General features: G+C 46.7%; 1 protein-coding gene and 1 long non-coding RNA gene across 3 annotated transcripts; one reads left to right on the plus strand and one right to left on the minus strand.

The window, feature by feature from the left end:
- The first annotated feature begins 19,086 nt into the window (after positions 1–19,086).
- On the plus strand, positions 19,087–30,631 carry LOC120919474. 2 transcript variants are annotated; one of them, XR_005744572.1, is made up of 6 exons: positions 19,087–19,173; positions 19,568–19,725; positions 27,704–27,826; positions 28,276–28,347; positions 28,473–28,579; positions 30,313–30,631. It is a non-coding gene; the product is annotated as an uncharacterized LOC120919474 (long non-coding RNA). The 2 variants fall into 2 exon arrangements; XR_005744573.1 differs by lacking the exon at positions 27,704–27,826.
- LOC120919473 lies at positions 26,699–30,567 on the minus strand. The gene is made up of 4 exons (XM_040331655.1): positions 30,307–30,567; positions 30,104–30,172; positions 28,486–28,545; positions 26,699–27,367 (listed from the first exon to the last, which is right to left on the minus strand). Exons 1-4 carry the CDS (start codon positions 30,551–30,553, stop codon positions 26,991–26,993), a joined length of 753 nt encoding a protein of 250 aa, XP_040187589.1. The 5' UTR covers positions 30,554–30,567; the 3' UTR covers positions 26,699–26,990.
- Positions 30,632–72,089: the final 41,458 nt, after the last annotated feature.

Raw genomic sequence — 72,089 nt, forward strand, 5'->3', positions numbered from 1 at the left:
AGGCAGATTTTAGAGCCTCAAAAGCCCAGGTGGCCTCGGCCGGCCAGACATGGGAATTACTGCCCTTCCTGGTCAGATCCATGAGAGGCTTGGCCAGCATGGAGAAGTCCCTGATGAACTTCCGATAATAATTGGCGAAGCCCAAAAAGCGCTGCAGGGAACGAAGACCACTGGGCTGGGGCCACTGTAAGACTGCCGAAACCTTCTCAGGGTCCATGGAGAACCCCTCCGCGGAAATGATGTTACCTAAGAAGGTTACCTGGGACCGGTGAAATTTGCATTTCTCAAGTTTACCGAAAAGCTTGTTCTCTCGTAACCGTTGCAACACTCGCTTGACATCCAGAATGTGGGCCTCCATGGATTCAGAGTATACCAAGATATCATCCAAATAGACCACCACACACTGCTGCAGCAGGTCACGGAAAACATCGTTGATAAATTCCTGAAAGACTGCGGGCGCATTGCACAACCCAAAGGGCATAACCAGGGATTCATAATGAACGATCCTGGTGTTGAACGCGGTCTTCCACTCGTCACCAGCCTTGATCCTTACAAGGTTATATGCCGCCCTCAGGTCGAGTCTGGTAAAGACCGTGGCCCCCTTGAGGCGATCGAACAACTCGGAAATCAACGGAATCGGGTATGCATTCTTAATCGTGATGCGATTTAGGCCCCTATAGTCGATGCAAGGCCTCAATTCTCCGCCCTTCTTTTTTACAAAGAAAAATCCAGCCCCTGCCGGGGAAGAGGATTTGCGAATGTGCCCCCGGGAAAGTGCCTCCTTCACGTACTCCTCCATGGCCTCATTCTCCGCAACCGATAATGGATAGACCCTGCCACGAGGAGGAATGGCACCAGGTTGTAAATTAATGGCACAATCGTATGGGCGGTGCGGAGGTAGGAACCCAGCGCGCACCTTATCGAATACATCCTGGTACCCCTCGTATTCAGGAGGCAACACAGAGTCCGAGGAGGTATACAACAACTTGACAGGCCCATGGATGCAACTAGCCCCACACTGTGGTGACCACGAGAGGATCTTGGCCGATCTCCAATCGAAAGTCGGATTATGCTTCTGGAGCCAGGGGTACCCCAAGACCACCGAGTAGTGTGGAGACGAAATGACCTGAAGACAGACCGACTTCCTGTGAACGGCCCCAATGGGTATCTCCACTGGAAGGGTCTCATGAGTCACCTGCGACTGCTGGAGGGGTCTGCCGTCTATCGCCTCGAGAACCAGCGGGGAAACTCGAGCCTGCAGAGGAATGGAGCTAGCGGCAGCAAATTTACTATCAATGAAAAATCCACCAGCACCAGAGTCCACCAATGCCTGGGTCGTCACCGAGCCCCCGACCCAGGAGAGAACAACGGTGATCAGTGGTTTATCAGCACGGGAAACCGGGGACGAAGAGACTCCACCCAAGATCTGCCCCCGACAGGATCTCAGGTGCGAGCGTTTCCCGGACAGTTCGGACATGACAACCGAAATTGCCCGCTGAGATCACAGTACATGCATCGGCCCTCGCATCTCCGGGATGCCCTCTCCCCCTCGGACAGGCGAGAAAACCCCAGCTGCATGGGCTCACCCCCAGGCAAGTCAACCCCAGGAGGCGTGGGAGGAGAGGGAGGCATGGGTGGGACAGCAAACATAGGCGGCAATCAGTTAGGAAGTCTTCACAAGCTCGCCTTAAAGGAAGGTCTCTCCCTGAGTCTGGTGTCAATCAATATCAGGAAAGAAATAAGAGCCTCGAGCTCCACTGGTAGGTCCTTAGCCGCAACCTCATCTTTTAAGGCATCCGAGAGACCATGGGAGAAAGCAGCGACCAGAGCCTCATTATTCCAGCCCACCTCTGCTGCCAGGGTACGAAACTCAATGGCGTATTCGGCTACCGATCGTGAACCCTGTCTGACGGACATAAGGAGCTTCGCAGCAGAGGCAGAGTGAGCCGGTACATCGAACACCTTCCGAAGAGAAGCAACAAAACCGGAAAACTCGGCAACCACCGGATTGTTGTTCTCCCATAAGGGGCTTGCCCAGGCCAAGGCCTTGTCCGAGAGCAGCGAGATCAGGAAGCCCACCTTCGATCTCTCAGTGGGAAAGGCATGTGGCAGCAACTCAAAATAAATGCCCACTTGGTTAAGGAAACCTCGGCACTGAGTTGGCTCTCCCCCAAAGCGCTGCGGGAGGGGGGCAGAGCCGGTCATACCCCGAGACACCGCAGGTGCAACAACAGGTGTCGGGGTAGACTCTTGCGCAACAACCGGAGCGGCAGTAGGAGCGTACCCAGGAGCGACAACCGGCCTATCGGCAATGGGAGCGAGATGAGCCGTGCGTGCAAGCAGGGTTTGCAACGCCTGAGCGAACTGACCCAGCAGGTGATCCTGCTGATCCAGTCTGGCAACCAGCATGGGTAGCGAAGGTGGCCCTGTACCGTCAGCATTCATGGCTTGGGCCTAATGTCACGGAAGCATGAATCAGACGTACAACAACAGATAAATGAAAATAGGAAGGCTTTATTAAAAACCAAACAGCAGGGTTAAAGTCCAAACAGATTATAAAACAGTCAGCAGAGTCTTCCACCGGAGCCAGGGTCGATAGCCAGGAATGGGAGTCAGCCAAGCCGGAGTACGTAGACAGGAAGAGGTGGTGAAACGAAGCCGGGGATCAGGAGCAAGCAGCACAATCACAGGAGAGTGTAGACGAGAGGCCCAAGCAAGGGAATGCTGCAGCAGCGCTCATATATATATGCTGAGCATCCAGCTCCTCCCAGTGGGAAGGAGGAGCCGAAGGGTGTGGTAAGTTATGTTATACCTGAAGAGTTACACATGTACTGGCACTTTAAGGCTGGCTCCACCCAGCAGTGATGACAAGGGTCAAGGGGCATAGTAGCCATCTTAGAGAGAGCACATGTAGGAAGCAGATAACCTGTACTGTCCTGAGATGCATGTTGCAGTGTACAGCCTGTACTGAAATAACCATCCATTGTTCCAGACCAGAGTCTTGTGTCCGTCACAACACAGAGGATATAACAGTGGCGACGAGGATGGGATTTACAAAGTGTCTATCAGTCTGAGAGAGAGACAAAGACATTGTGGATTGTCACCTGGATAAAAGCAATCACAGATCCCAGCAGGAAAATGTCATTAATCGCGACATTAAGTGAGTTTGATGGAGAACAGACATCCTGGAGTTCCTGGGTTGAGAGACTGGAACAGTATTTCAGTGCAAATGACATCCCAGACAACAGGCAAGTAGCAGTGTTTCTGACAGTGGTTGGAGCCAAAACATATGACACTCTTAGAGCCGGTTCACACTGGGGCGATTTTGGATCCGACTTGAAATCGCCTCAAGTCGTCCCAAGTCGCGCTGTCAAGAAAAACAATGCAAGTGAATGGGAGTGGTGTTAATACACACGACTCAAGGCGATCCGACTTCAAAAGAAGTTCCTGTACGACTTCAATCCGACTTGAAGGCGATTCCTACCCATTGATTTCAATGGAAATCGCCTCCAAGTCTGATCCCTGTTCATAGTGAGGCGATTTTGCCAGAAGCAGAGAGGAATTTACCCAGAAGCCACCAGGTACTCCCCTGTCCCCAGGCAGCCCCCACCTTCTTGGCACGGATTACTTTCACTTTCTTAGTACGTTGTCTCTGTTTGCACCATGGCTGTCAGAGTTAGGAAAGAGGCCGTGGATAATGAGTCCCTTATAAGGCTGGTAAAAGAGAGACCATGCCTCTACGACAAGAGGGACCCCTTTTACAAGGACCAAATGAAGAGGGACAATGCCTGGCTGGACATTTCTCGCCTGACCTTTGAGGATTGGGGCATATTGTCTGAGACCGACCGCACTGCCAAAAGTAAGTTTAACCTTTTTATTATATGTCTATTTTCCTTGCCGAGGCATGCTGGTTGTAGTTCCATACATGCCACTTGTTTGCACAGAGAATGGCGGCATGAACTCCCTCTTGAAGACAGCAACAATAGAGCACACCGGCATCAATAGATCCCCTGGCAGGAACAGTATATCCCATGCTGGCAATAGTAGATGCAGACAGGAACCATAGATTCCCCAAAAAAGTAGATCCCTAACAGGAACACTACTTCAAATGACAAGAACAACAATAGATGAGGGCATTTTAGACACAGGAAAACAGGGAACAGGGAAGAAGAAATCAAACAGGAAGAAGAATGATGTTAAAAGAGCTTAGTAGCTCTGATTGGCCATTTCTGACATTCCCTGTCCTGGAGGCGATTTATAAATCGCCCCAGATCGCCTCAGGTCGCCCTGTGGTTCACATTCAAGTCGTGTCGGAATCGCCTCTGGAAGTCGCGCTGGAAGTCGGATCGCCCCAGTGTGAACCGGCTCTTAGGGATCTGCTTTCCCCTGTAAAACCAGCAGCTAAGACATTGGCAGAGCTGCTGACACTGCTAGAGGATCATTTCCAGCCTAAACCATTAGAAATTGCAGAAATATTTTGCTTCTATCAGAGGCAGCAGTAGACAGGTGAAGAGATTAAAGTTTATGTGCTCGCCCTTCGCAGACTAGCCTCTACCTGTTCTTTTGGGGACTACCTAATGCACTGAGAGATACGTTTGTCATGGGACTGAATTGTGAGTCAACACAAAAGAGACTGTTAACAGAGAAAGACCTTACCCTTACAAAGGCAATTGAGATACCTTTAGTGATGGAAATGGCTGTGAAAGATACAGAGGAATTGAACCCCCAGAGCAGAAGGGAAGAGGTGAAGCAGGAAGTTTTTAGAACAGCAGTCAAGCCAACTGCTGCAAACTGGAAATACAGACCCCCACCAAGCCGGGAGTCAGCTTGCTACCGTTGTGGGAATACAGACCATGATCACAAAGTCTGCCGGTTTAAGGATCAGACATGTCATAATTGCGATAGGACCGGCCATCTGAAACGAGTTTGCTGTAGCAAGAAGGTGCGAGACAAACAACCTCTGAACCCCAAGACAAAGACATATATGGTGGGAAGATATACATCATCATCTGAGTCAGAGGATGAGGAAGTGCTCCACAGATTAGACATACATCATATGCATTCAGCACCCTCCGCAATGACTGTAGATGTAACTGTTGAAGGAAAGAAACTCAAGATGGATGTAGACACAGGAGCAGCAGTTTCAGTTATCACCCAAAAACAATGGAGACAACTTCAGGCCCGAAAAACTGTCTGCCCAACACCAATCAAACTGCAGACATGCTCAAAGCAGATACTCCACCCACTGGGTTACGCAAAAGTAAAGGTATTGTACAAGGGTCAGACAAAGAGACTGCCATTATATATATCCTAGAAAATGGGGGACCCCCTCTCTTTGGGAGAGACTGGATTGCTCACTTTGGTATGCCAGACATCGCCATAAGTCCCTGTAACACCGTTACCATTCCATTAGGAGATAATGAGGGATGGGTGGTGTCCCTGAAACAGCGGTTCCCAAATATTTTTGATGACCAGTTGGGAAAAATAAAGCATGACTGTGTGAGACTCAAGCTGAAACCCAAAGCTCAGCCTAAGTTCTTCAAAGCTCGGACAGTACCTTTCGCACTCCGAGCAGGTGTGGAAACAGAACTAAGTCGGCTGGAGGAACAAGGTGTCATCTCAAAGGTAGAGCACAGCGAGTGGGCATCACCAGTTGTACCGGTAAAGAAAGCGAATGGGGACTTGCGCATTTGTGGCGATTTCCGCATGGCACTGAACTCTCAACTGGAAATAGACCAGTATCCCCTACCCAGAGCAGATGACATTTTTGCCTCTCTTGCAGGAGGTCAAAAGTTCACCAAGCTTGATCTCAAACAGTTTACAGTTTGAGGTCAATCCTTCTTCCCGCAAGTTTCTGACCATCAACACCCACAAGGGACTGTATGAATATAATCGGATGGTGTTTGGGGTAGCCTCTGCCCCAGCCATTTGGCAACGAAAAATGGACGAGATTTTGGCGGACATTCCTTTCACTCAGTGCCTGCTAGATGACATGCTCATTACAGGACGGACCGACCAGGAACACAAGCAGAATGTGGAGCTTGTGTTGGCGAGACTCCAAGAACAGGGTCTGAAAGTGAACTTAGCAAAATGCCAATTCATGGTGCCTAAATTTGAGTTTTGTGGCCACCTTGTGGATGCAGAAGGTATACACACCACGGAAGCCAAGGTTGATGCTTTAGTCAAAGCTCCAGCCCCAACCAACGTCCAGCAGCTGCGATCATACCTTGGCTTGCTGAACTATTACCACAAATTCCTGCCAGATCTGGCACACACATTGTTTCCCGTTGAACAAGCTTTTGGAGAAACACTCCAGATGGGACTGGTCGGCTGCATGCCAACGTGCTTTTGAAGTTTCTAAGCGGAAGCTGTTGGCGTCACGCATGCTCGTGCACTATGACCTCCAGAAGCCTCTCACCTTGGCTTGTGATGCCTCACCCTATGGTCTGGGGGCGGTACTATCTCACATCTTACCAGATGGGTCAGAAAAAACAGTGGCATTTTGCCTCCAGGTCTTTGACAAAAGCAGAAAGCAATTACTCACACATTGACAAAGAGGCTCTTGCGCTGATATGGGCAATTAAGAAGTTTCATCTTTACCTGTATGGTAGGGAATTCACCATACTGACGGACCATAAACCACTCCTTCAGATCTTTAGCCCTGACAAAGGCATCTCCCAGACTACTGCGGCCCGCCTCCAACGCTATGCCCTATTCTTGGGGGCATACAGCTACAAAATTAAGTATCGTGGTCATGATGCCAATGCTAATGCAGACGCTATGTCCCGACTGACAGGGAGGTCCATGGACTCTTCTCCACCGGTCAAGAGTTGTCGTTACACCAGCCTGTCCTTCTTGTCTTCTGGGGAGATAGCAGCCCATACAACCAAGGATACCTTTCTGAAAACAATACTCTCCTGGGTACGGTCCTGTTGGCCTGCAACTGTCACACAGGAGTATGAACCTTATTTCCGTAGGCGTATGGAATTAACTGTGGCTGGCAACTGTGTTTTATGGGGAGACCGAGTAATCATTCCACAGACCCTCCGGAGACACATTCTGGACTTGCTACATACTGGTTATCCCGGGGGCACACGTATGAAACAAAAGGCCAGAGGCTATGTGTGGTGGCCAAACCTAGACTCAGATATCACAACATGTAAGAAGGCGGGCCAAATGGGCACAATCCAGGCCATTGGTTATTAGGGTTATCGCATCCCTTACTCGAAGACTTGAAGACTCTGACTACAAGTAAGAAGGCTGGCCGCAGGCCAGCCTGTATTTGTGGGAGGAGTCTGAGGCTATTCAAGACTCCCTCCCGGTCAGGGCTGGGTCGCGGTAGATTTCTGGGTAGGAGGGGGGGCGTGTCATGTCGGCGTCAGATGCATTCTGCTGTCGGCTTGGAGGAGGGAGGGGTCGTCCGCCCGCTCATGGCGGCTCCATGTGGGGTTCGGACACACCATCTTCTCCCTGGGGGAGTATCAGGCGGTGTGGGGGGAGCGGGAGCCGCCTTCCACACTGGGAATCTGCGGGCTCACACGGGAGCATTTTAATTTATCCGGGCACATGAGGGGGGCCATCCAACCTCCCTCCCTCCCACTCCTCCGGTCTTGCGGGGGCCGTCCGCTCCTCCTCCCTGTCAGTTCTCTAACTCACGCTGAGGGAGGGGGGCGGGGCCGGCCGGCAAGCTGTTCATCCATCCCCTCAAACACTCCATGAGCCCGCTGGACCTTAGAGGTTCTCTGCCGAGGGGAGGGGTAATGTTCGCCCGCTCCATTGATCCCACTAGCATGGAGGGAGCCGCTCACCGTCATTACAGCTGCTTGGGGGGGGGGGGGGGGAGAGCATCCATACAGCCACTTATCCATCTGGGGGCATGCTTGGGTCTCGTGGGGGGGGGCATTCATCCTCACGTTGCAGGTCTCACTGGCGGGGAATAGGGGGGGGTGGTTCACCTCTCAGCGCTGGGGGTTGCATACAGGCTGCATGAGGGGGGGGGGGGGGTCTTGCTGGCAGCATGGGGGGAAGTGGCCTTGTTTTTGTGGTCTCGCTAGCTGGGGGGGGAGAGTCACGCCGGCAGTATTTCTTGCTTTAAGACTGTTATGATTGTCATGCGACTATGGTTCGACTACGTTTCTTGTGCGGCTACGTGTCTCGTGCGGCTACGTGTCTCGTGCGGCTATGTGTCTCGTGCGGCTACGTGTCTCGTGCGGCTATGTGTCTCGTGCGGCTACGTGTCTCGTGCGGCTATGTGTCTCGTGCGGCTACGTGTCTCGTGCGGCTATGTGTCTCGTGCGGCTACGTGTCTCGTGCGGCTACGTATCTCGTGCGGCTACTTGTCTCGTGCGGCTACTTGTCTCGTGCGGCTACGTTTCTCGTGCTGCTACGTTTCTCATGCGGCTACGTTTCTCATGCGACTGCGTTTCTCATGCGACTGTTTCTCATGCGACTATGTTTCTCATGTGTCTGGGTCTCATGCGTCTATGTTTTTCATGCGACTGGTTCTCATGCGACTGTTTCTCATGAGTCTGTTTCTCATGCGACTACGTTTTCTCATGCGACTGCGTTGCTCATGTGACTGGTTCTCAGGCGACTGTTTCTCATGAGTCTGTTTCTCATGCGACTACGTTTTCTCATGTGACTACGTTTTCTCATGCGACTATGTTTCTCATGCGACTGTTTCTCATGCGTCTATGTTCTCATGCGTCTGTTCTCATACGACTATGTTCTCATGCGACTATGTTCTCATGCGACTATGTTCTCATGCGACTATGTTCTCATGCGACCATGTTTTCATGCGGTTATGTTTTCATGCGACCATGTTTTCATGCGGTTATGTTCTCATGCGACCATGTTTTCATGCGGTTATGTTTTCATGCGACCATGTTTTCATGCGGTTATGTTCTTATGCGATTATGTTGCTCATGCGGTCAAGTTCTCATGCGATTATGTTTCTCATGCGTCTATGTTCTCATGCGACTATGTTTCTCATGCGATTGTTTCTCATGCGTCTATGTTCTCATGCGTCTATGTTCTCATGCGACTATGTTCTCATGCGACTATGTTCTCATGCGACTATGTTGCTCATGCGACTATGTTTGCTCATGCGACTATGTTTCGCGACTATGTTGCTCATCATGCGACTATGTTGCTCATCATGCGACTATGTTGCTCATCATGCGATCACGTTGCTCATCATGCGATCACGTTGCTCATCATGCGATTACGTTGCTCATAATGCGTCTACGACCACGTTGCTCATCATGCGACTACGTTGCTCATGCTAGATATGTTCAAGTGGTTATGTTTCTAGTTCCATGCATGTTCTCATGCGATGTCCTTTCTCATGCAATGTCTTTTCTCATGGTGGTTGATCTTGCGATGATGTTTCTCATGTTTTCACGTGGCTCATGGTATTTGTCTGCATACGTTACATTTCTCATGGTAGTCGCTCAAGTGTTTACATAGCTATAGTATCATGAGTTTTTTGGAGATTTTGCCTCAGCCTTCCAGGCTGGGGTTTCTGTCAGACCATTCTGCCCCAGGTTCTCGGTCATAGGGTTTCTGCCCCAGGTTTTCAGTCATAGGGTTTCTGCCCCAGGTTTTCGGTCATAGGGTTTCTGCCCCAGGTTTTCGGTCATAGGGTTTCGGTCACAGGGTTTCTGCCCAAGGGTTTCGGTCATAGGGTTTCTGCCCCAAGGTTTCGGTCATAGGGTTTCTGCCCCAGGGTTTCGGTCATAGTGTTCTGCCCCAGGGTTTCGGTCTTAGGGTTTCTGCCCCAGGGTTTCGGTCTTAGGGTTTCTGCCCAAGGGTTTCGGTCTTGTAGTCAGAAGACTCTGACTACAAGTAAGAAGGCTGGGAGGAGTCTGAGGCTATTTAAGACTCCCTCCCGGTCAGGGCTGGGTCGCGGTAGATTTCTGGGTCCCACCCACCCATTCCCTCAGCTTTCTCATATTCTCATTCTACTTTTTCTTATTCAGGGTATGCCCTCTTTCAGGCGTACCTACGGCGGGCCAAATGGGCACAATCCAGGCCATTGGTTATTAGGGTTATCGCATCCCTTACTCGAAGACTTGAAGACTCTGACTACAAGTAAGAAGGCTGGGAGGAGTCTGAGGCTATTTAAGACTCCCTCCCGGTCAGGGCTGGGTCGCGGTAGATTTCTGGGTCCCACCCACCCATTCCCTCAGCTTTCTCATATTCTCATTCTACTTTTTCTTATTCAGGGTATGCCCTCTTTCAGGCGTACCTACGGCGGGCCAAATGGGCACAATCCAGGCCATTGGTTATTAGGGTTATCGCATCCCTTACTCGAAGACTTGAAGACTCTGACTACAAATGTGAATGCTTGTGCTGGATGTGCACAAACGGCAAGAAACCCTCCTCGAGGGTGCGTCCAGCCCTGGACTTGGCCCACGGTTCCTTGGTTTCGCCTACACTTGGACTTTGCAGGCCCGATCAGAGGACACACCTTCTTGATCATAGTGGACACCCATTCAAAGTGGCCTGAGGTCATTCCTGTTACTCAGCCAACGACTAAGGCAACGGTTTCCATACTGTTACATCTCGCTGCTACGTTTGGATACCCCAGAGAAATTGTCACAGACAACGCTGCACAATTCACCAGTCAGGAGTTTCAGCGTTTCCTGACTGCCCACAACATCAAGCTCAAGTTGACCGCACCTTACCACCCGGCTACAAATGGTCAAGCAGAGCGGTTTGTGCAGACTTTTAAACGCTATTTCAAAGCTACAGTGGCTGCAAGTAAACAACAGTCCCTGTCACCCCAGCAGCTGGACTCCTTCCTTTCTGCTTACAGAAACACACCACATGCAACCACTGGGAAAACTCCAGCAGAACTCCTTCTGGGGCGGCAGCCATGGACTGTTTTGGATATGCTCCGCCCTCAAACAGTCCAGGAACATGTACTACAGTCCCAAGACAAGATGGTCAAACACAATGAGCTCCCTAAGAACCCCAAGAAGCAAGATGGCTGCCAGCACATGTCAGTGATAAGAAGCCTGCAAGGAGGTAAGACCATGACAGTTTTATTATGTACTTTTACTTGGGTATAGCAATGTATATCATGTTTCATCATAGGTACAATCAGGTTTTATGTTATTTATTATATGATTTACCAATCATGCCTGTTAATATGTGTACAGTATATATTGTTAGAAATGTTAATTGCTTGGTATGCTCTGATGTATTCAATAAATGCTATTTTAATTCACCAATTGATTCATTATATTCCGGTGGTGTGTTTCATTTTAAAGTCCCGCAATTCCTAATACCCTGCCTTTCCTACCTTTCCCTCCCCTCCCTCTTTGTCCCTTTCCCAAGTATCTTACTTACAAGTATTAGGGCTAGAGACCATGGCTTAGTTCACTGGCCGCTGTCTCATCCATAGCCCCTCAGTTACCTTGCTATTTTACTTTGTTACATATTCTTTCCTTATCCCTCCATGTTGCCCTTTTACCTTCCCTTCATATACAATTACCACCAGGAAGGCTCGTCCACAAATATGGACTGCAAATTGTACTTAACAAAGATGGTGACAAAGAACACCACCGGCTTGACCATGTCCAACCCTCCTTGCCTTCGCTGGCGGTATGTGACCTCCCTCTTGATCAGATTCAGTCTGTTTCCCCACAGAAGCAAGAAGATCAGACCATAGATTCGAGCATAGAGAGATACTGGCAAAAGACACACGTAGCTCACAAAGAGAAACTCAGGCAATAAGAATGTTTTGATCAAACTTACCCTTTCCCTCAAAGAAAGTTTCCAACCTTTCCAGGCCTTCACCTTCTGAGTGGCACTCACCAGCCTGCGCTCCCAATTTAGCTTGGGATAGTCACCTGGGCCGAAATGAATGCCTAGGACTCGAATCTCTGGTACGGGCGTTGGGAACACGTCCGGAAGGGGGAACTGCTCCCTCTCCTTCCCCATCCAAAAAACTTTACTCTTGTCCCAATTGACCAGCGAGCCTGACGCCTCGGAGTAGCACCCGATCTGGGACTCCACGAAGTGGGCCTCCTCCCGACCAGATACCACCACCGAGACATCGTCCGCGTAGGCCACGACCCTCACTGCCGAAACCGGACCCCCGACAGGACACACCGGAACCCCCCAGACGCTCGCAGTCTAGCCTCCTTACAAAGGGGTCAACCGCAAAAACGTACAGAAGAGGGCTCAACGGGCCCCCCTACTGGACGCCAGAGTCCACAGAGAAGGCCCGACCCACCCAACCGTTGACAAGAGGGAAGCTCTCAGCTCCTCTATACAATACTTGTAGCCAATCAACAAATTGATCAGGCAGACCATATCTCCTCAGAAGAAGCCAGAGGTATTCGTGATTCACCGGATCAAATGCCTTCGCCTGATCCAATGCAAGCAGATACCGCTCACTGCCATCAGCCATGCACCTCTCCACAGGCTCCCAGACGTTCAGGACAGCACTAAATGTGCCATGGCCAGGAACTGTGCAGTGCTGAGAGGGAGACAGCATCCTGTCCGCTAAAGCAGACAGACGCGTAAAAAGGATCTTTGCCAATATCTTTCTATCCGTGGTGAGAAGGGCGATCGGACGCCAATTCTCCACCACTGACGGATCTTTCCCCTTTGACAGAAGGATCAGAGCTGACCTTCTCATTGAGGGAGGCAGCAGGCCATAGGCCAAACATTCACTAAACACGTCCCTCAAATGAGGAGCCAAGAGGCTCTTAAAGGTTTTATAAAATTCAGCCGTAAGCCCATCAGGCCCAGGCGACTTTTTGGATGCTAAAGAGCTGATAGCCTGCTCGACTTCAGCTACCGAGATCTCCTCTACCAAAGAGTCAGGAAGGTCAGACCTCACTTCCAGTGGGGTCTCATCAAGGAAGTTCCTGACTTTCTCCATGTCCAGAGGCCGCTTCTTCAGGAGTACCGAAAAGTGGTCTCTGACGACACTCAAGATCCCCGATCTGAACCGGACCAGGGACCCCGAGGCATCCTTCAGGCCGTGTACGACCTTTGAACTCGCCGCCTCGCCACAGCTCTTGTAGGGATCCGGAGAGATAAACTTCCCGTAATCCCTCTCAAAAAACAGTGAGGCGAGACGGTCATACTGAAACTCCTTCATCTGCGCCTTCAGACTGGATAACTGCTCTCGAGAGCCCCCAGAGGACATAAGGGCAGTCATGTTGCCTGCGCAGCCTCTGGTAGGCCTGGTACTTGAAAGCTGCCCTGTACCTAGAGATTTCCTGGAAAAAGTCTCCAGACCTCTTTTTAACTACTTCCCACCACTCAAGGCGGGAGCAATTGCCCTCAAGGAGCGAGGTCTGGTCCAGGAAAAAAACCTCATAGGTTTCCCTGACCTCAGAGTCCTCCAGTAGCGACCCATTCAGGCGCCACAAGCCCCTAGACATGTGCAGTTTTTTAAGTTACGAATACGTTTTCCGTTATTTTTCGTTATTTTCGTTGATTCGGTAACCAACGAATGAACGAACGGCTTAGCTAAAATTATAACGAATAACGATATTTCCCTAGTTAACGAATATGGAAAACAACGAATATACGAAACTGTTAAATGTAAAAAAGCAGAAACAACGAAAGAAAAAATGAACGAAAACACAGAATTAACGAAAACACCGAACACCCCCCATAAAATCATAATTACGAAAAAATAAACGAAAATGCAAACTTACTATTACTAATAGTCGAATAACGAAATGAAAACAACTAAAATGCCGAACAAAGAATAAAATACGAAAATCGAATCTAACGAAAAATAACTTACGAATCTTCGTAAAACGTAAATGAAAACAACGAATTTTAATAAATAAGGTAATTTCAGTTTCGTTTCTCCTAAAATACTTCTGGACATTGACCAATAGCCACTCAGCCCTGTCCCTTCCCCTGAAGAGGTTTGTTCCTTCCCCCAATGAGCTTCTTTCTCATTATCTAGTGGCTCCTTGACCTTGTGTCTTTTTCTAGGCTAGACTGCATTTCATTCCATCCAGAGTCCAGATAGGGTGTCTTTGGGTAGGTTGCACCGGTTTTGTGGATCTTAGAGCTAATTTGTAGTTGTTATAGAGAACTTCTTAAGCATACTCTAGATTCTCATTCCTAGATTTGTAATTGTAAATATCTCTGACATATTTTAGTTTTCTCCTACGTCAGACTGCATTCTAGACAGGGTGTGTGTGGTGTTGGATTTGTGACTCAGTGACTCACTCATTGGTGACACTTAGAAATTATACATTTATACTTATTATGCAGTGCTCACTGATTACTATTCATTTTTTCTCATATTTTCTGCAGTTATTTTTTCCCCTTTTGTGAGACAGTGTAGGACTGTGTTTTATTATCTTGCCTATATATTTTTTTTACTTTAGCATAGCCACCAGTGCCATTATAGTCTAGTACTAGGCCAGCCCAGGCAGCAGCCAGTACTCTACTAAGATATAAATGGTGGTGGTAGAAGTTGATTAGTAGAGCTTTGTTGCATTTTAATCCTGACCAATTGTGTAAGGCCTGATAAATCAACAATCATACTCCGTCCTCAATACCTTTATTTTTCAGAATACATTATCATTTGTATTTTTTTCTGAAAAAAAACACAATAATAATATTTCTAATATAAAAAAATGTTGTACTTTTCCCACTTATTCTCACATTCTCACCATGAGGAAAGCAACAGAGGAAAAAGTTGAGTGTGACACAGCAACAACAACTTCTGAATATAGGCCAACTGTAACCCCAGATGTTTTTTACAAGACATGCCGGTCACGGGCAGTTCCTGCAAAGGTTGTTGCTAGTGTCCATAATTTTAGGCAGCCAAAACTTGAAATTTTACAGCTTGAGGAGGAGCAAATTGCTCAGCCTCCAGATGTAAAAACAGCACACAATATATTGGAAACAGATAATAGCAGCATCTTTTTTCATTCTCATAGTTCAGTATCTAATCCTAATCCAAGTAGGCACCTGGCAGAACAGGATGCTGCTAAAGTAGAATTACCTGAGAGTCTGACCCTTGAAGGCCTTGACCTTGAAGGAATTGATTTAGATTTTAATATAGAGGATAATGCACAACTTGTAAACCAAATTCATGAGGATATTATATCTATGAGTCCTTACTCCTCTGCCCCTGAGTCCCCTCTGTTATTTCCCGACTCCTCACCTTCAAAAAAAAAATTGCCTGCACCATTACAAACCTCTTCAGGCTTAGTTGTTTTGCCTAAATGTCTTTCATATCCAAGTAGTGCAACTGCCACCATTGTTAGCCCACCAAATTCCTCCAAAGACACGGAAGCTGCACATACCCATCAGCCAGAGGCAATTGTAAAACAATCCTCACCGGCCACTGGGAACCGCAGATCAAAAATATGGGAACATTTTGTTACTGTTGGTGACGGGCGCATGGTGAAATGCAAATTATGTGGCAGGGAAGTGAGCCGTGGGAGAGACATAGCCCATTTAACCAATGCCGGGATGAATTACCATTTCCGTGCACACCATACACCGGTGCTGCTGAGAGAAGAAAGTGGAGTTGCAGCTCCACCTAGTAAAAAGAGAGGAAGCAGCAACACTACTGCTGCCATTAACCCCAAAAGGCTCAACAAGGGGCAGGAAGATGAAGGGACTTCTTGTGTAGTTGACACATGTCGCCCCATTCCTTTACAGCAGCCCACGCTGCAACAATTTCCCAGTTTCCAATCAAGGGGTATGTCTCGTCAACAGTCCCTTAAAATCACCCGTCTGATAGGGGAACTTATAGCAGTTGGGGGAGCACCCTTTAATATAGTTGAAGGACATACATTTAAAAACCTCGTGAAGGTGGTTGCACCTCACTATGTTCTCCCCTGCCGTACTACCTTTAGTAGGAAAATTGTACCCTCTTTATATAATTCCTGTGTTGGATTACTGAAAGAGGAGCTGGGCAGAGCAGCTGGCCAGTCTGTCCATTTTACTACAGACTTGTGGAGCGCTCCCAGTGGGCAACATGCCTTTTTGTCATTGACGGCTCACTGGTGGCAGCCCAAGGAGTCACAACCAAACAAACCAAAAGCTGGAATGAGAAGCACAGGTGCTAAGGCAGCAGAACCTCCTGAGCATGGGCAACGCACATTCTTGTTGCATGCTGAAGTCATGGACGACCAGCACACTGCTGTAAATATTTTACGTGCACTTCAGAAAATGGTGGCGCAGTGGCTTGGGGAGGAGTCAGGCACACGGGCAAAGATGGGCTTTATAGTCACTGATGCTGCAGCAAACATGCTCAAGGCAGTGCGAGATGGCAGATTTGTTGGCATTCGTTGCTCTGCACACGCCCTGCATCTCGTTGTGAAGTCTGCTTTGGACGATGAAAGTGAAACATCAAAATTGTCTGCTATCTTAGACAGTTGTAGAAAAATAGCAGCCCATTTTCATCGTAGTGTGAAAGACAGTCACATACTCAGACTTGAGCAGAGTAAGGCTTGCGTTCCACAGCACCGCTTGAAGGTAGATGTAGCCACCCGTTGGAACTCCACTTTGGAGATGCTCGAACGTATCATGGAACAGCAAAAGCCAATACACGCCATGTCAAATGAACATGTTATTGGTGTAGCAAGGCCAATAAGCAGGGAGGAGTGGAAAATAATTAGTCAGGTGGTGGCTGTGCTTAGCCACTTCCGAGATGTAACAGAAAAATTGAGCCTAGAGAATGCAAGTCTGGCTCAAGTAATCCCTCTCTACATCTATCTTATCACTAAGATGGATGGCTTTCTAAACAAAAGCGAGCCCTTGCCTGGCGGCATAGTTCAAGATGTAGCTGCAATTATAAAGAGACTGAGGGGACAATTGAATAGAAGGATGAACGAGCTCATAGAGGCATGCCCTGAGCTAATGCTTGCCTCTATGTGCGATCCACGCATTAAAGGAAAAATGGCAATAATTCAGAGTTCCCTTACCACCTATAGGGATCTATTAATTCAGAGGGTGTTTGACAGTCACCGAAAATTGTTTAGGCCGGCAGAGGGTGAAGAGGAAGAAGATCAGGAGGAGCCTGATAGTGACATTGTGCCACCATCACCTACTGTTATTAGTACAACCACTGCTGAGCATTCCACTAGAAGACCTGACGTTTGGAGTTTGGCATTACATACTTTAGTTGGACCCACAAAAATGCCCACCATGAAAAGAAGCATTGTGTCAGATCATGTTAAATTATACTTGTCTGAACCCCATTTGGCCTCCACTACAGATCCATTAGAGTATTGGGATGAGAAAAGGGGTATTTGGCCTGCTCTTTCTGTGGTGGCACAAGAGCTACTTTCTTGCCCCCCGACCTCTGTGCAAAGTGAGCGTGTATTTTCTATCACAGGAAATATTCTGTGCCCACAGAGGTCCCAGCTGGCCCCACAGCTGATGGAGCAGATGGCATTTCTGAAAGTCAATCTTCCAAAGCTGGGCTACCCAGAACTAAGCTTTACAACAGAATAATTCTAATTATACTACTTCTTAAGTTCTTATGTTTATCAAATCGATAAAGATATTGTTAATAATTTACCTGTTCCAAGTATAGATGGCGATGCCAAAAAATAAATACAACAAAACCAAATATAGTGCATGTCATGATATACTGTATGTACCAAAAGTAATGTTACATGAATACAATATACGATAAAGTATCAATCACAATGTAGATACAGCAAGCATGAGAAGCTGTGATCAGCCACAGTCTATATAATTCAAAGATTTATTTTTTGTTGGGTGGGCAACATTGATTACCTCAACATTTTATTTACTATTTTTTTTTATAATTTCCTGACCCCAGGCCCCCCCCCCCCAAATAATTCAGAGGTTGTAAACATGAAAAAAGAGTTTATACTGTAAGGGTGATCCTAGCTTGTTAGGCTCTCAATCTCTAACTTTGAGATTTTAGCTTTTGAAATACAAATATTTAATAATGTGGTTGCAAGCCCACTTTAAATAAAATACAAAAATAAAATACGTGCAAGACAAAGGCAAATACCTGCATACTATATCATAATGAGCTAGTATGCATAGCATACTAGCTCATTATGTAATACCACTGATCGGCGAAAACCTCGCTGCGGTGGCCGAAACAACGGCTGGCGACATGTAATCCCGCTGTTAAACGTGCAGGTTTAGCGTCTCTGGGCAATCACAGCGCAAAACCCGGAAGTAACTCCGGGCCTACATGCTGCTGCCCGATGATGTGTCGGCCACTGCAGCGGGGGCTTTGATCGCAGGTGAGTATTACATAATCAGCTTCTATGCTATGCACGCAGGTCTGCCAGTCCTGGCATGACCACCTTAAGAAAATGCACGATCGTTCTAAATTATCCCCTAAACCATGAATGGAGGTATTTCAAGCACCTACATACAGGTAAGCATTAATATAGTCTTCCAGGTAGCTAAAAGTACTATATATTTATTCATTTCTGTTGATATATCTATTTTGAATCCTGACATGCACTATGTTTGTTTTTGTTGATTTTATTATTTCCCATCACATCTTACAACTTGCAAACGTTTGAATTGAAGTAGATCTATGCATAAGGGTAATAATAATAATAATAATAATAATAATAATAATAATAATAATAATTAATAAATAATAATAGTTTTTGTTTACATTCACAAATCCAATATCTACTACCACCGTTTGCAAGAATGTTATCAACCCAAGCTGGGGTTAGTTTGTTTATTTTTCATTCGTTTTTGGAGTAATGTTTTGACTCCTTGGCTCTGAAATTAAGCCACAAAAAAAAAAAAGCTACCATTCCATAAAGAAACCTACTCCACAATTCCACGGCTCGCAATACTCCCACAAACACTGGGGCTCTCCTCCTACTGTGCTCTTGCTGCAGTGCAGACTGCTGCCACCTGCCCTCAAAGAAGAAATATTACAGTTCACGTTTGGAAGACATCTCACCACACTATGGATTTAATCCTGGTTAAGTATGTTGCCTGTGGCACCCTTAAACACGTGAGTGGCTTATCAATTTTCCCCTACTCACCTTCCATCATTCCATTAATTATTTCTTCTAATTTATATCCCTCTCTCTTTTTTTGCAGTTGCAATTTACTGATGTCATGTCTCACATGCATGCCTAACATTGGACCTGGATGTGGATGAGGAGGAAGCAAATAGAAAAACACATGAGGTTTTTTCAGCACTTCATAGTAAGTATTAAGACTAAGAGTAAACCCCACTTAGGATGTTATAATGATATACTTGTATGACTTTTTTTTTTAAATAAATCACATTTATTTGTCATTGTGTGTGAGTGAGTATGGGGTTAGTCTGTGTGTTTAAGGGTCAATGTGAGTATGTCTGTGTTTTTCTGTGATTAAGTGTCTGGGTCAGTCTGGCTTTGTTTACAAGGCACTTCATTTATTGGCCAGTGTGTCTGTCAGTTAAAGTGTGTGTCGTCTTTATGGGTCAGTGTGTGTCACTGTGTATATGTATATTTTAAGTGGGTGTGAGTAAGTATATTGGTGTGTGTCATGGAATGCATAATGTGCAAAAATGTTATTTTGATGTATATATGGAATACAGTTGTGTTACTTATTTTAGGTTTTTTGACATCGAAATAATTTCTTCTATGCCATTGTCAGTGTATCACCTCCACACTTCCCAGAGCTACAAATCTAAACTCATGCTCTATCTTGGCCCTGGTATTTTGATTCCATTCTGACCACCAGGGATCTGAATGCTGCTCAGCTCCATGCAAGGTAAGAACAGGGAGACTGGGAACTGTATTATCTTTTGGAATAGTGATTAAAATTCCATTGCAGCGAAAGCAGATATTTTCTCATTAGTTTACCGATCGGCAGGGATGGACTGGCCATTGGGACTACAGGGAGTTTCCCGGTGGACCGATGGCTCAGTGGGCCGGCTTCAGTGACAGCAGACCGCCGCCCCCCTCAGCTCCTCTGTCTCTCCCTACCCACAGCGCTCACCTGGGGGGGAACAAAGAAGCAGAGGGAGGACCAGAGGAGCAAGGGGGGACGACAGAGGAGCATGGGGGAGGGGACGGACAGCTGATTTAACAGCTATGGCCTGGGAGTTTCTCACTTCTGCCTAATCTTGTCCCATAAGGGGGGGGGCACCAAACTGATTCTTTGCCCCGGGTGAAACAGGGGCGTACCAATAGGGTGGCGGCGGGGGCGGTCCGCCCCAGGTACCACACATTGAAGGGGTGTCAGTGGCCGAGTGACTTCGCTATGTGGGGTGCACTCCATACCCAAGTCGGGTGATACTGTCTAATCATCCCAAGGCATCCCTGCTGGGTCTGGCTGCTCCATTTCCCTTTAGGTGTTTTTTAGAACACCCCCATCGCCGCGGCCGCAATGGACTAGTCCAGATTGTCCACTCGTTTTATTCACTGAATTCCCTCCTGCTAGCTCCGCCTCCACCCACCACTGCGGCCTCAGCCTGTGTCTGTCATCTCTCTCCGCTGGGGCGGCTCGGCTGCTGCTTTCACATACAGACACAGGCAGTGAGGCAGGATCAGGAATCGAATCCATCTGGACCTCCCAAGTTACTCCCTAGCAGATATGGAAAAGAAATTGGAAGCAACTGCGCTAATAAAATTCTAATGTGATGAAGTAGTGCTCCTAAAGAGTACTGGTCTGAAAAAAGCTGCACCTTACTGTGTACGGTGAAACAGTAAAAACATAAGAAAAAATAACAAGATGCGCTAAATATAAACAAAGTGTAACAACATGTCACAAATAAATGTCCATAGGTGAAAGTGGAAAAAAAGAAGTAATATTTGATGAAGAAGAAGTCCTTTAAGAAACGGCAAAGTTTCTATCCACCCATAAGTGAAAATCAAAAGGAATGAGCCAATTAATCCACAGAAGAGTCCAAGGATAAGAGGTAACTATCCCAGAGTAGTGATCCACCACCAAGAGCAAACGTAGCCTCTTACCGGATAACCGGCGGTCTCTTAACTAAAAGAAGACCCCAGAAAGCATGATAGTAGATGAACCTTTGGAGATCAAATCGCAGGTAGGCTGAACTGGAAGACAGTCTTTATCCCGTTCCAATGTTTACGAACTCGATCAACAGGTCACATGAAAAGATATATAGGGATAGGTCAGGTGACAGTAAGATCCCCAGGGCGCCCAACCAAAGAACGAAGGCACCTCGCAGGAGTCTCACCTTTTCTTATGAGCAGTTAGAGCAGTCTTGTGACTGCTATCAGTGTCTGGTTGAAGCTTGAAGGAGGAGATTTAATTCTCCCATGCTTGTTCTATGAGGATGCAGGACCCCTGACCTGTGCCTGGACAATGCTGATTGGCAATGTGCTGTTTACATGTACTCACACGGTGTTGACCAGATTACTTAAAATATGGTCGATCAGGCTTGTTTTAAATGAGGATCAGCAGGGTCTCATTGGGTTCCAATGTCAGCGATTGCAGCAAATGGTGTACCAAGAAAGGAGAAGAGATACCACCATAGTGTAAAACCATTTAATATACAAAAGTTAAAATTACAATGCCAAATGGCCTCTTACTGTTGCTGGTGCCCGTTCCCGGCACTGAGGCTGTAGGTGGTGGGGATAGTAAGACAAGATAAGAGATGGCCGCGTCCTGGTCCACTAGCGTGCGTTCCAACGCTAGTTGTCCATCAACCAGTGAGACCGGAAGTGCGTGGCTATGCGTGTGCGCTCGGATACCGCCTCGACGTCACGTTTCAGTTAAACCGTCTTCAGGAAGCGTGTCCAGCACGCTGGACACGCTTCCTGAAGACGGTTTAACTGAAACGTGACGTCGAGGCGGTATCCGAGCGCACACGCATAGCCACGCACTTCCGGTCTCACTGGTTGATGGACAACTAGCGTTGGAACGCACGCTAGTGGACCAGGACGCGGCCATCTCTTATCTTGTCTTACTATCCCCACCACCTACAGCCTCAGTGCCGGGAACGGGCACCAGCAACAGTAAGAGGCCATTTGGCATTGTAATTTTAACTTTTGTATATTAAATGGTTTTACACTATGGTGGTATCTCTTCTCCTTTCTTGGTACACCATTTGCTGCAATCGCTGACATTGGAACCCAATGAGACCCTGCTGATCCTCATTTAAAACAAGCCTGATCGACCATATTTTAAGTAATCTGGTCAACACCGTGTGAGTACATGTAAACAGCACATTGCCAATCAGCATTGTCCAGGCACAGGTCAGGGGTCCTGCATCCTCATAGAACAAGCATGGGAGAATTAAATCTCCTCCTTCAAGCTTCAACCAGACACTGATAGCAGTCACAAGACTGCTCTAACTGCTCATAAGAAAAGGTGAGACTCCTGCGAGGTGCCTTCGTTCTTTGGTTGGGCGCCCTGGGGATCTTACTGTCACCTGACCTATCCCTATATATCTTTTCATGTGACCTGTTGATCGAGTTCGTAAACATTGGAACGGGATAAAGACTGTCTTCCAGTTCAGCCTACCTGCGATTTGATCTCCAAAGGTTCATCTACTATCATGCTTTCTGGGGTCTTCTTTTAGTTAAGAGACCGCCGGTTATCCGGTAAGAGGCTACGTTTGCTCTTGGTGGTGGATCACTACTCTGGGATAGTTACCTCTTATCCTTGGACTCTTCTGTGGATTAATTGGCTCATTCCTTTTGATTTTCACTTATGGGTGGATAGAAACTTTGCCGTTTCTTAAAGGACTTCTTCTTCATCAAATATTACTTCTTTTTTTCCACTTTCACCTATGGACATTTATTTGTGACATGTTGTTACACTTTGTTTATATTTAGCGCATCTTGTTATTTTTTCTTACTCCCTAGCAGAGGCTGAGTCTGAGAGCCTGAGGCTGGACAACAGTGGTGAGGGGGAGGTTGGGGGGTGTTGCATGAAGAAGAGCCTGGAGGAGTGTGTCTGCCTGCTCTGCCACCCTGTGTGTGCTGACCTGATTTGGGGGGAGGGGGACCCCCCTGCCATGTGCACAACTAGCACTGTATGTAGTAGCTGACTTGATTTAGGGGGGTGATTGATGTGCCTACCACCCCCTGCCATGTGTACAACTAGCACTGTATGTAGCTGACTTGATTTGTGGGGGGGGGGTGATTGATGTGTCTGCCACCCCCTGCCATGTGTACTAGCACTGTATGTAGCTGACCTGATTTGTGGGGGGGGGGGTGATTACTGTGTCTGCCACCCCCTGCCATGTGTACTAGCACTGTATGTAGCAGACCTGATTTGGGGGGGGGGGGGTTGGGGTGGGGTGATTACTGTGTCTGCCATGTGTACTAGCACTGTATGTAGCTGACCTGATTGGGGGGGGGGGGTGATTGCTGTGTCCGCCACCCCCTGCCATGTGTACTAGCACAGTATGTAGCTGACCTGATTTGGGGGGGGGGGGTGATTGCTGTGTCTGCCACCCCCTGCCATGTGTACTAGCACAGTATGTAGCTGACCTGATTTGGGGGGGTAATTGCTGTGTCCGCCACCCCCTGCCATGTGTACTAGCACAGTATGTAGCTGACCTGATTTGGGGGGGGGGGTGATTGCTGTGTCCACCACCCCCTGCCATGTGTACTAGCACAGTATGTAGCTGACCTGATTTGGGGGGGTGATTGCTGTGTCCGCCACCCCCTGCCATGTGTACTAGCACAGTATGTAGCTGACCTGATTTGGGGGGGGGGGTGATTGCTGTGTCCACCACCCCCTGCCATGTGTACTAGCACAGTATGTAGCTGACCTGATTTGGGGGGGGGGGGGTGATTGCTGTGTCTGCCACCCCCTGCCATGTGTACTAGCACAGTATGTAGCTGACCTGATTTGGGGGGGGGTGATTGCTGTGTCCCCCACCCCCTGCCATGTGTACTAGCACAGTATGTAGCTGACCTGATTTGGGGGGGGGTGATTGCTGTGTCCCCCACCCCCTGCCATGTGTACTAGCACAGTATGTAGCTGACCTGATTTGGGGGGGGTGATTGCTGTGTCCCCCACCCCCTGCCATGTGTACTAGCACTGTATGTAGCTGACCTGATTTGGGGGGGTGATTGCTGTGTCCGTCACCCCCTGCCATGTGTACTAGCACAGTATGTAGCTGACCTGATTTGGGGGGGGGTGATTGCTGTGTCCACCACCCCCTGCCATGTGTACTAGCACTGTATGTAGCTGACCTGATTTGGGGGGGGGTGATTGCTGTGTCCACCACCCCCTGCCATGTGTACTAGCACTGTATGTAGCTGACCTGATTTGGGGGGGTGATTGCTGTGTCCGTCACCCCCTGCCATGTGTACTAGCACAGTATGTAGCTGACCTGATTTGGGGGGGTTGGGGTGGGGTGATTACTGTGTCTGCCACCCCCTGCCATGTGTACTAGCACAGTATGTAGCTGACCTGATTTGGGGGGGTGATTGCTGTGTCCATCACCCCCTGCCATGTGTACTAGCACTGTATGTAGCTGACCTGATTTGGGGGGGGGGGTGATTACTGTGTCCGCCACCCCCTGCCATGTGTACTAGCACTGTATGTAGCTGACCTGATTTGGGGGGGGGGTGATTACTGTGTCCACCACCCCCTGCCATGTGTACTAGCACTGTATGTAGCTGCCCCAGGGCTGTCTTAATGAGAGGGCACACTGAGCACTGCCCAGGGGCCCCAGTTGCATGGGGGCCCCTGCTCTTTCCCCAAAGCAGCTGTTCCTTGGGCCCCGGGCTGCCCCTCTACATCCCAGATATCCCTCCAGCACTCTGACCCCTCTACACCCTAGATATCCCCTACCTCCTACCTACTTGATGTCTGTTTACCTGCACTGTCTCCATTGTAGGGGCCCCAGAGCATTGCTTTGCCCAGGGGCCCATGATGCTATTAAGACGGCCCTGATTTGGGGGGGGGGGGTGATTACTGTGCCCGCCACCCCCTGCCATGTGTATAGTGTAACACTGTAGCTGACCTGATTGGGAGGGTTGCAGAATGTAGGCATATGCGATTTACAGTGTGCAGAATCCAGGCGTTTGCTATGCTATGGTTTTGTTAAAAAAAAAAAAGCATTATTATTTGTTGAGTAAATGTTATAAATAATTGAAATTGGAAAATAAGTTATTAACTTACTTAAACCTATGTTTTTTTTTTTTTTTTTTTTAAGTTAATGTAAAGTTTACAAATTCGTGCAATACATGTTCTTGAAAACATGAAAAAAAATTGTGGGTGTTTTTCCAGGTAAACGTTGGGGGGGGGGGGGTGCCAGATGTAGGATCCGCCCCGGGTGCCAAATGCTCTAGGTACGCCCCTGGGGTGAAATAATGTCTAGCTTCCCCAGTGGTACTGCCTATAAGAGTACCAGTACCAGCCGTTCTACTCTAATAAAGTAGAACGGCTAGGGGCTAGTGAAGGGGGAGAGGGGGCTTGGGTGGCCGGGGGGGGGGTGCGGGAGTTGTCCTGTCAAAGTGGGCCAGTCTGGATGAAGTCCAGGGCCAAATTTTTGTCCCAGTCCATCCCTGCCGATCGGGTACATTCTCTGCCTAACTCAGCTCTGCTGCATACCATTTGAAGATACAAAATTGCAAAATGCCTCCACGTGTCTTTACAAGATGTGATAGTGGGATACATGTTTTTCCCTAATGTCTACTTATATTGTCCTCCGCTACCTCCCTAGCCCCTCGGTCTATAATTTTTCACCCTGGCTATCTTATTCCAGTATCCACACTCCCACTGCTGTTAGTATCCCCCCCCCCCCCTGCTTCCTGTGTTGTTTTACTGTCCAGTGTCCACTAACAGTGGGGAAACATTAAAATATAAATGAATAGTTTAAGGTAGACTGTGTGGGCCAGATTCACATAGAAGAGCGGCGGCGTAACGTATCATAGATACGTTACACCGCCGCAATTTTTCATCGCAAGTACTTGCACTTGCGATGCAAACCTACGCCGGCGGCCTCCGGTGCAAGGCGGGACAATTTAAATGGGCGTGTGCCATTTAAATTAGGCGCGCTCCCGCGCCGGACCTACCGCGCATGCTCCGTTTCCGAACTCCCGTCGTGCATTGCGCGCCGTGACGTCATTTTTTCGAACGGCGACGCGCGTAGCGTAATTCCGTATTACTGGACGGCTTACGCAAACGACGTTATTTTTAAAATTTCAACTCGGGAACGACGGCCATACTTTTAGACAGCAATACGCTTGCTGACTAAAGTTAGGGCACCAAAAAAAAAAGACTAACTTTGCGACGTGAAACTAGACTAGCGGCGACGTAGCGAACGCTGGATCAACTGTGGGAATGGAGTTGGGTGTATAGGATTTTACTGTGTTTTTTATTTTTGTTTTTTTATTTTTTGTGGTTGAACTGGATGGACTTGTGTCTTTTTTCAACCTGACTAACTATGTAACTATGTAACTATGTAACGCGAAAAACCGCCGTCGATCGCCGTAACTCCTAATTTGCATACCCGGCGCTGGTTTACGACGCAAACTCCCCCCCAGCGGCGGCCGCGGTATTGCATCTTAAGATCCGACAGTGTAAAACAATTACAGCTGTCGGATCTTATGGCTATCTATAGCATAGATAGAACAACAGATACAACGGCGAATCAGCAGATACGCCGTCGTATCTACTCTGTGAATCTGGCCCTTAGAGTTTGAAGTTCGGAATAAAATACTATTGTGTGTGGGAAATGAATACATAATAATTTAGCAGATAATGTGATGATGTATATAAATAAATAATAATAATAATAATAATAATATTAGACCAAAAATAGTTTTATATTCACAAAAAAAAAAATATTTTCATAGAAATTACAAACACACATGCTGGGTAGGTGTAACTTGGCAGCATAAGAAAACGTTTCTACCAAAATCAAGGAACAGTAAAAAGATCGATTCTGCATAATAATTTGCGATGAGATGGGCAGAGGAAGGTCTAGCCTTCATTTTTCAAAACGTCTTTGTTGGTTATATGTTCATCGTAGCTCCCAGGCATTGGAGCAATGTGTCTGGAAATATCTTCAAGTAAACAAAATATACTCTGTCCAATGCCTAATTGTGTTGTTGGCTTGCCCGGGCCAAAATTATTTCAAAACTCTCAGTTTGCTGCCTGCTCAACTGATGGGTAAGCCGGGTAAGCCTTTTGACCTTTCGTTGTAGTTTTCGGTTGTCACACCTTAATTCTATAAGCTCCCTCAGAATGATCTCCTGCACAGTTGGGAAAGGCGGTACAGCAGTAGGTGGCATCAGGGCATGGGGTGGCTGAATGAATGAACCTTGTCCTCTGTGCTCCTCCTCTGGGCCGGGGGAGAAATCAGGAGTCTGGGGAATGATAGGGGTAATCTCTGGCTGAATCTCCAGCCTCTCCAAAAGAAGAACAGGAGAGTGCGGGCTGCACTGTACTCTCCTCTCAGGGTGGTATTGCTGATCTGAAATAGATAAGATAGGCAAAGTTTGATGAATGATGAAAGCGTTCATAGTAATGAATTTATTCAGATTAGACTTTTATGTAGTAGTAATATTGAATAATGGAGCAAATGAAAGATTGAGTTGGGGAGGGGGGATAAGTTGTATTAATGATTGAGAGAAAACAAAAAATCAATTTAAACTTATTTAGGTAAATCTACACATTGCATTTATATCCTAAAGTTAAAAAAATTTAAAAGGTTATTTAATAAAATAACCTTTATAGAAGTAAATAAATACAATATAAAAATTGCAGAAACAGAAAATGCCTTAAACAGAAAATCTTTTTTCTTTATTAGATAACATATTTATCAGCATATGACACGCACATTTAACTCCTGAAAAGCTTTCTGTTAAAGACGGAAGAAAGAGTGAAGATAATGTTGAAGATAAAGTTCTTAAAGGGTCCCAGTAGGTTGCAGGTAAAAAGGGCATATGTCTTCTAAATTTATTATCGTAGTATTTTTGATATCCTACTGCAAAAACCTTTGTAGCGCTTTTATACCCACTAAAAGATAAAAAAATACCTGTAAAGCAAAGGCATAATGAGCTAGTATGCACAGCATACTAGCTCATTATGAGCTAATAACCTTGTAAGTAATTTAGTGTGCCGTGCTAGGTTTGCAGGGCGAATATCTTCTAAACCATACAGGTTATAGAGATATTATGTATAGATATTATAGGCTTAACGGTAGTTTAAAAAAAAAGCGCAAAAGAGCTGTTGAACACCTTTCAATAAGGGCTACTAAATTCAAAATCATTAAAAGAACCAAAGGCAGAAAAAAAATTTCAACACGGTGGAGTTCAGCAAAAAATCTTTGTGATAGGAATGAATCTCTGACATCACAGCCACTCTCATTTATTTCCACAGTTTGCGCAGTCCTCCTTGATATATCAATCCCCCTTCAAATCACAGTGTCCCTTTCACAGTCACGTTCTAAAGGTATGAGGTGTCATTTTTGTACGAATTTTTAAATTGAACTTTTAGGTGTATTACATGAAAATGCCTATGTGTAAATAGGGTACATGATGATAATGGAGTTAGTGCTGTGTCCTGTTTCTTCCCAGATCATGCACTTACCCTGAGGAGGAGCAATGGTCCTGCCAGAAGCCGATGCTGGAGGGTCTTGAATGCAGCTTTCTGTTAAAGACGGAAGAAAGAGTGAAGAGTCAAGGTAATGTTCATGAAAAAGTCAACAGCTGTATTTACAATTTTTGCCTGAGATATGTCGTATAACTACAATATTTTCTACTATGAAATCAAATATTCAACCAAAAATGGACTGAGGAAATGTAAAATATAATCAGAAGTTGCTGATGTGTTAAAACAGATGTTACATTTCTGGCAATTTTTAAGATTAACAAGTATCTACATATCATTTACTACAACCCCCATATACATAGTATAAGGGCTAAATTAGCTACTAGCCAGGCCTCAAGGGTTACTAGCCAACAGTTAGTTGCCACACCCAACCCTTAGCTTGCCCCACCCCTAATTCAACCCCTAAACACGCCCTCATAAATTATCTCATTAAATGACACAAAATTGTTTTATGCAGAATAAAATATTAAAAAAAAATATTAACACCAACTTTATCCAAAACCACCAATGAAGCCTGCCTGTGCCCACCTATGTAGCCTGTGCCCACCAATGTACCCTGTGCCCACCATGCAGCCTACATGTGCTGCAGGTAAAGAGCGATAAACGCTTTCATTTCAATTGATGTTTTCCCGCTACTAAACAGCCCTGCCCCATGGCCAGGAAACTTTAATTTTACAGATCGCCCGTCCTGGGATTGGACAGGATAAAAGTCCCGGAGGAGGGGATGTATGTGGCAGCAAGCGGCGGGGAACACGGCAATGTCAAATCAAAGCTGTTATCGATGTGTTCTCCTCTCTCTTCCCCCCCTGTGATCGATGAGAGGACTCCCTTTCAAACTATGCTGTTGGCGGAGCTCTCACCCCTTTCTCGGCATCCCTCAAAATCTAGTCACAAAATGAAAGCAGGCAAGTTTGAATTTGGAAGGGTGCATACATACTACTACTATACCCACCTTTTGATTTAAAAATCACATTTCTTACATCAGCTTCCTCAGAAGCTGATGTAACCTTCAGAACCTTCAGAACCTGATCAGAACCTTCACATGACAGTTTCCCCTTCACAATTATGTTCTGATCTGAACCCCCTTCACAGTGGTAAATTTCACCCACCTTCACAGCACATGTGAACAGCTGTGTTCTCTGTCCCACCCTGCAACTTGACCCACCTTCACCTAACAGCCCCCCGCAGCTCTGCCCCCGTCACAATTCAGCATCCACAGCTCTGACCTTGCTACCTTGCTTGGGCACACAGAACCGTAGACACAATAAATACTATAGTGGGTGGAGCAGAAGTTGCTGAAGTTATCCAGCATAATGTTGTTTGTTAGGGCCGCATAGCAACCAACCAATCACCTGCTGGTTAATTTTAAAAAGTTCTCTTCAGCTGCTCTATTGCTGCCCACTATTTTGCATTGCTATTTTTTCGGCTCACTGTGCATAACGAGCCTTCTGCTCTCGACTGTGATAGTGAAAGCTGAGTAGCCAGGGAGACAGAAACGGCACCTAATTGTCTCAACTGTGACGGTCTGCATGGCACAGTGACTTGGTCCAAGTAGTAAATAGCAGTTCATTAGATATCCTTTGTGTTGGGTACTCACCACCAGAATGTTGTTGATAGGATGTACTTGGAGTTGGAGCTGATCCTTCCAAGGATGATGTTTCTTGATCTGGAAAACATGAATGTAAAAAAATAAAAATAAAAGTCATACATGTGTAGTCATCATAAACAATAAGATAGCTTTACAAATATATTATAACTGCAATATATATAAATTATAATGATATATTTAATTTTCCTCACCACCAGCTCTATGATTTTGACCCCTGCTGCTGAATCCAGGGACATCCTCTGCCAGAAGGACATCTCTTAGCTCCGCCTCCCACTCTCGCAACTTGATAGGCTTTCCTCGGTTTTGTCCTAGCCGAAGCCTCTGCATCTTCTTTGTAACCGTTGCCCGACAATCATAGAACCTGCAAATGTACATAAACATTACAATTACATTAATAAAAAAACAAATACTTAGATTAATGTTTTTTGAAAACCACATTTCTTTTCACATTGTGATGGTTATATGTATACTGTTCAGCATGTGGCTGTGACAAATAAATTTTTTGGTTACGTTGAACTGTTACTTTTTTGTTATTGACTACAAAACTGTGTATTTTTTACACAAGAGTGAAAGAATATTTTAATATTAATTACCTGTGTCTGACGCCATTGGTGGGCCTGTGAAACTTGGAGACCGCATTCACGGAGTCCCGGACTCGTTCCCAGGCTGCTGACTTCTCAGATGCTGGCACGGATTGGCAGAAGAGTGTCACTTTTTCTTTTGATACTGCAGCAACCAATGCAGCATTCTCCTCTTTGGTATATATGGGTCCCCTTGATTTCTGTCTCTTGGTTCGCTTGTTCTGCTGCACATCTGAGTCCGCACTATCTGACATAGGAGGGGCCACATGTCTCCTTTCTTTGCCATGCTCCCGCTCCACTACACCTCCACATTCCCTTCCATGCCTCGGCTTCACTCCACACCAATCCTCCCCTCCCCGCCTCCTCTCCCCTCCATGCCTTTCCTCCACTACCCTCCTCTCCTCCCTTTCACGCCTCTTCTCTCCTCCACGCCTTTCCTCCACTACCCTCCTCTCCTCCCTTTCACGCCTCCTCTCTCCTCCACGCCTTTCCTCCACTACGCTCCTCTCCTCCACTCCACTACTCTCCTCCACGCCACTCCTCTCTTCCCCTCCATGCCTCCTCTTCTCTCCATGCCTCCTCTTCTCTCCATGCCTCCTCTTCCCTCCATGCCTACTCTCCCCTCCATGCCTCTCCTCGACTCTACTCCTCTCCTCTCCTCCACACCTGTCCTCCACTCCACTCCTCTCTTCCCCTCCACGCCTCCTCTTCCCTCCATGCCTCTTCTCCCCTCCATGCCTCTCCTCCACCACACTCATCTCATCTGCTCCACACCTCTCCTCCACTTCACTCTCAGTCACACCAACAAGTCTCACATCAACACACTGACTAACACCAACATTCTCACTCTCAGTCTCAACACTCACATGTCCATTCTCACTCCTATACATGATTTTAATTGCCCAAAAGATAGCAAACCAGTGAAACCACCACACAAAAACAAGTCGAAATTCGACAAGCCCACCTCTGCCCTGCTCTCTGTTCCTCCCTCGCCAAACCACGCACTCATACACCGTCTCAAAATGGAGTCCAGGGGCGGAGGCTATAAGCCGCGCATCGAAAACGAAAGTAAAGTATGAGATTTTCGAATGGTTAAGATTTGCTGCGATGTACTTACGAAAGTACGAATGATTTACAACACACATTAGCAGCGTTAGCGGAGCAATTCTGACACATTGCGTAAAATAACGAATTAAGGCCCGATTACAAATTTACTAAAACAATCTTACGAAAGTAATAATCAGTCAGTATCAGTAAGACCGTCAAGTAGTCTATCGCAGCCAAGTTAGATTTACAAAATTACAATGAGTAGTGTGTTGAATCAACGTAAAATGTATTTTAACTGAATTACGAATGCACTAAGATCTACTAAAGCACGTTTTTACAATCGAATGAAACAAGACACGAAAATACGAATGATGATAAAACAACGAAGATCTATTTCCTACGAAAATACGAATGCGGCACGATGGTAAATATAATGTAAATACGAATCTAAAAAAACGAAAAATATACCAACGTAAAAACGAATAAACAAATAAATTCATTCAAAAAATACGAACGAAGCAGAATACAAAACATAACGAAAATACGAATCTCGATTCAACGAAAAATAAACTAACAAAAAAAAACGGAAACGGAAAAAAGAGTGTTACGAAAATACTAAAGAGTACGAATACGATAACTAACGTCTTACGAAATTACGACTCGTTACGAATCACGATAAACGAACAGAAACGAAACAGAAATAAACGAAAATTTTTGCTGTGCACATGTCTACAAGCCCCTCCCTTTTTGAGGAGTGTCGGCGACATTCAGGGCCACAGATACCATACAGTGATCAGAGAACTCCACCGACCGCAGCTCAGGAGCTGAGCAGGCAGAGTCCTCCTTTAAAAAAAACCTATCTAATCTACTCTTACTACTACCTCGGGCATATGTGAAACCAGTGAGGTTGGGGAGGTGACGAACGTGCATGCCCGTCGCTACAGGACAGACAAAGCAAACAATTGCCTGGGGCCCCCAACTTCCCCTTTCCAGGCTGTAGCGTGGCCGAGCTCCTCTTCTTTCCTCCTGTCAGTTGCCCCCCCCAAAACAATTGCACTAACAACAATCATGTCACACTCGCTTGCTGCCCGAGTGTCTCTCTCACATCAGCCGATCAGCGGTGCAGAGAGAGAGACTCGTCACTAGTTACGGAGGACGTGGCTGGAGCCTCTTCCCTGCACTCATTGCTAACGCCTGGGCCGCTTGGCATCTAGCAACGAGTGACGTCACAGAGTCACGTCGGACCTGAGTCTCAGAGCCGAGTCCGACGTGATGGTGACAGGAGCTGGACAGTGGACTGAAGCAGTGGCGGAATTTTCAGGGTCACAACAGTCGCAGTTGCAACTGGGCCCTGTAATTCTGCCAAGTCCGGGGGGCCCCCGCCACCCGTCCATGAGAAGAGCCCGACCGCCGCCTGTGTGAATGGCCCACCTGTCATGACTGTCACTGGTGCGGCGCTGCGTGGTGTTTGGCCGCAGAGGTGAGGAATGCAGAGAGGAATGCAGAGCAGGCTGAGCTGAGGCACACACAGAGGCAAGGCAACACCAGTTTCACCAAATAAGAGAAGGGGGAGGAGTGTCTACCCAGGCATGAGGCAAGGCATCCTGGCGGGAGAAGCACTGGCTGCTGGCATGCACAGTAAGGGTGACTCAGTCAGACTCTGACCTGACCCAAGGTGACGGAACAGATCGGTATTCCCGGGCCCCGGAATCGATTGATTGACAGTAAGTCAATCAAGAAGTGACAGAGCTCAGCCTCAGCTCAGCAATTAGATGCCAACCGCCACCTGTGTGCCTCTTACTCATCCTGTCCCCCCACGGCCCCACCACTGATCTTCTCATCTCATCATCCCTATCCCCCTCATTACTTCTACAACAGTACTTGAGAGGCGTGTCTGCGGTGGCAGCAAGGGCAGACTGACCATTCGGTGAGTCGGACAGTGCCCGAGGGCCCCGTGGGGGGGGGGGCCTGGCCGGCTCAGTCTGTCCCTGAAGGTGCCCGCAGCAGTGCAGATTATTATGCACAATAAAAAAACTGTACCCCCGAGGAAGCAGTGCCATGGAACCATTGGCTGTGGCTGTGTGAGCAGCTCAGAGGTGTTTGCTGGCTGGGATAGATGGCTCATCAGAGCCCTGAGCCGTGCAGGGATGTTCAGAGACAGGCGCTCCAGCCACCTCTCCCCCTGCTCTCTCCTGGGGAATCCAGCTGAGGGGGCGGGGCCATAAGTCTGCCGTGGGTTACAGTCTGTGAAGGAGCTGGAGCCTCGAGGCAGAGAGCACTGCACATAGAGGAGAGCGGACTGAGTCAGCTTGGAATTTCCAAACGGCATCCATCCACACTGATCTGCCTTGAGCAGCAGCAGGTCAGTGTGATAATGAAATCACTGCAGTTACTGTGTCTGTGTGTTGTTCTAAGAGCCATGCTGAGTGTTACTTCCTGGTTCCTTCCTTCTTGCCCTGTGCTGTGTGCCTATTTACCAGATCAGGTGCTATTCACTAATGCACACTGATATCTGGTACACTGAATGCCACTCAATGCACTCAGTGGGCCAGATTCACATAGAGATACGACGGTGTATCTTGAGATGCGCGGCATAAGTGTAAATTTGCGCCGTCGTATCTATGCGCCGGACCCACAGAAGCAGATACGCCTGAAAATAGGCTTCATCCGTCCGACGTAACTGTCCTCCGCCGGCGGAACTTAGGCGCATATTTAGGCTGGGCGCATCTTTCGTTCCCATTGATTTCCTATTCAACTATGCAAATGAGGGAGATATGCCGATTCTCACGAGTACGTTTGGCTACATGTGGTGCGCGTAAGCTGTACGCCCGGCCTAAAGTTACCCCTCATAAAAGCAGGGGTAACTTTGCACCAGACTTGCACAGGTCAGCTGGAGAGCAGCAACAGCAGCAGCGTTACAGACGGGCCTGAGCAACAACACTTGCAGGACAACACATCTGTGTGCCAACATGCCAGGGGCAGCCGTGGTCATAGCACTACTGCGTCTACGGGCACGGAGGAGGAGGAGGGCACAGGAGAGGATATACCAAACGCGCATGGACCTCTTTGGCATCGGGGATTCGAAAGGTGTATCGCATGTTTAGATTTGACACTGATGCCATCCTGGAAATAGCCAGAACCCTGCAGGATGACATCACCAGCAAGACACACCGCTCACATGCAGTGCAGCCACTGGTCAAGGTAATGGCAACACTGCATTTCCTGGCCAGTGGATCTTTTCAAAGAACAAGTGGAGCTGTGGCTGGTTTGTCACAAACCACCATGAGCAGATGTGTGCACCAGGTTGTCCCCGCAATCCTCAGACGCATGTCCCACCACATCTTCAGACCCACCCAGGAGCATCAGCGGAATAAGGCAATGGCAGATTTCTACAGAATTGCCAGATTCCCACGCACCATCGGGGCCATTGATTGCACACATGTGGCACTACAGCCCCCCCGTGAGACAGAGCACATATACCGCAATCGGAAGCACTGGCATTCCATCAACGTACAGGTGATAGCCGATGCCCAATGCCTCATATGGCACGTCCGTGCCAAACACCCAAGATCCAGCCATGACAGCTTCATATACCGTCAAAGCGACATCCCAACAGAATTAGAACAGAACGTGTATGGGGACACCTGGCTGGTTGGTGAGTGACATGGGTGTCAGGCATGACTGCCCCCCCCCCCCATGATGCAGACATCACGAGGGGCACATGCACGACTAACATCCTCCTGTCTTTTCCCTTCCAGGTGACTCTGCATATGCACTTGGACCCCATCTCATGACTCCATTCAGGAATCCTGAAACCCCAGGAGAGAGAAGATACAGTGAATCACACGCACGTACCCGTGCAGTGGTGGAATGCACCTTTGGCCTCCTGAAGTCCCGTTTCCGATGCCTGGATAAGTCTGGGGGTACCCTGTTGTATTCCCCAAACTTTGTGTGCCAGATCATCGGGGCATGTTGCATTCTTCACAACTTCGCCATGAGAAGGGGCCTGCAGATTGACCTACGTGATGCCCTGACCCCCCAACCACACAATCCCCCCCTAACAGAGGGTCCCCCGTCTGCTGAGGGAAGAGCAGTCAGGAGATGCCTCACAGTAGGCTTATTTTCACATTAAACACACACATTCAACATTCATCATGGCACAATGAGAATGCACGCATGCACACCACTGTGGTCCCTAGCACACACACACCCCACATCCCCATTAAATTGGATTAAACCAAAGTACACCGCACGGTACTTAGGGGCAGCAACGCCACGTCAAGGCTCCAATTATGTTGCTGTATATTAAATAAAAAATTAAACTCATATCATGAGTATAAGAATAAAATAATAAGACTCATATCATGAGTATAAAAATAAAATAATAAGACTCATATCATGAGTATAAGAATAAAATAATAAGACTCATATCGAGTATACTAAGTAAATAATAGAACTGGCAATCATCTGGCCTGACGTGGACTACGCCTAGTGCCAAGGCTCCTGACCCTCTGTTGCCTGGGGGCAGCCGCGGGTAGGGGGGTGGGTCATTGGGAGGAGGAACATCCCCCAGTCTCTCCCTGGCTGCCTGGCTTCCCTCCAAAGCCATGGCTATGCGTGTGAGGACCGCATTTGTTTGAGTCCCCACCGCCTCAATGGCAGCTGTATTGGCCTGTATGGCCACTGCCAGGCTCCTCACCTCTGCCACAAGGCCTGAATTTGTGGCCTCCAGGTGCCTCACGCAGGTCACTAATGCTGTGCTGTTTACACTGACCTCCTGCACACTTTCTATGATGGTGGCAGTGTAAGCAGCCTGGGTCTGCTCCAAGGAGGCCAGGCTGGCTGCCACCCGGTGCATGTCAGACGCAACAGCACCAACATGGTGGGTCTGCCTGGCCTGGTTCCTCGACAAAGTGGCCTCTAAGGTCTCTGGATCACCCCTCGTCTTGCTAGTAGCCTTCCTGGGTGCAGGTGTGGCTTGGGGCCGACTGTATGGGGATGCCCTTGAGGGTACCTCCCTTATGGAGGAGGAGGAGGGGCTTCCCAAAATGGTGGAGGCCCTTGGGGGGCTTCCCATAATGGTGGAGGCCCTTGGGGGGCTATCCCCTATGGAGGTGGAGGTATGGGAGGGTCCTGGGATGGTGGTCTCGTCCCCCAAGTAAATTCCATCCTCAAGGTTCACCGTGCTCCTCCTCTACTTCCTCTAAAGGAGAGGTATGGACACTGTCCTCATGGCATGGGGTTGGTTGCCCAGCAGCCGACGGTGGGCCCGCTTCATCCTGCACATCTGTGGATGACACAAAACATTCACATGTTGGTGGACCCACACACTTGTCACATGTACCCTTCCCCCCCCTCCACACATGCTACACACCAGATAAGAGATAAAACACACTCACCTGTCCTCAAGGGCTGATCAACAGACTCAAATCCCTCCAGGCCCTCCACCTGCTCCCTCTCCAAGCACCTGGCTATGACCTGCTCATCAGGTGTCAGTGTGATATTCAGGGCTGGTCCACCTCCGGTGCCCCTTCTGTGCCTCTTCATCTTGGCCACCTTCTCCTTTACGAGACGCCGCAGGTCGTTTATTTTCTTGGCGATCTTGTCTGGGGTCCGTTCCGCATGGCCAAGGGCACTGACCTGCGTTGCAATCTCAGCCAATATCTCCTCCTTACGGACCTTAATGGTCGTGCCACTCTCCGATCCGTGGAGGTACTTGTTGTACCTTGACATGGCATCAATTATTAAAGCCTTCTCTTCTTTTGAAAAATGTTTAAGCCTCCTTTCCTTAGGCACTGCTTCAGACATTTTTAACAAAGAAGAAGACAAAAGTAGCCACACCAAACCAACCAAAGCTGCTGGTGTACTTTTGCGCTCGACGGGCGCATGTCTGGGCGTATTTATACCCTGGGGCGTAAACGGTGGGCCGGCTTATCTCGGGGGGTACGATAGGCGTAGTTGTGCGCATGCGCAGAGGGACGCGGGACATGCTATCACGTGACGGCGCATGCGCCGTTCGTTCGGCCCTTCATTTGCATGGGGTCACACTTCATTTAAATGGATCACGCCCACTTCCTTTCCACTTTGAATTACGTCGGCTTACGCCGTCTAATTTAAGTTACGCCGGCGCAACGTAGTGGGCATTTGCTTCCAGAATATGCAGCTTGCCTCTCGAAGTTTCGTCTGCGTAGTGCATCTTCGATGCGCTACGCCGGCATAAAGATGCACCGAGGTACGTGAATCTAGCCCAGTGTATAGATATCAGTGTTATATATAGGGAATAGCACTTAGCTCTGGATCACATTGGAGCAATTTGCCATGCGATTTGACATGTCAAATTGCATGGTAAAGGCACTACCTGTATCAGTATGATGCCCCATTTGTGGCCCTGCACCGATTCCCAAAAGTAGTTTCTTTACAACTTTTGCTGACTTCGGGGTGCAATTTCCATAGACATCTGTGCAGCAACCCACACAGATGTCTCTGAAATCGCCCGCCAAACTCGCACTGACATGCGGGTATGAAATCGTGCAAGTTTAGCTGAACTTGCATGATTTTATTCCTGCTGTCAGTGTAAACCTGGGTCCCTATATATACACATTACATAAAATCATTGAAATGTATACACTGAGTGCTTTTCCCTAAGTCCCCTTTCACACTGGGATGTTTTTCATGCGCTTTTGGGCTAAAAATAGCGCCTGTAAAGCACCTGAAAAATTTCTCCCTTGCAGTGTAAATGTGAAAGCCAGATACTTTCACACTGAGGCGATGCGCTGGCAGGACGTTAAAAAATGTCCTGCAAGCAGCATCTCTGCCCATTGGAATGCAGCGGCACTTTGCGGGTTGTTTTATCCCTTTTTCAGACACTAGTGGGGGTTAAAAGCGCCCCACTAGCGGCCGAATACCTCCACAAAAATTACGGTAAAGCACCGCTAAAAATAGCGTCACTTTACCACTGCCGCCACCCCAGTGTGAAAGCGGCCTAATACTGTCATCTGTACACTAAGAATGCACTTTACATTGGTGATCAGTGAGAAGAATGTCCCTCGCATTGGTGATCAGTGGGATGAATGTCCCTCGCATTGGTGATCAGTGAGAAGAATGTCCCTCACATTGGTGATCAGTGAGAAGAATGTCCCTCACATTGGTGATCAGTGGGAAGAATGCTCCTTACATTGGTGATCAGTGAGAAGAATGTTCCTTACATTGGTGATCAGTGGGAAGAATGTCCCTTACATTGGTGATCAGTGAGAAGAATGTCCCTCCCATTGGTGATCAGTGAGAAGAATGTCCCTCCCATTGGTGATCAGTGGGAAGAATGTCCCTCCCATTGGTGATCAGTGGGCCAGATTCAGGAACATCAGCGGATCTTTGGTCCGGCGCAGTGCATCTTTTTTACACTGCGCCGGAGCAGCGCAGAGAGGCATGCTAGTGATTCAGGAAACTTTTTTCCTGTCTCTTGCCCCGGCGTGGCGGATTTTACACGGCGTAAGGCGGCGTAGCGCGGCGTAAGGCGGGGTAGAATAAAATGGGTGGCTCCCTATGCTAATGAAGCGGGGAGCGTGGCGCAGGGGTCACGGCGGGGCGCAGAGTCGGCCGCGCATGCGCAGTGTGCTCCCTGGGGCAAATGCCCCAATCTGCCCATGCTCAGAACTGCCCCCCGGCGTGACATCTGCGCTACGCCGGCCCACTGCCTACGCCCAGGCCATAAATCAGACCAGAGTTCCGCCCTACAGGTGCAAATGTTCCCAAGCAATTTTATCAACTGCTAGGTAATTTGCTATTGCTCTTGCTATTGTCTGTGCATTATTATGTCTGCTGAAGAAGCAACAGGTGGCCGGATGACCAACTTTAGCCCTGAGGAGAGGGCAGTAATTATTGAGGGGCTCTCCCAACATGGGGACCGCCTCTATGGGCCACAGAGTGGGCACACTGGCAAATCTGATAAAGAGCGAATTTTTGCCATCATTACTAACCAGGTCAATGCTTTGGGGGTTGCGGAGAGGCAGCCCAAACATATCAGAAAAAAAATTAATGATTTGCGCAAACTGGTTAAAGACAAGTTGGTGGCAATGCGTAAACATGCCAGGGGAACAGGTGGTGGGCCAGCAAAAAAAATTACATTGACATCAGAGGACCTTGTGGTGGCCAGGTTCCTAGATCGTTCGGTGGTGGAGGGCCTGGATGGGTTTGATTCTGGAGAGCAGCCCTTGAGGACAGGTAAGTGTGTTTTCTCTTCTTTCTGGTGTGTTGCATGTGTGTGTGGGGGGGAGGGAACAAGTGACAATTGTGTGGGTCCACCAACATCTGAATGTTTTGTGTCCTCCACAGATGTGCAGGATGGAGCTGGGCCATCATCGGCTGCCGACCGACCCACCACATCCAGGGTGGAGACTGCCCCTACCTCTGTGGTGGAGGAAGTGGTGGAGGAGCAGCCCGTAGAAGAGGAGGAGGAAACGTTTATTTTATTTTTGGAGACCCCCATTCCTGACCCCTCCCCCACCTCCCCCCTCATGACATTTACCCCCTCAGGGCTCTCTAGCCCTATCAGGGATTCCCCACCTAGGGACCCAAGCCCCTCCCAGGCCGGGCCCTCACAGGACCCAAGCCCCTCCCAGGCCGGGCCCTCACAGGACCCAAGCCCCTCCAGCCGTCCTCAATCTACTCCTGCCCCAAGGATGGCTCGTCAAAAAAGGAGGAGAGTCCATGACGAGCTGGAGGTGTCTCTGGCAAGGGACCAAACTAAACAGACCCGCTATATGGGGTCTCTTGCGGGGGATCTCTCACGGGTGGCTGCTAGCCTGGAGTCCTCTGCAGAGAGCCAGGCTGCCTGCACTCTGGCAATGAAGGAGGCCATTACTCAGCAGGCTGGCCAGAGTTTACTAATAAACGACAGCCTCCAGGACGTGGTGGGTAACGGGGCAGCCCTTCTCACGTCTCTGGGTGAGCTTCAGGCCACCACAAGCGAGCTGGTGGCAGAGGTCCGCAGCCTGGCAGGTGCAGTAAGAGAGGAGGGGAGGCTGACACGGCGCCAGCAGCGCAGCAATGTGACCCGCCGGCTGCGGATGCAGGCTGCAACTAATATCTACCTTAATAGGTTAGCCGTGGCAATGGAGGGCAGGGATGCAGCTAGGGAGAGACTGGGGGAGGTACCACCACCACCACCCCCTGCCCCACCAGCCCCGGCCCCACCACCCCCTGCCCCACCACCCCCTGCCCCACCAGCCCCGGCCCCACCACCCCCTGCCCCACCACCCCCTGCCCCACCAGCCCCGGCCCCACCAGCCCCGGCCCCACCAGCCCCGGCTCGCCACAGGCAACTGCGCCCCAGGAGCCGAGGGCCAAGAAAGAGCCCACGACAGGGCCGTTGATTTTGGTTAAATTTAATTATACTCAGGTTTGTTTTTGTTTTTGTTTTTTTATAGTCATGTTATTTAAAAAAAATTATTTTTCTACTCAGGTTATGAGAATATTTTTTCCATTTTACTCATGTATTGCAAAAATTTATTTTTATTTTCTCAAGTTATGAGAATTATTTATTATTTTATATGCACACGGGAGTTAGTGCATGATTTATTCATAAAGATGTATGAATGGACAGCAACATAATTGGAGCCTTGGCGCGGCGTTGCTGCTCCCTAGTACCATGGGCGGTCTAATCCAATTCTGTGTGAATGTGGGGTGTATGTGTTAGGGACCACAGTGATGTGCATGCATCCATTAACATTAATTTAATCGTGAAAAATAACGTTCGACGAGGCGACTCCTGACTGCTCTTCCTTCAGCAGACGGGTTAGCCTCTGGCAGGGGGGGATTATGTGGTTGGGACTGAGAGTGAGAATGTTGGTGTGGTTCTCACTGCAAAGTTATGGAGAATGCAACAAGCCCCGATAATTTTGCAAACAAATTCAGGGGAATATAACAGGGTCCCCCCAGACTTATCCAGGCAGCGAAAACGAGATTTCAGCAGACCAAATGTTCGCTCCACAACTCCACGGGTCCGTGCATGGGCTAGGTTGTATCTCTTCTCTCCTGGGGTTTGGGGGTTCCGGAATGGGGTCATCATATGGGGTCCAAGTGCATATGCTGCATCACCTGTAAGGGAAAAGACAGGAGGATGTTACCCATGCATGTGCCCCTCGTGATGTCTATATCATGGGGGGGGACAGTCATACCTGACACCCATGTCACTCACCAACCAGCCAGCTGTCCCCGTAGACGTTCTGGTCAAATTCATCTGGGATGTTGCTATGACGATAAATAAAGCTATCATGGCACGAGCCGGGGTGTTTGGCACGGACGTGCCATATTAGTCCTTGGGCATCTACTATAATCTGCACATTAATCGAATGCCAGTGCTTTCGATTACAATAAATGTGCTCGATGTCACGGGGGGGCTGAAGTGCCACATGTGTACAATCAATTGCACCCACTGTGCCAGGAAATCTATCAATTGCATAAAAATCTTGCATTGTCTTCATCCGCTGGACCTCCTGGGAGGGTTTTATGAAGAGGTGGGACATGTGTCTCAATATTGGAATAGACAAGTGGGTGACTAAAGCGCTAGCCAACAGTGAAAATTAAAAGTGACCAGTGAAAAACAAAATGCTGCTCAAATCTAAAATGTGCTAACAACAAATAAAGGTCTGAATAAAGAATGATGAGCGCAAACTGAAAATCTAAAAGTGAATATAAAGACAGTCCATAGGGGACTGATAACTGTCTCAATATTGCTGGTATCACCTGGTGAACACACCTGCTCACGGTGGGTTGTGACATCCCAGCCGACAGTGCACTTGTCCTTTGAAAAGAACCAGTGGCCAAGAAATGAAGTGTGGCTAATACCTTCACCAGTGGCTGCACTGCATGTGTGCGGAGTGTGGGGCTTGTGAGGTCATCCTGCAGGAATCTGGTGATTTCCAGTATGGCTTCACGGCTGAACCTGTAGGTGCGATACACCTCTGCGTCCCCCATGCCAAAAACATTAATGCGTGTGCGGAAGATTATCTCCTGTTCCCTCCTACGTGCCCGTCGACGCAGAAGTGCAAGGACCACGGCTGCCCCTGGCATGATGGCACACAGGTGTTGTCCAGCAAGTGTACTTGCAGCTCAGTTCGTCTGTAGCGATGTGGTTTTATCTGCTCTCCAAATGACCTGTGCAAGTGTGGTGTAAAGTTACCCCTGCTTTATAAAGGGTAACTTTCCGCTGCAAACCAGAGTTACACGCACCGGGAGTAGCCTGCGCCGGCAATTCGTAATTTGCTGAATCGGACCAACTCCCTCATTTGCATATTTAAAATAGAAAAACCAGGGCCGCGCTAGTTCAGACCAGCGTAAATGGGCGCCCACGCCGCACCGGCGTGGAAAGGTCCAAACGAAAAAAAAAAAATCTACGTTACGGCGTAATATTGTTTGCTGAATACGGCGCGGAGATACGCCGGCGCAAATTGGCATTTACGCCGCGCATCTCAGTCTACACCGGCGGAAATTGTTCCTGAATCTACCCCAGTGAGAAGAATGTCCCTCACATTGGTGATCAGTGAGAAGAATGTCCCTCACATTGGTGATCAGTGGGAAGAATGCTCCTTACATTGGTGATCAGTGAGAAGAATGTTCCTTACATTGGTGATCAGTGGGAAGAATGTCCCTTACATTGGTGATCAGTGGGAAGAATGTCCCTTACATTGGTGATCAGTGGGAAGAATGTTCCTTACATTGGTGATCAGTGGGAAGAATGTTCCTTACATTGGTGATCAGTGAGAAGAATGTCCCTTACATTGGTGATCAGTGGGAATAATGTCCCTTACATTGGTGATCAGTGGGAAGAATGTCCCTTACATTGGTGATCAGTGGGAAGAATGTTCCTTACATTGGTGATCAGTGGGAAGAATGTTCCTTACATTGGTGATCAGTGAGAAGAATGTCCCTTACATTGGTGATCAGTGGGAAGAATGTCCCTTACATTGGTGATCAGTGAGAAGAATGTTCCTTACATTGGTGATCAGTGGGAAGAATGTTCCTTACATTGGTGATTAGTGAGAAGAATGCTCCTTACATTGGTGATCAGTGAGAAGAATGTTCCTTACATTGGTGATCAGTGGGAAGAATGTTCCTTACATTGGTGATCAGTGGGAAGAATGTCCCATACATTGGTGATCAGTGGGAAGAATGTTCCTTACATTGGTGATCAGTGAGAAGAATGTTCCTTACAATGGTGATCAGTGAGAAGAATGTCCCTTACATTGGTGATCAGTGAGAAGAATGTCCCTCACATTGGTGATCAGTGAGAAGAATGTCCCTCCCATTGGTGATCAGTGAGAAGAATGTCCCTCCCATTGGTGATCAGTGGGAAGAATGTCCCTCCCATTGGTGATCAGTGAGAAGAATGTCCCTCACATTGGTGATCAGTGAGAAGAATGTCCCTCACATTGGTGATCAGTGGGAAGAATGCTCCTTACATTGGTGATCAGTGAGAAGAATGTTCCTTACATTGGTGATCAGTGGGAAGAATGTCCCTTACATTGGTGATCAGTGGGAAGAATGTCCCTTACATTGGTGATCAGTGGGAAGAATGTTCCTTACATTGGTGATCAGTGGGAAGAATGTTCCTTACATTGGTGATCAGTGAGAAGAATGTCCCTTACATTGGTGATCAGTGGGAATAATGTCCCTTACATTCGTGATCAGTGGGAAGAATGTCCCTTACATTGGTGATCAGTGGGAAGAATGTTCCTTACATTGGTGATCAGTGGGAAGAATGTTCCTTACATTGGTGATCAATGAGAAGAATGTCCCTTACATTGGTGATCAGTGGGAAGAAGGAGGAGGACACACCCAAGGAGCTCTCTGAGAGATCCAACCTTTTTTCAAGCCTGGGCCTTGCCTGCTAGCTTGGCCCAGGAATAATGCCTGATCCTGGGGGAGGCCCTGGGACGGATGCCCCTGATGATACGGGGCCTAGTGAGGAGGAGGAGGTGGTGCAGGATCTGACTGTGGGTCCAGGCCCTGGTGAGAATACGGATGTATTCAGACAAAAGGTAATTGATCGTTTTCGGGCGATCGGAAGAGCGGAGGAGAAACTTAAAAGTTTGAAAGCTGAACATAAAAACTTCAAAACCAAGTACTTCCAGGCCTGGAGTAAGAACCGTTCAGCCATGAAGCCTGAGCTACAAGAGATGGAGGAGAAGGTAAAGAAACAGTCTTTACTATTGGAGAAGTTAAAAGATAAAAGTGGAGCTTTTTCAGAACATTTTTAAAATGAGAGGAGATTTGCCAGCCAGACCTCTGTGGATCAGCGGCAGTTGCAGGTTACAGATAACCCGGGTCCATCTGCCTCTGCGCCTCTCCCCCCATGTCAGGCTGGGGAATCGCCAGCGGCAACCAGCCAGGGGGTTGAGGGTCAACATGGCACCTTACGTTTCATCCAGCAGATGGAGTCACCCCTAAGGGCAGACAGGTCTGCTGGTGAGGCATCAGAAGTCGCTGTGGAGTCGCAGAGGGGTCGCAGACCGGCACTGGTGGAGAAATCCCAGTGTACTGTGCAGCCGCTTTCCAACATGTCTGCCCCTCCGGCTGCAGTGAGTGGTGTCCCGGCTAAAGTGGACGGTGTCCCGGCTAAAGTGAGTGGTGTCCCGGCTAAAGTGAGTGGTGTTTCTGCTGTGGAGAAATCCTCTGCAGACATGAAGGGAAAACCCCTGGCAGAGGTGTCACCAGCCCACCAGAGCAGTATGGATGGATCTACATCATGCGCCCTGAAAATGGATTCTGTTGTGACTGCTGGGATCTGTGGTTCTACAACCAAGATGGCTGCCAGCTCCAAAGAGCCAGTTTCAGCCTCACCTGGGCTGACTGATGCAGGTGGGGGAGGGGAGCTACACAGTGCAGCAAGTGGAGTGGAAGCAGCGATGGAAGCCTCCTGCACTGATTTACCTGTTGCTGTATTACAACAACCTTCACCCTGCTCAGTTGACAATCCTGCCCTGATGGAGAAGAGTCTTCCTGGAGGTGAAGTATGTGTGGATACCGCTGTGAATGTGGACACGGCAGGAATTAGGAATGTGCCAGGAAATAATGACCGTAATATTATTGATGAAGCAATGGATGTGGTGGGTGGTGGTGAAGGGGTTAACAATGACATTTCTCCTCCTGCTCAGCAGAGGAAAGACTCAGCTGTGCAATCATCTGCCAAACGCACAACTGGACCCTCTGCAGGGAGGTTTGTGAACAACGGCAGCTATGCAGCAGTTTTGGGGAATCGCACCAAGGAGGGTGGGGGGAATGGTGCAAATGTTGGTGGTCACAATTTGGGGGGGTTTAGTGGGGGGATGGTTGGTGGGTATAAGCGGAGAAACGTGGTCCAGTTGAAGTGGGAGGGGGAGGGGACCCCACCAGTAAGGGGGAGGGTGGCAGAGTTGATCCTGGAAATGGGGTTCAAAGTCGCAGACATTTTTGCTTTGATTTGTCCTGTTGGGAGTTGGGAATTTGATTTATCCTTTGTAAAGCCTGAGGGTCTGGATTTATTTTGGGAACGTTTTAGGGGGCGCAGGGACCTTCCGCAGTGGAATGGTTGGATGCCAAAGGTGGTTTCCAGGCAGCCTCTAATAAAATCAGTGACGATCCTTGTGCGTAACGAATCCATCCCAGAGGCTGATTTGTTAGTATGGTTACGCCGATATGGTGAGGTCCTCGCTCCACTGCGGAAGGTCCTTGATCAGCATGGGATATGGACAGGGGCCTGGACAGTGTCACTAAAATTGGGGGTACAGGGAAATGTTGTTCAACATTTGCCCTGTTCAGCCTTTCTGGGGAGGGACAGGCTGACCATTTTTTACCAGGGTCAGCCTAAGGTGTGCAATAAATGTGGTGACAAGGGCCATTTTGCCTCCACCTGCACCCGCAAGAAATGTTCTTTGTGCCAGGAGCTCGGCCATTTGGCTAAAGACTGTACTGACATTCGGTGCAATTTGTGCCAAAAACTTGGTCACCCCTACAGTCAATGCCCGGAGGCATTACATTACCTGCCAGGGTTGGAGGCTGAGCTGCAGAGGCTGGATAAGGAGGATGAGGCCACTGAAACTCTTGTTGTCCCTCCTGTGTCTGTGACACCTGTTTCTGTTCCCCCTAGTGATGTGGTCCCTGAGTCTGTCCCTCCTGTGTCTGTGACATCTGTTTCTGTTCCCCCTAGTGATGTGGTCCCTGAGTCTGTCCCTTCTGTGTCTGTGACATCTGTTTCTGTTCCCCCTAGAGATGTGGTCCCTAAATCTATCCCTTCTGTGCCTAATCCATCTATTTGTAGATCCTCCAGACTGGCGGAGGCTGCTGGGGGGGCAGGTTTAGCGGATCTTCCCACTCAGCCTCCAGTCCCTGCCCCTCGGCAGCGCAAGCGTGGTCAGGGGAATGTGGGGGTGCTGGATGGGGGTGGGGCTGTTGGAGGGGTGTCCATACCCCATGTCTCACATTCAGTTGATGGGGATTCGGATGAGGAGGGGTGGGAGACGATCAGGAGGAAGAAAAAAAAGAAGAGAAAGGCTAGAAAACCAGTCGTCTCTTCCTCAGAGTCGGATCCAAGAGGGGTTCCCCTTGGTAACACCTTTTCTGTGTTGTCAGGTGATGAGATGTCCTTGTCTTCTCCCTTATCATCTATGGATGAGGGGGAGTCGCGTAGTTTGAAGAGAGCGGTTTCTGGTGATGAGAGTGTGGTGAAGGTCAAGAAACGACTACCCCAATCATCCTGATGGCAGTTCCCCCTCCGATAAAGGTGGCGACCATTAATGTCGCCAGCATTAAATCTGCAAGAGCTCGTGATATGGCCTTATTTTTGCTCAGCGAGTTTGATGCCGAGATTTTATTTTTGCAAGGCTCCATACTTTGGCCGATGTCCATCTGGCAAAAAGGGAGTGGAGATGCGGTCCCTCCTTTTGGTCTCTTGCGGCTGAGCCCTGCAGCGGAGTTGCGGTACTTTTTAAAACCGATATGGTAACGTGCCGGCGGGTAATTGAGGTAGAAATAGGTAGATGCATGGTGTTGGACGTTTCTGTTAGGGGGCATGACCTGCGCCTGATCAATATCTATGGGCCGCAGTCAAGGTGGGGCAGGAAATGCCTCCTCACAGAGATCAAGCCCTTCCTTTTTACGTCCCAGCAGGTTGTCTTTGGAGGTGACTTTAACACCATCATTAGGCCTGAAGACAGGAGAGGCTCCATAGACAGGCTGGGATACGATAGCGTTTTTCTTAGAGATATGGTGAGACAAGCAGGCCTGGTAGATGTGCATATTAAGCACTGCCCTGGCAGCACGGGATTCACATTTCAGAGAGGGAATAGTCAGAGTAGGATAGATAGGTTTTTTTAAAGGAGAACTCTGCTTTCTCGGCTCCTGAGTTGAGGGCGGTGGAGTTCTCTGACCACTGTATGCTGTCTGTGACTCTGAATGCCTCGGACACTCCACCCAGGGGAAGGGGTACCTGGAAACTGAATTCGGCTCTCCTGGAAGATGTAGAGGTAAGACAATCCTTTGAGGATTTTTTTCAGGCACAGGTTTCTATTCTGGACTTTTGCAGCAGTAAGTCAAAGTGGTGGGAGCTTGTGAAACAAAGGGCAATTGGACTTTTCAAGGCCATAGGTAAGAAGAAGCAGCTTGGTATGTACATTGCCTACCAGCATTTGCGGAGGAAGCTTGATCGTCTTGTCTCGTATGGAGGAGATCCAGGGGAGATCTCTGAGGTGAAGTTTCTTCTTAGGAAGTGTCAATACGACCGGCGTGCCTCCTTGGTTCTGGAGAGGGATTATGGAAAATATCACTCGCCTGATCCTTACCAGAACTGTAAGCAAGGCATAGCAGTTAAGACGGTCATAGGCCTGAGGGATGGTACGGGTTCCCTGGTGAAGTCCAGATCAGGGATCCTGGAGATCTTCAGATCATATTACGCTGACCTTCTGGGGAGAAAGGACCTTTGTCGGGACAAGATGGAAAGCTTTCTGGATTCTACTCCAGGATTGGGAAATGGTACATTGCCTTTGATGGATTTGACAGAACCAATTTCAGCGGATGAGGTAGTTCATGCTATAGAGAAGCTGGCTACCAAAAAATCGCCTGGGCCAGATGGGTTGACAGCTGAATTCTACAAGTGTTTTAAGTCCATTCTGGCTCCTTTTTTAGCAGAGGTTTATAACAGCTGTCTAGAAGAGGGTTCGCTCCCTCCCTCCATGAGGCAATCCGCTGTGATTCTTCTGTCAAAAGGTAAAGACCCCTCAATGATTGAGAACTGGCGCCCCATCAGTCTTCTCAATGTTGATAGAAAGATCTTGGCGAAGATTCTTTTTTGGCGCTTGTCGTCAGTGGCAGGCGATTTGTTGTCCAGTCATCAGCACTGCTCAGTCCAAGGTAGAAGCACCTTTTCAGCGATTTTAGCTGTCCGGGAGGCTTTGGAACGATGCAGGGCTGCCGGATGGAGAAAGTACTTGCTGGCACTTGATCAGGCGAAGGCTTTTGATAGTCAATCACGAGTACCTGTATTTGCTACTTGGTAGATACGGCCTGCAGGGGAGGTTTATAGATTGGCTGAAGACATTATATAGAGGGGCTGAGAGCTTCCCACTGGTTAATGGTTGGGTTGGACGGCCTTTTGGGGTTGGCTCTGGTGTGCGCCAGGGATGTCCTCTGTGCCCCCTGCTATATGTATTCGCAATCGACCCCTTCATAAAAAGGCTAGAGTGTGGATCATTGTGCGGGGTGCCTTTGGGCATTGCTGGTGTGCCGCCCTTGAAGGTCGTGGCCTACGCCGATGATGTGTCTGTTATTGTCTCTGGGACGGAGGAGGCGCAGGAGGTGGTCTCTATGATAGAGCAGTACACGGAGGCCTCTGGTTCTAAAGTCAACCATGAAAAGAGTGAAGTTTTCTGGATGGGTGAGGAGGGTGAAAGCTTCGAACTTCCGGATGCCTTCCCAGAGCCCCAGCAGGAAATTAAAGTGTTGGGCATCAAATTTGGTCCTGGTGACTATGGTCATCGAAATTGGGAAAGCAGGTTGGTGTGTGCCAATGCCAAAGTAGCAAGCTGGAAGAAATGGAGGCTTTCCTTGAGGGAGAGGGTTGACTTGATCAAAACGTACCTGGTCCCAATCTTTTTATATGTCAGCTTCGTCTGTATCTTGCCATCATCTCTCTATGCAAGGGTGTACAGCTGTTTTTTCCAACTGTTATGGGGAAATAGGCTGAACCTGATCAAACGCAATGTAACTTACCTGTCTAGGCGGGAGGGTGGCCTAGGAATGGTCAACCCAATAGTTTTCTTTTCTCTGCTCTTTTTAAAGTACAATCTTGGTAACATGCTAGCAGAGAACCCGCCAGGATGGGTGGGTATTTTTCAGTCTTGTTTTAGGCCTTTTCTGCGATGCTGGGAAGATGGCGGGCCAGTGAAAAGTCTGAGAGTCCAACATGGCAAGCTCCCGGCTTATGTTGCCCCGTGTCTGAAAATACTTCGGCAGTGGCAGGTGACAGCGGAGGATATCAAGTCCCTCCCCAGGAAGCTTCTGGAGAAGAGAATTTTGAGCTCGGCTTTCAGTGTGTCACTGGCCTTAAGGGACTGCCCAGGCTCTGTAATGAGGGAGGGATTGCATTTAATCAATTTAGAAAGAATTCCTCTGAAGTTTAGGGATCAAGCCTGGCTCGCTTTCCATGGAAGGCTCTATGTGAGAGGGAACCTGAAGAATCGCTCTGTGGATGATCGGGATTGTCCTAGAGCGGAGTGTGTTGGTAAAGTGGAGTCTATGGACCACTTTTTGCTGCAGTGTCCCTTTAACATAGAGGTGTATAAAAGGGTGGGGAGGGCTCTAGGCATTCCCTTTTTCTATCGCATGAGTTATGCGGAGTGGGTGTACGGGGCATTCCCGACTCACTGGGATTTTGATTTCAATACACTTTTTCTAGTTAGTATAGTAGTCCGTTACTTCACATGGAATGCACGGTGTCAGATAACCCTGCGGAAGAAAGTCCTCTCTGTCGAGGTGGTGGTGCACGATATTCTGGGTGAGGTTGGGAAAATTCGGGGTCTTGAGAAGGGCAGGGAACCTAGGGCGGTCTGGAAAAGGGCGTGGAGGAATATCAGACCTGCCTTTGGTGAGCTGCCCGTCTCTGAGTGAGGAGTTCTTTTCCCTTTCTGTCTCTTTCACTCCCTTAGCTTTTGTTGGTTAGTATCTTTTTGAAGAAGGGCTGCATGCATAATGGGTGCGGGTTTGTTTCTTGACCTTGTAGGTTTGTCTGGTGTAGTGGTGTGAGTTGTAGTAGGATTTATTTCACCAGTGGTTACATGATTTTTGCTTTGCTGTAAAGTCTTTTGTTTGGGAGCAGATTTGCTATATTTATTTTCATTTATGTAAATATGTATATATTTATGTATTTTTTATATATAGTGATTTTATGCTTTTTGTTTGCAAGACTTTTAATAAACAAAATTGGGAAGAATGTCCCTTACATTGGTGATCAGTGGGAAGAATGTCCCTTACATTGGTGATCAGTGGGAAGAATGTCCCTTACATTGGTGATCAGTGAGAAGAATGTTCCTTACATTGGTGATCAGTGGGAAGAATGTTCCTTACATTGGTGATTAGTGAGAAGAATGCTCCTTACATTGGTGATCAGTGAGAAGAATGTTCCTTACATTGGTGATCAGTGGGAAGAATGTTCCTTACATTGGTGATCAGTGGGAAGAATGTCCCTCACATTGGTGATCAGTGAGAAGAATGTCCCTCCCATTGGTGATCAGTGAGAAGAATGTCCCTCCCATTGGTGATCAGTGGGAAGAATGTCCCTCCCATTGGTGATTAGTGAGAAGAATGCTCCTTACATTGGTGATCAGTGGGAAGAATGTCCCTTACATTGGTGATCAGTGGGAAGAATGTCCCTTACATTGGTGATCAGTGGGAAGAATGTTCCTTACATTGTTGATCAGTGGGAAGAATGTTCCTTACATTGGTGATCAGTGAGAAGAATGTTCCTTACAATGGTGATCAGTGAGAAGAATGTCCCTTACATTGGTGATCAGTGAGAAGAATGTCCCTCACATTGGTGATCAGTGAGAAGAATGTCCCTCCCATTGGTGATCAGTGGGAAGAATGTTCCTTACATTGGTGATCAGTGAGAAGAATGTTCCTTACAATGGTGATCAGTGGGAAGAATGCTCCTTACATTGGTGATCAGTGGGAAGAATGTTCCTTACATTGGTGATCAGTGGGAAGAATGCTCCTTACATTGGTGATCAGTGTGAGGAATGTTCCTTACATTGGTGATCAGTGAGAAGAATGTCCTTTACATTGGTGATCAGTGGGAAGAATGTCCCTCACATTGGTGATCAGTGAGAAGAATGTTCCTTACATTGGTGATCAGTGAGAAGAATGTCCCTTACATTGGTGATCAGTGGGAATAATGTCCCTTACATTCGTGATCAGTGGGAAGAATGTCCCTTACATTGGTGATCAGTGGGAAGAATGTTCCTTACATTGGTGATCAGTGGGAAGAATGTTCCTTACATTGGTGATCAGTGAGAAGAATGTCCCTTACATTGGTGATCAGTGGGAAGAATGTCCCTTACATTGGTGATCAGTGGGAAGAATGTCCCTTACATTGGTGATCAGTGAGAAGAATGTTCCTTACATTGGTGATCAGTGGGAAGAATGTTCCTTACATTGGTGATTAGTGAGAAGAATGCTCCTTACATTGGTGATCAGTGAGAAGAATGTTCCTTACATTGGTGATCAGTGGGAAGAATGTTCCTTACATTGGTGATCAGTGGAAAGAATGTCCCTTACATTGGTGATCAGTGGGAAGAATGTTCCTTACATTGTTGATCAGTGGGAAGAATGTTCCTTACATTGGTGATCAGTGAGAAGAATGTCCCTCACATTGGTGATCAGTGAGAAGAATGTCCCTCCCATTGGTGATCAGTGGGAAGAATGTTCCTTACATTGGTGATCAGTGAGAAGAATGTTCCTTACAATGGTGATCAGTGAGAAGAATGTCCCTTACATTGGTGATCAGTGAGAAGAATGTCCCTCCCATTGGTGATCAGTGGGAAGAATGTCCCTCCCATTGGTGATCAGTGGGAAGAATGTCCCTCCCATTGGTGATTAGTGAGAAGAATGCTCCTTACATTGGTGATCAGTGGGAAGAATGTTCCTTACATTGGTGATCAGTGGGAAGAATGACCCTTACATTGGTGATCAGTGAGAAGAATGTCCCTTACATTGGTGATCAGTGGGAAGAATGTCCCCTACATTGGTGATCAGTGAGAAGAATGTTCCTTACATTGGTGATCAGTGGGAAGAATGTTCCTTACATTGGTGATTAGTGAGAAGAATGCTCCTTACATTGGTGATCAGTGGGAAGAATGTTCCTTACATTGGTGATCAGTGGGAAGAATGCTCCTTACATTGGTGATCAGAGTGAGGAATGTTCCTTACATTGGTGATAAGTGAGAAGAATGTTCCTTACATTGGTGATCAGTGGGAAGAATGTCCCTTACATTGGTGATCAGTGGGAAGAATGTCCCTTACATTGGTGATCAGTGGGAAGAATGTCCCTTACATTGGTGATCAGTGAGAAGAATGTCCCTTACATTGGTGATCAGTGGGAATAATGTCCCTTACATTCGTGATCAGTGGGAAGAATGTCCCTTACATTGGTGATCAGTGGGAAGAATGTTCCTTACATTCGTGATCAGTGGGAAGAATGTCCCTTACATTGGTGATCAGTGAGAAAAATGTCCCTTACATTGGTGATCAGTGGGAAGAATGTCCCTTACATTGGTGATCAGTGAGAAGAATGTCCCTTACATTGGTGATCAGTGAGAAGAATGTCCCTCCCATTGGTGATCAGTGGGAAGAATGTTCCTTACATTGGTGATCAGTGAGAAGAATGTTCCTTACAATGGTGATCAGTGAGAAGAATGTCCCTTACATTGGTGATCAGTGAGAAGAATGTCCCTCACATTGGTGATCAGTGAGAAGAATGTCCCTCACATTGGTGATCAGTGAGAAGAATGTCCCTCCCATTGGTGATCAGTGAGAAGAATGTCCCTCCCATTGGTGATCAGTGGGAAGAATGTCCCTCCCATTGGTGATCAGTGGAAAGAATGTTCCTTACATTGATGATCAGTGGAAAGAATGTTCCTTACATTGGTGATCAGTGGGAAGAATGTGCCTTACATTGGTGATCAGTGGGAAGAATGTCCCTTACATTGGTGATCAGTGGGAAGAATGTTCCTTACATTGTTGATCAGTGGGAAGAATGTTCCTTACATTGGTGATCCATGAGAAGAATGTCCCTTACATTGGTGATCAGTGGGAAGAATGTCCCCTACATTGGTGATTAGTGAGAAGAATGTTCCTTACATTGGTGATCAGTGGGAAGAATGTTCCTTACATTGGTGATCAGTGGGAAGAATGTTCCTTACATTGGTGATTAGTGAGAAGAATGCTCCTTACATTGGTGATCAGTGAGAAGAATGTTCCTTACATTGGTGATCAGTGGGAGGAATGTTCCTTACATTGGTGATCAGTGGGAAGAATGTCCCTTACATTGGTGATCAGTGGGAAGAATGTTCCTTACATTGTTGATCAGTGGGAAGAATGTTCCTTACATTGGTGATCAGTGAGAAGAATGTCCCTCACATTGGTGATCAGTGAGAAGAATGTCCCTCCCATTGGTGATCAGTGGGAAGAATGTTCCTTACATTGGTGATCAGTGAGAAGAATGTTCCTTACAATGGTGATCAGTGAGAAGAATGTCCCTTACATTGGTGATCAGTGAGAAGAATGTCCCTCCCATTGGTGATCAGTGGGAAGAATGTCCCTCCCATTGGTGATCAGTGGCAAGAATGTCCCTCCCATTGGTGATTAGTGAGAAGAATGCTCCTTACATTGGTGATCAGTGGGAAGAATGTTCCTTACATTGGTGATCAGTGAGAAGAATGTCCCTCACATTGGTGATCAGTGAGAAGAATGTCCCTCCCATTGGTGATCAGTGGGAAGAATGTTCCTTACATTGGTGATCAGTGAGAAGAATGTTCCTTACAATGGTGATCAGTGAGAAGAATGTCCCTTACATTGGTGATCAGTGAGAAGAATGTCCCTCCCATTGGTGATCAGTGGGAAGAATGTCCCTCCCATTGGTGATCAGTGGGAAGAATGTCCCTCCCATTGGTGATTAGTGAGAAGAATGCTCCTTACATTGGTGATCAGTGGGAAGAATGTTCCTTACATTGGTGATCAGTGGGAAGAATGTCCCTTACATTGGTGATCAGTGAGAAGAATGTCCCTTACATTGGTGATCAGTGGGAAGAATGTCCCCTACATTGGTGATCAGTGAGAAGAATGTTCCTTACATTGGTGATCAGTGGGAAGAATGTTCCTTACATTGGTGATTAGTGAGAAGAATGCTCCTTACATTGGTGATCAGTGGGAAGAATGTTCCTTACATTGGTGATCAGTGGGAAGAATGCTCCTTACATTGGTGATCAGTGTGAGGAATGTTCCTTACATTGGTGATAAGTGAGAAGAATGTTCCTTACATTGGTGATCAGTGGGAAGAATGTCCCTTACATTGGTGATCAGTGGGAAGAATGTCCCTTACATTGGTGATCAGTGGGAAGAATGTTCCTTACATTGGTGATCAGTGAGAAGAATGTCCCTTACATTGGTGATCAGTGGGAATAATGTCCCTTACATTCGTGATCAGTGGGAAGAATGTCCCTTACATTGGTGATCAGTGGGAAGAATGTTCCTTACATTCGTGATCAGTGGGAGAATGTCCCTTACATTGGTGATCAGTGAGAAAAATGTCCCTTACATTGGTGATCAGTGGGAAGAATGTCCCTTACATTGGTGATCAGTGAGAAGAATGTCCCTTACATTGGTGATCAGTGAGAAGAATGTCCCTCCCATTGGTGATCAGTGGGAAGAATGTTCCTTACATTGGTGATCAGTGAGAAGAATGTTCCTTACAATGGTGATCAGTGAGAAGAATGTCCCTTACATTGGTGATCAGTGAGAAGAATGTCCCTCACATTGGTGATCAGTGAGAAGAATGTCCCTCACATTGGTGATCAGTGAGAAGAATGTCCCTCCCATTGGTGATCAGTGAGAAGAATGTCCCTCCCATTGGTGATCAGTGGGGAGAATGTCCCTCCCATTGGTGATCAGTGGAAAGAATGTTCCTTACATTGATGATCAGTGGAAAGAATGTCCCTTACATTGGTGATCAGTGGGAAGAATGTTCCTTACATTGTTGATCAGTGGGAAGAATGTTCCTTACATTGGTGATCCGTGAGAAGAATGTCCCTTACATTGGTGATCAGTGGGAAGAATGTCCCCTACATTGGTGATTAGTGAGAAGAATGTTCCTTACATTGGTGATCAGTGGGAAGAATGTTCCTTACATTGGTGATTAGTGAGAAGAATGCTCCTTACATTGGTGATCAGTGAGAAGAATGTTCCTTACATTGGTGATCAGTGGGAAGAATGTTCCTTACATTGGTGATCAGTGGGAAGAATGTTCCTTACATTGGTGATCAGTGGGAAGAATGTTCCTTACATTGGTGATCAGTGAGAAGAATGTTCCTTACAATGGTGATCAGTGAGAAGAATGTCCCTTACATTGGTGATCAGTGAGAAGAATGTCCCTCACATTGGTGATCAGTGAGAAGAATGTCCCTCCATTGGTGATCAGTGGGAAGAATGTTCCTTACATTGGTGATCAGTGAGAAGAATGTTCCTTACAATGGTGATCAGTGAGAAGAATGTCCCTTACATTGGTGATCAGTGAGAAGAATGTCCCTCACATTGGTGATCAGTGAGAAGAATGTCCCTCCCATTGGTGATCAGTGAGAAGAATGTCCCTCCCATTGGTGATCAGTGGGAAGAATGTCCCTCACATTGGTGATCAGTGAGAAGAATGCTCCTTACATTGGTGATCAGTGGGAAGAATGTCCCTTACATTGGTGATCAGTGGGAAGAATGTCCCTTACATTGGTGATCAGGGGGAAGAATGTCCCTTACATTGGTGATCAGTGGGAAGAATGTTCCTTACATTGTTGATCAGTGGGAAGAATGTTCCTTACATTGGTGATCAGTGAGAAGAATGTCCCTCACATTGGTGATCAGTGAGAAGAATGTCCCTCCCATTGGTGATCAGTGGGAAGAATGTTCCTTACATTGGTGATCAGTGAGAAGAATGTTCCTTACAATGGTGATCAGTGAGAAGAATGTCCCTCCCATTGGTGATCAGTGAGAAGAATGCTCCTTACATTGGTGATCAGTGGGAAGAATGTTCCTTACATTGGTGATCAGTGGGAAGAATGTCCCTTACATTGGTGATCAGGGGGAAGAATGTCCCTTACATTGGTGATCAGGGGGAAGAATGTCCCTTACATTGGTGATCAGGGGGAAGAATGTCCCTTACATTGGTGATCAGTGGGAAGAATGTTCCTTACATTGGTGATCAGTGTGAGGAATGTTCCTTACATTGGTGATCAGTGAGAAGAATGTCCTTTACATTGGTGATCAGTGGGAAGAATGTCCCTCACATTGGTGATCAGTGAGAAGAATGTTCCTTACATTGGTGATCAGTGGGAAGAATGTCCCTTACATTGGTGATCAGTGGGAATAATGTCCCTTACATTCGTGATCAGTGGGAAGAATGTCCCTTACATTGGTGATCAGTGGGAAGAATGTTCCTTACATTGGTGATCAGTGGGAAGAATGTTCCTTACATTGGTGATCAGTGAGAAGAATGTCCCTTACATTGGTGATCAGTGGGAAGAATGTCCCTTACATTGGTGATCAGTGGGAAGAATGTCCCTTACATTGGTGATCAGTGAGAAGAATGTTCCTTACATTGGTGATCAGTGGGAAGAATGCTCCTTACATTGGTGATTAGTGAGAAGAATGCTCCTTACATTGGTGATCAGTGAGAAGAATGTTCCTTACATTGGTGATTAGTGGGAAGAATGTTCCTTACATTGGTGATCAGTGGGAAGAATGTCCCTTACATTGGTGATCAGTGGGAAGAATGTTCCTTACATTGGTGATCAGTGAGAAGAATGTTCCTTACAATGGTGATCAGTGAGAAGAATGTCCCTTACATTGGTGATCAGTGAGAAGAATGTCCCTCACATTGGTGATCAGTGAGAAGAATGTCCCTCCCATTGGTGATCAGTGGGAAGAATGTTTCTTACATTGGTGATCAGTGAGAAGAATGTCCCTTACAATGGTGATCAGTGAGAAGAATGTCCCTTACATTGGTGATCAGTGAGAAGAATGTCCCTCCCATTGGTGATCAGTGGGAAGAATGTCCCTCCCATTGGTGATCAGTGGGAAGAATGTCCCTCCCATTGGTGATTAGTGAGAAGAATGCTCCTTACATTGGTGATCAGTGGGAAGAATGTCCCTTACATTGGTGATCAGTGGGAAGAATGTCCCTTACATTGGTGATCAGTGGGAAGAATGTTCCTTACATTGTTGATCAGTGGGAAGAATGTTCCTTACATTGGTGATCAGTGAGAAGAATGTCCCTTACATTGGTGATCAGTGGGAAGAATGTCCCTACATTGGTGATCAGTGAGAAGAATGTTCCTTACATTGGTGATCAGTGGGAAGAATGTTCCTTACATTGGTGATTAGTGAGAAGAATGCTCCTTACATTGGCGATCAGTGGGAAGAATGTTCCTTACATTGGTGATCAGTGGGAAGAATGCTCCTTACATTGGTGATCAGTGTGAGAATGTTCCTTACATTGGTGATCAGTGAGAAGAATGTCCTTTACATTGGTGATCAGTGGAAGAATGTCCCTCACATTGGTGATCAGTGGGAAGAATGCTTCTTACATTGGTGATAAGTGAGAAGAATGTTCCTTACATTGGTGATCAGTGGGAAGAATGTCCCTTACATTGGTGATTAGTGGGAAGAATGTCCCTTACATTGGTGATCAGTGAGAAGAATGTCCCTTACATTGGTGATCAGTGGGAAGAATGTCCCTTACATTGGTGATCAGTGGGAAGAATGTCCCTTACATTGGTGATCAGTGAGAAGAATGTTCCTTACATTGGTGATCAGTGGGAAGAATGCTCCTTACATTGGTGATTAGTGAGAAGAATGCTCCTTACATTGGTGATCAGTGAGAAGAATGTTCCTTACATTGGTGATTAGTGGGAAGAATGTTCCTTACATTGGTGATCAGTGGGAAGAATGTCCCTTACATTGGTGATCAGTGGGAAGAATGTTCCTTACATTGGTGATCAGTGAGAAGAATGTTCCTTACAATGGTGATCAGTGAGAAGAATGTCCCTTACATTGGTGATCAGTGAGAAGAATGTCCCTCACATTGGTGATCAGTGAGAAGAATGTCCCTCCCATTGGTGATCAGTGGGAAGAATGTTCTTACATTGGTGATCAGTGAGAAGAATGTTCCTTACAATGGTGATCAGTGAGAAGAATGTCCCTTACATTGGTGATCAGTGAGAAGAATGTCCCTCCCATTGGTGATCAGTGGGAAGAATGTCCCTCCCATTGGTGATCAGTGGGAAGAATGTCCCTCCCATTGGTGATTAGTGAGAAGAATGCTCCTTACATTGGTGATCAGTGGGAAGAATGTTCCTTACATTGGTGATCAGTGGGAAGAATGTTCCTTACATTGGTGATCAGTGGGAAGAATGTTCCTTACATTGTTGATCAGTGGGAAGAATGTTCCTTACATTGGTGATCAGTGAGAAGAATGTCCCTTACATTGGTGATCAGTGGGAAGAATGTCCCTTACATTGGTGATCAGTGAGAAGAATGTTCCTTACATTGGTGATCAGTGGGAAGAATGTTCCTTACATTGGTGATTAGTGAGAAGAATGCTCCTTACATTGGCGATCAGTGGGAAGAATGTTCCTTACATTGGTGATCAGTGGGAAGAATGCTCCTTACATTGGTGATCAGTGTGAGGAATGTTCCTTACATTGGTGATCAGTGAGAAGAATGTCCTTTACATTGGTGATCAGTGGGAAGAATGTCCCTCACATTGGTGATCAGTGGGAAGAATGCTCCTTACATTGGTGATAAGTGAGAAGAATGTTCCTTACATTGGTGATCAGTGGGAAGAATGTCCCTTACATTGGTGATTAGTGGGAAGAATGTCCCTTACATTGGTGATCAGTGGGAAGAATGTTCCTTACATTGGTGATCAGTGAGAAGAATGTCCCTTACATTGGTGATCAGTGGGAAGAATGTCCCTTACATTGGTGATCAGTGGGAAGAATGTCCCTTACATTGGTGATCAGTGGGAAGAATGTTCCTTACATTCGTGATCAGTGGGAAGAATGTCCCTTACATTGGTGATCAGTGAGAAAAATGTCCCTTACATTGGTGATCAGTGGGAAGAATGTCCCTTACATTGGTGATCAGTGAGAAGAATGTCCCTTACATTGGTGATCAGTGAGAAGAATGTCCCTCCCATTGGTGATCAGTGGGAAGAATGTTCCTTACATTGGTGATCAGTGAGAAGAATGTTCCTTACATTGGTGATCAGTGAGAAGAATGTCCCTTACATTGGTGATCAGTGAGAAGAATGTCCCTCACATTGGTGATCAGTGAGAAGAATGTCCCTCCCATTGGTGATCAGTGAGAAGAATGTCCCTCCCATTGGTGATCAGTGGGAAGAATGTCCCTCCCATTGGTGATTAGTGGGAAGAATGCTCCTTACATTGATGATCAGTGGGAAGAATGTTCCTTACATTGGTGATCAGTGGGAAGAATGTGCCTTACATTGGTGATCAGTGGGAAGAATGTCCCTTACATTGGTGATCAGTGGGAAGAATGTTCCTTACATTGTTGATCAGTGGGAAGAATGTTCCTTACATTGGTGATCCGTGAGAAGAATGTCCCTTACATTGGTGATCAGTGAGAAGAATGTCCCTCCCATTGGTGATCAGTGGGAAGAATGTTCCTTACATTGGTGATCAGTGAGAAGAATGTTCCTTACAATGGTGATCAGTGAGAAGAATGTCCCTCCCATTGGTGATCAGTGAGAAGAATGCTCCTTACATTGGTGATCAGTGGGAAGAATGTTCCTTACATTGGTGATCAGTGGGAAGAATGTCCCTTACATTGGTGATCAGGGGGAAGAATGTCCCTTACATTGGTGATCAGGGGGAAGAATGTCCCTTACATTGGTGATCAGGGGGAAGAATGTCCCTTACATTGGTGATCAGTGGGAAGAATGCTCCTTACATTGGTGATCAGTGTGAGGAATGTTCCTTACATTGGTGATCAGTGAGAAGAATGTCCTTTACATTGGTGATCAGTGGGAAGAATGTCCCTCACATTGGTGATCAGTGAGAAGAATGTTCCTTACATTGGTGATCAGTGAGAAGAATGTCCCTTACATTGGTGATCAGTGGGAATAATGTCCCTTACATTCGTGATCAGTGGGAAGAATGTCCCTTACATTGGTGATCAGTGGGAAGAATGTTCCTTACATTGGTGATCAGTGGGAAGAATGTTCCTTACATTGGTGATCAGTGAGAAGAATGTCCCTTACATTGGTGATCAGTGGGAAGAATGTCCCTTACATTGGTGATCAGTGGGAAGAATGTCCCTTACATTGGTGATCAGTGAGAAGAATGTTCCTTACATTGGTGATCAGTGGGAAGAATGCTCCTTACATTGGTGATTAGTGAGAAGAATGCTCCTTACATTGGTGATCAGTGAGAAGAATGTTCCTTACATTGGTGATTAGTGGGAAGAATGTTCCTTACATTGGTGATCAGTGGGAAGAATGTCCCTTACATTGGTGATCAGTGGGAAGAATGTTCCTTACATTGGTGATCAGTGAGAAGAATGTTCCTTACAATGGTGATCAGTGAGAAGAATGTCCCTTACATTGGTGATCAGTGAGAAGAATGTCCCTCACATTGGTGATCAGTGAGAAGAATGTCCCTCCCATTGGTGATCAGTGGGAAGAATGTTTCTTACATTGGTGATCAGTGAGAAGAATGTTCCTTACAATGGTGATCAGTGAGAAGAATGTCCCTCCCATTGGTGATCAGTGGGGAGAATGTCCCTCCCATTGGTGATCAGTGGAAAGAATGTTCCTTACATTGATGATCAGTGGAAAGAATGTTCCTTACATTGGTGATCAGTGGGAAGAATGTGCCTTACATTGGTGATCAGTGGGAAGAATGTCCCTTACATTGGTGATCAGTGGGAAGAATGTTCCTTACATTGTTGATCAGTGGGAAGAATGTTCCTTACATTGGTGATCCGTGAGAAGAATGTCCCTTACATTGGTGATCAGTGGGAAGAATGTCCCCTACATTGGTGATTAGTGAGAAGAATGTTCCTTACATTGGTGATCAGTGGGAAGAATGTTCCTTACATTGGTGATTAGTGAGAAGAATGCTCCTTACATTGGTGATCAGTGAGAAGAATGTTCCTTACATTGGTGATCAGTGGGAAGAATGTTCCTTACATTGGTGATCAGTGGGAAGAATGTTCCTTACATTGGTGATCAGTGGGAAGAATGTTCCTTACATTGGTGATCAGTGAGAAGAATGTTCCTTACAATGGTGATCAGTGAGAAGAATGTCCCTTACATTGGTGATCAGTGAGAAGAATGTCCCTCACATTGGTGATCAGTGAGAAGAATGTCCCTCCCATTGGTGATCAGTGGGAAGAATGTTCCTTACATTGGTGATCAGTGAGAAGAATGTTCCTTACAATGGTGATCAGTGAGAAGAATGTCCCTTACATTGGTGATCAGTGAGAAGAATGTCCCTCACATTGGTGATCAGTGAGAAGAATGTCCCTCCCATTGGTGATCAGTGAGAAGAATGTCCCTCCCATTGGTGATCAGTGGGAAGAATGTCCCTCCCATTGGTGATTAGTGAGAAGAATGCTCCTTACATTGGTGATCAGTGGGAAGAATGTTCCTTACATTGGTGATCAGTGGGAAGAATGTCCCTTACATTGGTGATCAGGGGGAAGAATGTCCCTTACATTGGTGATCAGTGGGAAGAATGTTCCTTACATTGTTGATCAGTGGGAAGAATGTTCCTTACATTGGTGATCAGTGAGAAGAATGTCCCTCACATTGGTGATCAGTGAGAAGAATGTCCCTCCCATTGGTGATCAGTGGGAAGAATGTTCCTTACATTGGTGATCAGTGAGAAGAATGTTCCTTACAATGGTGATCAGTGAGAAGAATGTCCCTCCCATTGGTGATCAGTGAGAAGAATGCTCCTTACATTGGTGATCAGTGGGAAGAATGTTCCTTACATTGGTGATCAGTGGGAAGAATGTCCCTTACATTGGTGATCAGGGGGAAGAATGTCCCTTACATTGGTGATCAGGGGGAAGAATGTCCCTTACATTGGTGATCAGGGGGAAGAATGTCCCTTACATTGGTGATCAGTGGGAAGAATGCTCCTTACATTGGTGATCAGTGTGAGGAATGTTCCTTACATTGGTGATCAGTGAGAAGAATGTCCTTTACATTGGTGATCAGTGGGAAGAATGTCCCTCACATTGGTGATCAGTGAGAAGAATGTTCCTTACATTGGTGATCAGTGAGAAGAATGTCCCTTACATTGGTGATCAGTGGGAATAATGTCCCTTACATTCGTGATCAGTGGGAAGAATGTCCCTTACATTGGTGATCAGTGGGAAGAATGTTCCTTACATTGGTGATCAGTGGGAAGAATGTTCCTTACATTGGTGATCAGTGAGAAGAATGTCCCTTACATTGGTGATCAGTGGGAAGAATGTCCCTTACATTGGTGATCAGTGGGAAGAATGTCCCTTACATTGGTGATCAGTGAGAAGAATGTTCCTTACATTGGTGATCAGTGGGAAGAATGCTCCTTACATTGGTGATTAGTGAGAAGAATGCTCCTTACATTGGTGATCAGTGAGAAGAATGTTCCTTACATTGGTGATTAGTGGGAAGAATGTTCCTTACATTGGTGATCAGTGGGAAGAATGTCCCTTACATTGGTGATCAGTGGGAAGAATGTTCCTTACATTGGTGATCAGTGAGAAGAATGTTCCTTACAATGGTGATCAGTGAGAAGAATGTCCCTTACATTGGTGATCAGTGAGAAGAATGTCCCTCACATTGGTGATCAGTGAGAAGAATGTCCCTCCCATTGGTGATCAGTGGGAAGAATGTTTCTTACATTGGTGATCAGTGAGAAGAATGTTCCTTACAATGGTGATCAGTGAGAAGAATGTCCCTTACATTGGTGATCAGTGAGAAGAATGTCCCTCCCATTGGTGATCAGTGGGAAGAATGTCCCTCCCATTGGTGATCAGTGGGAAGAATGTCCCTCCCATTGGTGATTAGTGAGAAGAATGCTCCTTACATTGGTGATCAGTGGGAAGAATGTCCCTTACATTGGTGATCAGTGGGAAGAATGTCCCTTACATTGGTGATCAGTGGGAAGAATGTTCCTTACATTGTTGATCAGTGGGAAGAATGTTCCTTACATTGGTGATCAGTGAGAAGAATGTCCCTTACATTGGTGATCAGTGGGAAGAATGTCCCCTACATTGGTGATCAGTGAGAAGAATGTTCCTTACATTGGTGATCAGTGGGAAAAATGTTCCTTACATTGGTGATTAGTGAGAAGAATGCTCCTTACATTGGCGATCAGTGGGAAGAATGTTCCTTACATTGGTGATCAGTGGGAAGAATGCTCCTTACATTGGTGATCAGTGTGAGGAATGTTCCTTACATTGGTGATCAGTGAGAAGAATGTCCTTTACATTGGTGATCAGTGGGAAGAATGTCCCTCACATTGGTGATCAGTGGGAAGAATGCTCCTTACATTGGTGATAAGTGAGAAGAATGTTCCTTACATTGGTGATCAGTGGGAAGAATGTCCCTTACATTGGTGATTAGTGGGAAGAATGTCCCTTACATTGGTGATCAGTGAGAAGAATGTCCCTTACATTGGTGATCAGTGGGAAGAATGTCCCTTACATTGGTGATCAGTGGGAAGAATGTCCCTTACATTGGTGATCAGTGAGAAGAATGTTCCTTACATTGGTGATCAGTGGGAAGAATGCTCCTTACATTGGTGATTAGTGAGAAGAATGCTCCTTACATTGGTGATCAGTGAGAAGAATGTTCCTTACATTGGTGATTAGTGGGAAGAATGTTCCTTACATTGGTGATCAGTGGGAAGAATGTCCCTTACATTGGTGATCAGTGGGAAGAATGTTCCTTACATTGGTGATCAGTGAGAAGAATGTTCCTTACAATGGTGATCAGTGAGAAGAATGTCCCTTACATTGGTGATCAGTGAGAAGAATGTCCCTCACATTGGTGATCAGTGAGAAGAATGTCCCTCCCATTGGTGATCAGTGGGAAGAATGTTTCTTACATTGGTGATCAGTGAGAAGAATGTTCCTTACATTGGTGATCAGTGAGAAGAATGTCCCTTACATTGGTGATCAGTGAGAAGAATGTCCCTCCCATTGGTGATCAGTGGGAAGAATGTCCCTCCCATTGGTGATCAGTGGGAAGAATGTCCCTCCCATTGGTGATTAGTGAGAAGAATGCTCCTTACATTGGTGATCAGTGGGAAGAATGTCCCTTACATTGGTGATCAGTGGGAAGAATGTCCCTTACATTGGTGATCAGTGGGAAGAATGTTCCTTACATTGTTGATCAGTGGGAAGAATGTTCCTTACATTGGTGATCAGTGAGAAGAATGTCCCTTACATTGGTGATCAGTGGGAAGAATGTCCCCTACATTGGTGATCAGTGAGAAGAATGTTCCTTACATTGGTGATCAGTGGGAAGAATGTTCCTTACATTGGTGATTAGTGAGAAGAATGCTCCTTACATTGGCGATCAGTGGGAAGAATGTTCCTTACATTGGTGATCAGTGGGAAGAATGCTCCTTACATTGGTGATCAGTGTGAGGAATGTTCCTTACATTGGTGATCAGTGAGAAGAATGTCCTTTACATTGGTGATCAGTGGGAAGAATGTCCCTCACATTGGTGATCAGTGGGAAGAATGCTCCTTACATTGGTGATAAGTGAGAAGAATGTTCCTTACATTGGTGATCAGTGGGAAGAATGTCCCTTACATTGGTGATTAGTGGGAAGAATGTCCCTTACATTGGTGATCAGTGGGAAGAATGTTCCTTACATTGGTGATCAGTGAGAAGAATGTCCCTTACATTGGTGATCAGTGGGAAGAATGTCCCTTACATTCGTGATCAGTGGGAAGAATGTCCCTTACATTGGTGATCAGTGGGAAGAATGTTCCTTACATTCGTGATCAGTGGGAAGAATGTCCCTTACATTGGTGATCAGTGAGAAGAATGTCCCTTACATTGGTGATCAGTGGGAAGAATGTCCCTTACATTGGTGATCAGTGAGAAGAATGTCCCTTACATTGGTGATCAGTGAGAAGAATGTCCCTCCCATTGGTGATCAGTGGGAAGAATGTTCCTTACATTGGTGATCAGTGAGAAGAATGTTCCTTACAATGGTGATCAGTGAGAAGAATGTCCCTTACATTGGTGATCAGTGAGAAGAATGTCCCTCACATTGGTGATCAGTGAGAAGAATGTCCCTCCCATTGGTGATCAGTGAGAAGAATGTCCCTCCCATTGGTGATCAGTGGGAAGAATGTCCCTCCCATTGGTGATTAGTGGGAAGAATGCTCCTTACATTGATGATCAGTGGGAAGAATGTTCCTTACATTGGTGATCAGTGGGAAGAATGTGCCTTACATTGGTGATCAGTGGGAAGAATGTCCCTTACATTGGTGATCAGTGGGAAGAATGTTCCTTACATTGTTGATCAGTGGGAAGAATGTTCCTTACATTGGTGATCCGTGAGAAGAATGTCCCTTACATTGGTGATCAGTGAGAAGAATGTCCCTCCCATTGGTGATCAGTGGGAAGAATGTTCCTTACATTGGTGATCAGTGAGAAGAATGTTCCTTACAATGGTGATCAGTGAGAAGAATGTCCCTCCCATTGGTGATCAGTGAGAAGAATGCTCCTTACATTGGTGATCAGTGGGAAGAATGTTCCTTACATTGGTGATCAGTGGGAAGAATGTCCCTTACATTGGTGATCAGGGGGAAGAATGTCCCTTACATTGGTGATCAGGGGAAGAATGTCCCTTACATTGGTGATCAGGGGGGAGAATGTCCCTTACATTGGTGATCAGTGGGAAGAATGCTCCTTACATTGGTGATCAGTGTGAGGAATGTTCCTTACATTGGTGATCAGTGAGAAGAATGTCCCTTACATTGGTGATCAGTGGGAAGAATGTCCCTCACATTGGTGATCAGTGAGAAGAATGTTCCTTACATTGGTGATCAGTGAGAAGAATGTCCCTTACATTGGTGATCAGTGGGAATAATGTCCCTTACATTCGTGATCAGTGGGAAGAATGTCCCTTACATTGGTGATCAGTGGGAAGAATGTTCCTTACATTGGTGATCAGTGGGAAGAATGTTCCTTACATTGGTGATCAGTGGGAAGAATGTCCCTTACATTGGTGATCAGTGGGAAGAATGTCCCTTACATTGGTGATCAGTGGGAAGAATGTCCCTTACATTGGTGATCAGTGAGAAGAATGTTCCTTACATTGGTGATCAGTGGGAAGAATGCTCCTTACATTGGTGATTAGTGAGAAGAATGCTCCTTACATTGGTGATCAGTGAGAAGAATGTTCCTTACATTGGTGATTAGTGGGAAGAATGTTCCTTACATTGGTGATCAGTGGGAAGAATGTCCCTTACATTGGTGATCAGTGGGAAGAATGTTCCTTACATTGGTGATCAGTGAGAAGAATGTTCCTTACAATGGTGATCAGTGAGAAGAATGTCCCTTACATTGGTGATCAGTGAGAAGAATGTCCCTCACATTGGTGATCAGTGAGAAGAATGTCCCTCCCATTGGTGATCAGTGGGAAGAATGTTTCTTACATTGGTGATCAGTGAGAAGAATGTTCCTTACAATGGTGATCAGTGAGAAGAATGTCCCTTACATTGGTGATCAGTGAGAAGAATGTCCCTCCCATTGGTGATCAGTGGGAAGAATGTCCCTCCCATTGGTGATCAGTGGGAAGAATGTCCCTCCCATTGGTGATTAGTGAGAAGAATGCTCCTTACATTGGTGATCAGTGGGAAGAATGTCCCTTACATTGGTGATCAGTGGGAAGAATGTCCCTTACATTGGTGATCAGTGGGAAGAATGTTCCTTACATTGTTGATCAGTGGGAAGAATGTTCCTTACATTGGTGATCAGTGAGAAGAATGTCCCTTACATTGGTGATCAGTGGGAAGAATGTCCCTGTCATGGATCTTAAGATATTAAAGTGTTTCTACTGGACATCTGTTACACAGGAGAGGGACATTCAATGCAAGGACACCGGCTATTGAAATGCTAAGTGGAACCAGCTAGAGAAATACCTTTTATTGTGCTCTGCAGGCTAAGAGCGGGTGTCGGAGACACTCCGTCTGGCTAAAAAACTATGGATTGAAGGTTAATTGAATCTAGAATGTATGTGTGAAGATGTATGTGTTTATTGTTCTAAAGGTCAGAAGCCTCCTGTCAGCTGTATTGAATTAGCATTCTATTGTCTAAAGCAATGTAACCTCTCAGAGGTAGTAATTAAGTAGACCGGGTTATTGTGTACATTGATTACCCCCTGGGGCTTCTGTCTCAATACACAAGTCTTTCTATCCAAGCTATTGGACCAATCCCTGTTGACAATTTCAAGTCCTCATTTGCATGGTCAAGGAGGACTTGAGTGAAGACTGGATATACTTTACAATTGACCAATAGGAAAGCGGTTGTTGGGAGTGGGATGTTCCAAAATTCTGTATAAAAGTGTGCTGTGTACTTGAAATAAAGAGTCCTGCTTGAACTTACATACAGCCTGCCTGGTGTTTGTTCTTAATGGGTCTGAATGGCACATAGCTGTAGTTCGGACCCCGGAACCTTGGATGACTGGACCATCAGACGCTGCAATCTGCAAGCTGACTCACTGGTAGCAGAGGAGTGTCGGGAGAGCAGAACCGGGCGAGAAAGGATCTCGTCACAGTCCCCTACATTGGTGATCAGTGAGAAGAATGTTCCTTACATTGGTGATCAGTGGGAAGAATGTTCCTTACATTGGTGATTAGTGAGAAGAATGCTCCTTACATTGGCGATCAGTGGGAAGAATGTTCCTTACATTGGTGATCAGTGGGAAGAATGCTCCTTACATTGGTGATGAGTGTGAGGAATGTTCCTTACATTGGTGATCAGTGAGAAGAATGTCCTTTACATTGGTGATCAGTGGGAAGAATGTCCCTCACATTGGTGATCAGTGGGAAGAATGCTCCTTACATTGGTGATAAGTGAGAAGAATGTTCCTTACATTGGTGATCAGTGGGAAGAATGTCCCTTACATTGGTGATTAGTGGGAAGAATGTCCCTTACATTGGTGATCAGTGGGAAGAATGTTCCTTACATTGGTGATCAGTGAGAAGAATGTCCCTTACATTGGTGATCAGTGGGAAGAATGTCCCTTACATTCGTGATCAGTGGGAAGAATGTCCCTTACATTGGTGATCAGTGGGAAGAATGTTCCTTACATTCGTGATCAGTGGGAAGAATGTCCCTTACATTGGTGATCAGTGAGAAAAATGTCCCTTACATTGGTGATCAGTGGGAAGAATGTCCCTTACATTGGTGATCAGTGAGAAGAATGTCCCTTACATTGGTGATCAGTGAGAAGAATGTCCCTCCCATTGGTGATCAGTGGGAAGAATGTTCCTTACATTGGTGATCAGTGAGAAGAATGTTCCTTACAATGGTGATCAGTGAGAAGAATGTCCCTTACATTGGTGATCAGTGAGAAGAATGTCCCTCACATTGGTGATCAGTGAGAAGAATGTCCCTCCCATTGGTGATCAGTGAGAAGAATGTCCCTCCCATTGGTGATCAGTGGGAAGAATGTCCCTCCCATTGGTGATTAGTGGGAAGAATGCTCCTTACATTGATGATCAGTGGGAAGAATGTTCCTTACATTGGTGATCAGTGGGAAGAATGTGCCTTACATTGGTGATCAGTGGGAAGAATGTCCCTTACATTGGTGATCAGTGGGAAGAATGTTCCTTACATTGTTGATCAGTGGGAAGAATGTTCCTTACATTGGTGATCCGTGAGAAGAATGTCCCTTACATTGGTGATCAGTGGGAAGAATGTCCCCTACATTGGTGATTAGTGAGAAGAATGTTCCTTACATTGGTGATCAGTGGGAAGAATGTTCCTTACATTGGTGATTAGTGAGAAGAATGCTCCTTACATTGATGATCAGTGGGAAGAATGTGCCTTACATTGGTGATCAGTGGGAAGAATGTTCCTTACATTGGTGATCAGTGGGAAGAATGTTCCTTACATTGGTGATCAGTGGGAAGAATGCTCCTTACATTGGTGATCAGTGTGAGGAATGTTCCTTACATTGGTGATCAGTGAGAAGAATGTCCTTTACATTGGTGATCAGTGGGAAGAATGTTCCTTACATTGGTGATTAGTGAGAAGAATGCTCCTTACATTGGTGATCAGTGAGAAGAATGTTCCTTACATTGGTGATCAGTGGGAAGAATGTTCCTTACATTGGTGATCAGTGGGAAGAATGTCCCTTACATTGGTGATCAGTGGGAAGAATGTTCCTTACATTGTTGATCAGTGGGAAGAATGTTCCTTACATTGGTGATCAGTGAGAAGAATGTCCCTTACATTGGTGATCAGTGGGAAGAATGTCCCCTACATTGGTGATCAGTGAGAAGAATGTTCCTTACATTGGTGATCAGTGGGAAGAATGTTCCTTACATTGGTGATTAGTGAGAAGAATGCTCCTTACATTGGTGATCAGTGGGAAGAATGTTCCTTACATTGGTGATCAGTGGGAAGAATGCTCCTTACATTGGTGATCAGTGTGAGGAATGTTCCTTACATTGGTGATCAGTGAGAAGAATGTCCTTTACATTGGTGATCAGTGGGAAGAATGTCCCTCACATTGGTGATCAGTGGGAAGAATGCTCCTTACATTGGTGATAAGTGAGAAGAATGTTCCTTACATTGGTGATCAGTGGGAAGAATGTCCCTTACATTGGTGATTAGTGGGAAGAATGTCCCTTACATTGGTGATCAGTGGGAAGAATGTTCCTTACATTGGTGATCAGTGAGAAGAATGTCCCTTACATTGGTGATCAGTGGGAAGAATGTCCCTTACATTCGTGATCAGTGGGAAGAATGTCCCTTACATTGGTGATCAGTGGGAAGAATGTTCCTTACATTCGTGATCAGTGGGAAGAATGTCCCTTACATTGGTGATCAGTGAGAAAAATGTCCCTTACATTGGTGATCAGTGGGAAGAATGTCCCCTACATTGGTGATTAGTGAGAAGAATGTCCCTTACATTGGTGATCAGTGAGAAGAATGTCCCTCACATTGGTGATCAGTGAGAAGAATGTCCCTCCCATTGGTGATCAGTGAGAAGAATGTCCCTCCCATTGGTGATCAGTGGGAAGAATGTCCCTCCCATTGGTGATTAGTGGGAAGAATGCTCCTTACATTGATGATCAGTGGGAAGAATGTTCCTTACATTGGTGATCAGTGGGAAGAATGTGCCTTACATTGGTGATCAGTGGGAAGAATGTCCCTTACATTGGTGATCAGTGGGAAGAATGTTCCTTACATTGTTGATCAGTGGGAAGAATGTTCCTTACATTGGTGATCCGTGAGAAGAATGTCCCTTACATTGGTGATCAGTGGGAAGAATGTCCCCTACATTGGTGATTAGTGAGAAGAATGTTCCTTACATTGGTGATCAGTGGGAAGAATGTTCCTTACATTGGTGATTAGTGAGAAGAATGCTCCTTACATTGGTGATCAGTGGGAAGAATGTTCCTTACATTGGTGATCAGTGGGAAGAATGTTCCTTACATTGGTGATCAGTGGGAAGAATGCTCCTTACATTGGTGATCAGTGTGAGGAATGTTCCTTACATTGGTGATCAGTGAGAAGAATGTCCTTTACATTGGTGATCAGTGGGAAGAATGTTCCTTACATTGGTGATTAGTGAGAAGAATGCTCCTTACATTGGTGATCAGTGAGAAGAATGTTCCTTACATTGGTGATCAGTGGGAAGAATGTTCCTTACATTGGTGATCAGTGGGAAGAATGTCCCTTACATTGGTGATCAGTGGGAAGAATGTTCCTTACATTGGTGATCAGTGAGAAGAATGTTCCTTACAATGGTGATCAGTGAGAAGAATGTCCCTTACATTGGTGA

This window comes from Rana temporaria, chromosome 12 (assembly GCF_905171775.1).
Source record: "Rana temporaria chromosome 12, aRanTem1.1, whole genome shotgun sequence".
Taxonomy (NCBI): domain Eukaryota; kingdom Metazoa; phylum Chordata; class Amphibia; order Anura; family Ranidae; genus Rana; species Rana temporaria.

Coding starts and splice junctions, on each gene's coding strand:
- LOC120919473 (XM_040331655.1), bottom strand. CDS start 30,553: ATGTGGTTTTCAAAAAACATTAATCTAAGTATTTGTTTTTTTATTAAT. Junction 30,173..30,306: donor TCAAAATCATAGAGCTGGTG/GTGAGGAAAATT, acceptor CATGTTTTCCAG/ATCAAGAAACATCATCCTTG. Junction 28,546..30,103: donor CTATCAACAACATTCTGGTG/GTGAGTACCCAA, acceptor CGTCTTTAACAG/AAAGCTGCATTCAAGACCCT.